Source organism: Pararge aegeria, chromosome 15 (genome assembly GCF_905163445.1).
Source record: "Pararge aegeria chromosome 15, ilParAegt1.1, whole genome shotgun sequence".
NCBI classification, from domain to species: Eukaryota; Metazoa; Arthropoda; class Insecta; order Lepidoptera; family Nymphalidae; genus Pararge; species Pararge aegeria.
In genome coordinates, this window is record NC_053194.1 from 8,121,283 (window position 1) to 8,186,213 (window position 64,931).

At 35.0% G+C, this 64,931-nt stretch overlaps 2 protein-coding genes across 2 annotated transcripts; both read right to left on the reverse strand.

Moving 5' to 3' along the window:
• Nucleotides 1–5,788: 5,788 nt before the first annotated feature.
• Nucleotides 5,789–10,333, reverse strand: LOC120630141. Its single transcript, XM_039899291.1, has 6 exons — nt 10,250–10,333; nt 10,054–10,174; nt 9,277–9,412; nt 7,698–7,761; nt 7,298–7,452; nt 5,789–5,858 (listed from the first exon to the last, which is right to left on the reverse strand). The coding sequence occupies exons 1-6, from the start codon at nt 10,331–10,333 to the stop codon at nt 5,789–5,791; spliced, it is 630 nt and encodes a 209-aa protein (XP_039755225.1).
• A 30,307-nt stretch (nt 10,334–40,640) lies between these two features.
• LOC120630143 lies at nt 40,641–52,004 on the reverse strand. The gene is made up of 4 exons (XM_039899292.1): nt 51,837–52,004; nt 50,238–50,312; nt 41,959–42,084; nt 40,641–41,540 (listed from the first exon to the last, which is right to left on the reverse strand). Exons 1-4 carry the CDS (start codon nt 51,951–51,953, stop codon nt 41,460–41,462), a joined length of 399 nt encoding a protein of 132 aa, XP_039755226.1. The 5' UTR covers nt 51,954–52,004; the 3' UTR covers nt 40,641–41,459.
• Between the last annotated feature and the right edge of the window lie 12,927 nt (nt 52,005–64,931).

The window sequence follows — 64,931 nt, forward strand, 5'->3', positions numbered from 1 at the left end:
GTGCATATTAAAAAAAAATACATACTAATAACTACATACTAATACTTAAACTAGATTACACAAATAAAATAATACATAATATAATAAATATTAACATATCATAAATACATTAACAACAGTAAATACTTTCAGTCATTTCTTTTGTCAATTTATGTTTGAAATTAATAGAGTGGTAGTATTTAGTAGAGCTAAGAGTTTTTTATATGACCCACTGACCTTATACCATCATGTATAATGTATCCTGTATACATTTCAGATATACCTATGTATCTAAAATCATTCTATTTGTAGCGCAACATAATGTTCATCTTACCGATAAACCCTCTGCCTTCATTGTATTTAGTACGTACGTTTAGTAAGGCCGACGACGTCCCATAAAAATGCTCTATAACCTCTGTAATGGATGCTTGTAGCAACAAGCATCCATTTTATACAATCATCCTAAGTGAGATCCCTTATACTCACTTTAAATACAATATTAAATGTGTGTTGGTAACTACTACATCGCAATAATCCTTCAATTCCTTTGAAGTACCTATCTACATTTTAATATAAGCTACCTTGTCGTACCTAACATAAGGATCATAATGATTCCATGAGCATCAAGTATAAAATATAAATTTAAACTTTAAGATACCCAATTTCAATAAAATGTACACTATTCTACTAGTTTGAAGACATGTCGTTCCATTTGGTACCTGTATAGAGGGAGTAGTGAAACAAATTTAACTCTCTATTTTTTGGTGGTGAACATCTTAGATTTGAAATTTGTCGTGCCGTATATATATTATTCTATTTCCCATATTCAGGGTGTTCTGCAAAAAAATATTTAGGTAATCCGCCATTTTTAATTATATCTAGGACCAATCTCGTCTAATTCACCTTTCAGACCAGAAAATACAAAATCACAGACACGCACAAACACTCACGCACACAGATATACACACACAGGCACGTCAAACTTATAACAGTCCGACGTTTGTGCATTGGGGGTTAATTAAAGTAAAATATTACTGCTATACTCATTAATAATAAGCCGGTAAAGTTATTTTACACATCACTAAGGTCCTTTAAGGTTTTTTAGGCGTACTAAAAAAGCTAACTACTAAACTAGAGAGTCAGCTGTAGGAATGAATGCACTTCTATTGTATACTAGCTGTTGCCCGCGACTTCGTCTGCGTTTGATTTGTTTTTTTGATGTGGCATTCAATTTAGTTGTAGTTCTAAAAAAAATTTAAGTATTTAGTATCGCTAAGCCTTAAATGAGCGGTTTGCTGCTGTCCGCTGAGGAGTTCTGTCCTCTATCTTCAACCACATTCATCAGATCTACAGAAAGTTTGGGCAAAATTAAACACATATTATAACCCTGTATAGTACAAAAAATAATACTTAAATCCCTACTAATATTAAAAATGTCAATGTACTCGTAAGTTTGTTTGTAACGCTTTCACGCAAAAACTACTTAACCTATCCTCATGAAACTTTGTACACATATTCTTGGAAGTGTTAGAAGTAATATAGGATTAGGGATTACAGATAAAAACCACAAAAAAAAAACAGTAATAATAACGGTAACGTACTCGTAGAAGATACAATTTGAGAGTCTTTATAAAACGAGTCGCTGGGAGTCGCGGCCCAGGCTTTTGGATTTCCTACCTCTTCATTTGTTCAGCAGTAAACGTCAAGATGTTGTAGTGATTTTGATGCTGATGGCGTAAAGATAAAATATTATCGATGCATGGTAGGAGGTTAAAGATGTATTTTATATTACACCCATATTATTGATTGACATATAGTTAAAAATTTCGTGCTCGTTTCGTCGGTCGTTCGGTCGTTCGGTTCGGTAAAGTTCTCGTGTCACAGCGTTTGTGACAAAACTCGTCCTAAACGGCTTGACTATATCTTATGAAATATTTTGTATATTCAGTATTAGGTCTGAGGACAGATCATCCCAAAATATTTATAAAACCCAAAACTAATAAACTTTTAATAACCATTATAAAATATCTCATCACTGTTTGTAAAAAAGAGTAGCTGAATTGCTTCATCGAAGCGTACTAATTCCGAGCAAATTAATATTTAGAAGGCGAGAACCTCTTGTGAATAGCGCGGAAAATATTTCGCAATTTCATTGTAAAGTGCACTTTCTTAGAAAGTTATACCCAGCGTCTTATAAAGTTATTTTCAAAGTAACTTAATAGGTATATGAAACAATTTACATACAGCTCAATGCTTTCACTAACTCCGGAAACTCCTTGCTTTAAAATCGTAATAAAAAAATGTACCGAGTTACTGCGTACGGCAATTTAACATGTTTCCTAGTGCAGCAGTCAGCGCTATGGTTTGAAGTTCGAGGCCCAGTTTCGATCCCCGGCAGTACCAATTTGGAAATACATAGGATCTGAATTTCCTCTGGTCTCATCTGCTGGAAGGTTTCTGTAGTGGCTGGTAACCACCCTACCGACAGAGAGGTGCCGCTAAAAGACTTAGCGTGCTGGTAAGATTTCTGGTAGAAACCGATCTATCACATACCACCAATTTGAAATAATAAAAAAAGATGCAAAATACTATTGGTCCGTTATTGGCGTTAGACACGATGACTTTTTTGTTTTCGTAGAACAGTGACCCGCGTAATCTGTCCAATTTTTACTAAGTAGGTATTCATAAGAAAAATAAAATAAGAAAATTAAGAAGCAACCTATATCAAGTGCCAGCGGCGTGATCTATGCAATCAATTGCGGTCGTTTAATGCAGCAGAAAGATAGATTCAATTTTTATTAAATATTTAATAGATCAGCTGATTCTTTTCCGAATAACGAAATCAAGGAATAAGCTTCAATGAGAGTTACTATAGATCGGATAGATTCAAGGGAAAAAAGTCAAGATGTATTCGCACGTTGACATTTTAAATTTCATAAGAAAACCTACAACTAACCTGCGGCAAACCGACACGTAGGTACGTATGCTTTTGATCTTTGTATTAAACTCGATAGGTTCTTTCGATTTCAATAAGCTATCACATCTGTGATATGTTTTATTGGACTGGCAAAATACGGTTCAATCGATATATATAAAAATCAATGCCACTTTTCGTTGTAATTTTATAACTCCAGAACGGGCTCACCTTTCCAAACCAAATGTTAAGGCTTTGTTCGGACTATTAAATAGCTGGTTTATGCGAAGTTTGCACAAAATCGGTTGAGTGGTTCTTAATTTCACACATTTTTTGTAACTAATATATTCAATAAATGGCGGATCATTTTGTTAATGGCGGCAAATTGACAAATTTAAATTTCAGATGGGGATTGTGCTGTCAAATTGGAACTTTTTTCAGTGTTGACGGTAGCAGCATGTTGTTATGTCATTCATGCGGTCATTTAATTTTGGACATGCTTCGATTAAAGCAAATTGTTTTTAATATGATTTCAATAAGAAGTTCATCAAATGTAACCTCGCTGTATTGATGACGATGTTGATGTGTTTTTACACATTTTTAAAATTATGCATCGGTAGGTCTAGAATTACCTTAAGAATCATGTTGTAAAAGCGTAAAGTCAACCCCACAAAGAAGTTCTGCGCCTTTCGCAGACGATATGCAGATATAACTAATTTATGTCCGTTTCTGTTAAGTTTATTCTTAATATCAGGTTTTTGTTTATAAAGATTATACCTACTTATATTAAATCTGTAACTGGAAGATTTCTGTACATTTAATATATTTTGAAAATTATGACCGGGGGATTTTTTTTAATCGATACTGAGTCCAAAACAGATTTTTATTGAAATTTTGTCCGTCTGTCTGTCTGCCTATCTATCTGTTCGGGCATCACGTGAAAACTACTGAACGGATTTAAATAAAATTTGGTACAGTTGTACCTGATATTCCGGGTCAACAGTAAGTTTCCTCCGGGAAATACGATGAAATTTTTTATCAACTTTACTTCATAGCTCCGTTAAATTTGAATCGAGTTTAATAATTCTTTTTTTATGTGAAGTGTACTATTAAGCATGTATTGTCTAATTATAATGAAGATCTGATTGAAGATGTCTAATTGTAATGAATATTGTCGGAGATAAAGGACAAAACTCTTCACAGATAACAGCACGTCGCTAGGCATATGGGACAACGATCGAATGCATGCGTATCCTGGAATAGCCCATAGGCTTATTTTTTTCCCGGAAAAGCCAACAGCTCCTACAGGATAACATAGCTATTTTTCCACATTTTTCTTACAAAATCTTGTTTTTTTTAGATAGGCATAGTTGAAATATTTTCAAGCTTTTAAGTTTGTTTGGTTGACCGCGCTAATCTCAGAAAATGCTGTAACGATTTCGATATTTTTTTTGTATTGGTAGTATCAATTAAGGCTATATAACATCACGCTACGACCAATGGCTACCATCATTAAAAAGTAAACCAAATAAAAGATATTGGCGTAATTATGGATAGTTAATTAAGTTTAATATCACATATGGATAATATGATTAAAAAATCTCTGAAATTCTTTCTGATTCATCATAAGAAATACAAGCCAATGTTATCAAATACACATGAATAGGATAGAGAGAGTCCAGAAGAAGTTTTTACGGCACCTTGCATACAAGGACAACATTTTAAAAAAGATCAGTACCTACGCTGATCTACTGAATGTACTTATACAAAGCGTTGTCACTGATCGCAGGGACTTAATTGATCTTTCTTTCCTTAAAAGTAAACAGAAAAATCAAAGGAGGGATCGATTGCCCAAATCTGATGAGCAGGGTGCGATTGGTGGTACCAAAGCATAATGCAAGGTCGCTATATCAAATCTGGGCAGATCCGCTCCATTGTGTAGAATAGTTGTTACCTACAACAAATTAGTTGGAAGTGCTGGCTTGGATATTTTTGGACACTCCGCCCCGTGTTTCAAAACTTTTAAAAGTACGGCAAGATTGGTAGTCATTTATTTTTTTTTTTAAGTTATTTTTTTTCTTGGTTATGTAAGTACCTATTTTAGGGTTTATTTTCTTTTCTCTTTTTCATTTTAAATTTCTTTTGTTTAGCGGCTAAATATCACAAAATTTGGTGGTAAACAAAGAGTGTATTTTGTGTTATGCTTGCTGAGTTACCCTTTAAGTGGGCTGTACAGCATTATAAAACAATTGTTAAATGTGTCCATATATTAAGATAGGTTATATACACGTTGGCTTCGTAATAAATAAACAATATTTTTTAATGAGAAATGTTGCAAAAACTGCAATAAATATCTTTTTTAGAGAGTGTGAACATACGACTACTTTTTGATGTTGAGGGTTTATTTTTTTTTCTCTTTTTCATTACGAAGACGCGCGGGTCCGCTAGTATAACATAAGATTAACATTATGTTTTTATACGTCAAGGTCTACCTACTATAATTATATTAGATTATATATTTTTGTCTTACCAGATACTAGCTTTCACAATGCCATGTCCTTCAAAACTTATATTCGAAACGTCCTTTAAAAGTGTGACTGAAATCAGAGTCTTAGTAGAGCTAGTAGACCACCAAATAAGCATATTTCTGTCGCTAAGTAGCATTGCTGCAATGCTGTGTTCCGGTCTTCAGGGCGAGGGCAACTGTTTTATTACAGTATATACTATACTTATCTATTTGTTCACACACAAGTTTTTGTCAGTATCGATGAATTCTCAGATAGCGGACTCGTATAAAATCTGGACTAGGAGCGGCGGTGTGTATGTTTATATGCAAAATGTCGAATATTCTAACACTCGATGTATGGCAGTTTAGTAGGGCTATGAAGCCTCGGTTCAAAAAAAGATGTCGCATATCGCATGCGCGCCGCTCTCGCGCGTGCAGGCCGGTGGTCCGCACACGCTACTGTTAAAATTTGGTAAGAAAATTGGAAGACTCGAAAAATTTTCATCATCATCATTATTTATCTCGAAACGGTGATGGCCCAGTGAGTAGGACTTCACTTTGTGCGGGCTGAATTCGAATCCCAGCACGCACCTCTAACTTTTCTAAGTTATGGGCGTTTCAAGTAATTATAATCACTTGCTTCAACGGCGAAGGAAAACATAGTGAGAAAACCTGCATGCCTAAGAGTTCTCCATAATGTTCTCAAAGGTGTGTGGAGTCCACCAATCCGCACTTATCTCCGAGGAATGCCTTGGATCTTTACAACATTAGTTAAGTGCCGCTAACTACATTCTACTACTAACCAGCGACTCTGTCTTTTTTAGGTGCCGTCTGTCCTCCAATTGGGGAGTATAATTTCCCATGGTTGCCGCTCCATTACCTTTGAAACTTAAAGTCGGTGATTATTCCGAGCTGTAAGCTCCTTTGCTACTTGGGCTTCGCAATTTGTAGAACTATGTCGCTGACTCTGTTTTTTTACAGATCTTCTCATTTCTAATTTGTTCACGAAGAGGTACTTCATAGCATCGTTTTCTTTATCATCCGCTTAGTGATTCGTAGATTATCAAAAACAGTAATAAAAATATTACAATTTTCAACGCAAAATTACTGAAATCGAATCCAGTCATATCAGGCTCGACAATAAAAGGATTGTCGGAGGAGTGTTAGGAATTTCATTCTTTTATTAGGTACTCGAGGAATATTATTTAAGATCGAAGATAAATAAAAAACATTTCTTAATGTTATGCTTTATTAAATTAAGAAGGAAGGGAAAAAAGTTCTATCACTGACATCTTATTATCAATCAAATTTAACATTTATAGGTAATTTTTAATTTAAAACATGGTTATTTTTCGTATTGCGTAGATATTTAGCGAATTAAATATCTCTTCCAATTTTGTTTTACCCCTGTAATAGAAAATGTAATACATATGTGTAAAACCAGCTACAGAAATACATTTATACCTTATCCGATCAACTTATCTGTATCGCCAGCGCGTATCATGATGGTGATCATACGATACGCGATATTTCCGGTTCCATGTCGAATCGGTTTCCATCAGATCATCAATGCAGAGCTGATAAAGAACTTAGCACTACGTCAAATGGTAGCGGGTAACCTGTTACGGGTATGGCAGTTGTCTGCCATATCTCTAAAGCTTTTACGAGACATCGTACTGAAACGCTAAGTCGCTTGGCGATACGGCTTTGTCGATAACATCATCAATGCAGAGCTGATTTTCACTTATCTAAGATGGTAGCGGGTAATCTGGACACGGCTTAATAAAGTTAAGTACTAAATCATTTCCGGATTTGTCTATTGTTCACTGGTGAACTAAATTTTTTATACAAAGGTTTACGGTGGTCTTTTATGATGAGATGATGATGATAATACATACATAATCTCGCAAATGTTTTCAGGGACATCTGTTTTCATGTCACAAAGTGCATTATTTATTTCTGCAACTTCGATACGACGTATCTTCTCTTCGGCCACTAAGTCTGACAAAATGTTATTAGCTTTTTCCGTTTCCCCTCTAATCAGCTCCTCGTTCTAGGTAGGTAAATAAAGGTATTAGACATACGCTAATTAAAAAAAAAGTAGTAACAGAAGTCCCAGCAGATGAGAAACGTTCTATAATTTAAAATAATAAAAATAGTATCGGGCGTTACGCCATTTGCCGTGACGGCATACGGGTCAATTTTACTGCAAAGTGCAAAGGCGCACTGATGAATTGATAGCTGCTTCATATCAAGAAAAATCCTAAGAGTTTAAATATAATATAAGCTTAAACTCACATAAATATTGGCATATTGACGACATTTATTTATAATCTCTCCAAGTTCAGCTTCATACTGACATCTGAAAATAATCAATAACGAAATTGTTGGTCGGCCCAGTCCGACGACTTTGAACGTTAGTTTATTATATTTCTATGGTCGTATATAATATCTACATTTTTATGAAATCTATCCATACAAATAAAATAAAATCGCAATGTGTTCGTATTTTCAAATTAACAGCTTTTTTTTAAATGCACAAACAGGTAGCTACATACAGTGCCTCGATTCAAATATTAAAATTTAGTTTTTCCTGGATAGGTTATATGGAAGTAGGGATTGTGTTTTTCCTGATACTACCGCGTTCAAACATACAAACGTGGCATAACGACGTAATAGTCATGCATTGTTATGTCACACTTTGACTGTCGGTACGTTCAGAAGCGCTATAACTATGCCAGCTTTATAAATTCCCTTCAGGTTAATGATATAAGTATATAACGGCAGAGATCGCTTTTTAACGATAAGGCCGCCCATTGTACCTGTGTGTTATATTTAGTGTTTTTATTGTTTATAATTTTATACTGTTAGGTGTACAATAAAGTGTATTTTCATTTCATTTTATTAATGTTGAAGCTAAAAAGACAATAGCCGGGCCACAAAGCCAGATAGAATGACAGAAGTTGTAGTCTCAATGGGCTAGAGTCGCGTCTTCGCACCGGAAATCCCCGAATAATCCCTAATAAGCCCCCAGCTAGGAATACAGGCGAAGTTATTCATAATCATTATTATCAACCACCGAGTTAAGAACATTAAGAACTGTCATTCAGCCATTATTGCATGCAGTGCATTGTTTCCAAAACCAGTAAACGAGTAAACGCGTGTTACTCAAACTTTTTCTCATTTTGCCATTTTATGGTAAACGTTTAGAACTTTAGAGGTAAAATAATTACTGTGAACTGCTAAATGATATGAAGTAACTAATCGCCCGTTCGAGTGGTTTTTGATGCTTCAATATAAGTCGTGTACACGGTTTCTTTGTGTTCTTAATTCAGTGTTATCGACCTATCAACGGCCCACTACAAGGCACGGTAGGTAAGGCAAGGTAGTTGGCAAAGTGCCGCTTAGCGCTTAACACGACTTTGAGAACATGTATGAAGACCTCACAAGATTGCAGGTTTTCCTGAATGATGTTTTCCTTCACGGTAAAAGTAAGTGACATTTTAATTGCTTAAATTTAAAACGAACATAACTCCAAATTTTTTAGCAATTAAAATATCACTCGCTTTAACAGTGAAGGACGACATCGTGAGGAAACCTGCATGCCTGAGGGTTCTCCATAATGTTCTCAAAGGTATGTGGAGTCCACCGATCCGCACTGGGCCAGCGTGGTGGACTACGGCATTAACCCCTTCTCAATGTGGGAGGAGACCCGTGCTCTGTAGTGGACCTGTATTGGGTTGATACGATGATGACAACTCCAAATGTTTGAGGTGCATGCCAGGGATCGGATTCGGTCTTCCCGAAAGGGAGACTGAATTCGAAGGCCTTCGCCACAAAGCTATCACCGCTTTACCAAGTTAAAATACAAACATACATATCAAGGCTGGAATCTATTTCTTCTTGTCTAATTAATTGTTCAAGTTCTAGAGACTCTTCATTAATTTTTTCCACCATTTTAGTTATTTCGTTACATTTTCGCTGCAATCGCGCGCGCTGAGATGTTAGAAGACCTATGACAATTTCCAGAAACTTTTTTTTGTAATACACATCAACATCGGTATGTCTTACTGCGCTGATATTAATGAAATACTGCTGAAAGATAGCTTTGATACTAGAGACGGGCATAGACTACGGGGATTTACTAAAACAGCTTATGTTACCTATGATCATTGCTAAACCGATCTTTGCGAAATACTTTTCATTCGGGTTAACTTACAATTCCCGTGGGATTTTCGAAAGACTAGCTCTTTCTAAAATCTTACGGGAATTGTAAGTTTCCCTATATATATATATATAGTATAGTAATTTTATTAATTTAAAAGTAACTGTTTGTGGGTTACCTTTCACCCACGGATCCCACGACTGAAAAGATTTTGAAAATCATGGCAGAGATAGTTTGCATGCTAAATAAAAGTCAGGATTAAAAGGATACCAAAACAGACGCTGGGATCGCGGGAAGTTAGTAGAAATATGAAATTATAAGTTTTTTTGCCCGCAATCATCACCAGTCTATTACTCCACTGCTGAACCAAAGGCCTCTCTAATTACCACTTAATACGAATAAAGCCAGACTACGTTAATTGTACAAAATACTTTTTTCAAGGAAATACATATTAGTTCAAATAAAAATATTTAAGGCTACGGAATTTACCGTTTTCTTGCTTGAGAAGTTTTATTTCTGCATTAACAGAGCGCGCTTCGCGCAACGCATTCAATATTTTGAGGGTGTGTTGCTTGTTTTCTTCTTCTAGGAAAGGGAACGCCGATAAATGCTTTAAAGAAAACAAGACATATTATATTCGTTAATATTATTTTGTAACGTTACTACGTTCAATGATAGTTATTACATGGGTAACGAATTCGTTTTCTATTTCTTCTAAATTATACTTTCGCATACAAATTGACACTTGACGCTCTTCAGGAGAAGTCATGTTTAGATTTCAAAAATGGATATCTTAATTCTTTGGCTTTATATGAAATATTTATGTTAAATATTAAAAATAATTGAGGAAAATAATTATTCTGTAAATAACACTTTGGCGCCATTCAATTTAAATTGTTTTTTTTTTCGCTACGGAGTCATGCTATTCTGTATTATTTTTTGTTACATAATACTTAAACTTATTATTACTCCAAACCCAACTTTAATGAAACGGAATAAAGTACAATTTCAATTTAAAAACCTAAACCTTAAACAAAAGATTTGGTAAATTTAATCCCTTTAACAATTATTTTATTATGCTTGCACATTTTAAAAAGCAGTAATGCAAATACAGATAATCCTTCGATTTTTAAAAACACCTGTTGCTTTTTAGTTAATCCCGATTCCAAATAAGTTCGATTTTTTAAAAATCGAAGTATTCATCTGGATTAAACTTTGTGCATTTGATGACGAGCCGCAATCAATTTGAATTTTTGTTTGGAAAGATTCCTGGACAACGTAAAATGCGGAGGGGTTCCCTTGTCAGCAAAAATGTCTGTAACGAAATAAATAAATATCTGGGAGACGTAAGAAATAAGCATTAGAACGTAAAAAGGCAATTTTTTTGTATTTTTGTTGGTTTGTGTTAGTAGTTTTTGACTACTGAACGGATTTGAATGGTACAATTTGGTACATTTAAAGCTTATATTATACTTGGGGTTAAAATAAAAAATACATTTCTTATCGAACTACATTAGATAAAAGTTTTTCTAGATTTCACATCGTAACTCCGATGTGAAATCGAAATGTGAATTGTGTGAATCGATAACCTTAACCGATTTTCTCAATTTTTCTTTCACCGGAAGGCTGTATTAGTTTAATTTTATCAAAATTTCGTGAAAGTCAATATTGTTGGTAGAGGAAATTACACCACAGCGGACAGCAGCGAACCCCTCACCTAAAAATTTACGAAATATTATGAGAAAACTGTTAGTGAAAACTGTTGCTGATATAAAGTATGTTGTTCATGATTAAAGAACTAATTATTAGCTACAAAAAAGTCCGGCTTCTTGCCGGACTTTTTTGTAGCTAATAATGACTGTATCAGTCAAAATAGCAGCTTTCGTTCGATCGTCGGTAGAAACAAACAGTATAAAATGCAACCCGCATTTGTATCGCAGTATTAATTCATATTCAAATAAATAGTTTTATAATGAAGGTATTTATATTTTGACGGCCGAATGGCGCAGTGGGTAGCGACCCTGCTTTCTGAGGTCACAACTGGAAAATGTTTGTGTGATGAACATGAATGTTTTTCAGTGTCTGGGTGTTTATCTGTATATTATAAGTATTTATGTGTATTATATTTAGAAAAAAAATATTCATCATCTAGCTAGTACCCATAACACAAGCTACGCTTACTTTGGGGCTAGATGGCGATGTGTGTATTGTTGTCGTATATTTATTTATTTATAGTAGCAAAAACCTTTTTAATTCATTCTAATCGGACATTTAAGTAAGAAGTTATCGCGAGTTCAAAAAAATTACGGCCTAAGCAAAACAGTTCTTATTTCGAAAAAGTCCATTTTAAAAACTATACCTGATTTTTATATAAAAATAAACAACTATGAGTGCGATGCTGTCTCTTGATATAACGGTCACTTTTCCTTGTAAGTTATCATATAAGACTGAAACCGAAGTAGGTACATTAAATTCTCCTTCAAACCTCCAAGTGGGTTCTATCTATTTACCGACCCCAGTTATACTAACTTACCCAAAGCAATCTTCAATTTTTAATCGCTGCTACTGCTAGATATTTCTTAAAAGGATTCTTTATAAACAAAAACAAACGTGGACGAAGTCACGGGCTGAAAAAGTTGTGAATAAAATAAATTTTTTAAGATAATTTTGTTAAATAGTTTTTGATTTTTAAACATAAAAAAATCATAATAAAAAATTTATACTTTAATAATTTTCTTTTTACTTCGACTAGAACTTGAAATAAATACTTATTTTCTATTTGGTGTCCAACGATACGATACTTATTATATTATTAAATTATACATTATAAGAATATTTAAATTTTTCCCCGGGTTTCGGATATTTTTAGGTTTTCAAACCGAAATAGCTATCCGCTATCCGTCTGTTTGTCGTTTCGTTTGTCACAGCCAAAAACTTGAGCCCTAATTGTTAGTCAGTTGATATAATCACACGATCCATATTGTTATTTTATCCGTGAATTCATTTCAAAGGTTAAATCGTTTCTATCTTACACCGTTAAAATAACTTCAGGTGCACACGTGCTGAATAGCCGATAACGGGAGCTTTACGTGCACTTTGTGACCGAGTCCAGATTAGGTTACGCTTAAATAATACCATCGAAACAGGTCATTGCGCCCGAATGTACACTGCATTGTACAAGCATGACGTACGGCTGTTGGCTGGTTGAGAGTACACAAAGCTTATCGTCGTTATATCAACGTCATTACATGACCAGGAGCTGACGTTGTCTGTGTTGGATTTCTGATTTCTGCTCTGCCCTGCCTCCCAGCGCGTCGTTGTATACTCTAACTACTCTACTAACAATTTACTCTACTTTGTTAACAATTACAAAGCGGTTCTGTAGATTATCCCTGAAAGAGTAGCCAACATAGAATAGAATGGAATAGAAAAACTTTATTGCAACACAACACAATAGGAAATACACAAGGAAAACAGTAATAGTACTTAGTGCTAGGGTGCAAAGGCTATCACTAAAAGTGATGTTTTAAAGGCAACCTGAGCGTACGAAGCCAATAAAAAAGTGGAAAGTGGATGGTGCATAAAGCATGTTACAATAAAATAAAATAAACTTACATGAACATACATACTACATTTACATATTAACTACACAAATACCGATATAAATTTACATTTACTACTACATACTATATACTACATAACATATTTGCTACTCTTTCTTGTTTCATTATAAAAAATGGAAATTCTTTCAACTCTTTCACATTTATATTATTAATAGGATATCCACCTTTAATCCGGGCGCAATCCGCGCGGGTGAAATAATACGTTCCGTTCTTCTTTTACAGTAAGTGGAAGTAGATAGTACGTGGAAGCACATCGTCTGTAAACAGAGCGACACGTCTTGCAAAGTACCACCTTATGTGCCTGTATTGACACCGGCAACCACATTCTTCAGGCTGCTACATAGCGCCATTGCTTGGTGACTGCAAAGCTGCTTTGCGGCAGAAATGAGCATTGCGGTAGTGCTTCCACGGATGAGCTCTGTCACGAAAAGCGCTACTACCACTATACGTTTTGCATTGAGGTATTTGTATTGTAGATTTTTTTTATATAATTTTTATTAGTGTTTTTTATCAAAATTAAGCTTAATTTGCTATACGTATATAGGAGATGTTGACTAATTGTTAAGTAACACAACAAATATTCATTGTAAAGTCAACATCTCCTGATGATGCTCCGGTTTCGGAGCGAAACGTGCGTAGAGGGTATATTGCCGAAAATCTGTTTGGTGTGGGGTATAAGGATTGAAGAAAGTATAAATTACACCACACAGATTCTCCTGCTTTTCGCGGAGTATAGCAAATTAAGCTTAATTTTGATAATATATCATGGATTTCCGCAAAGTAACGCCTGCTTCTATCCAATAATTAGTGTTTTTACCTACAGTTGAAGGAATTATCAATTTTATAAATTTAAAATGCATATAAATGCTAGTTTATGTATTAGCATGTAGTTATTCGCATGTATGTATTTTAATATTTGTACCACCAGCAGTCTATTCTCCTCTTCTTTTTTTTCCTAATTCTAAGGTTGCCTTGCAGAGATCGCTATTAAGCGATAAGGCCGCCTTTTGTATTACTACTTCTTTCGATATGTTTCTGTTTTTGTTATATTTAATGTTGTGGTATACAAATAAAGAGTTTAATAAATAATAAATAATACGGAGCCGATTTGAACCTGCGACTCTCTGGCAATCGCGGCCTGAGCGCTTTCTCGGCTCTCCTACCGTCGATGCCGAAATTAATATATATGCCTTTCACATCAGTCTTATAGCGACTGTAGCGTCATCTAGTAGGAAACGTTGCAGTTTCGATTAACTAAATTTATAAAATTGTATTGTAGAGTTCATAATCTTTTCGTAAGTAGGTACATCACAAACATGGTTTTTGATTAAAATTCGTTGCCATAATATTGGTGTTTATTGAATTATGCAAAACGACGCACCGTTATCATAATATGCTAATGTAATTTGACAAAGCATTTCATATCACGTCGTTGTAAGCCCCCGAAGTGGCAGCTTTAGGCTACCTTTCCACTAACTTAAAAACAATTTATGTACAATATAGCTTTGTGATAAGACATATTAAAATACCCGAAAGATTTTTTTTTTAACAAATCGATAACCAACTTCTGTAATAAATGTTATACCAACTAAAACTGTTAATATTTTCTTGTATAAATCAAGCTTGAAAACTATGTGCTACATGTTTCTTACAGTCGCGAAAAATATATATATAGTTTTTAAATAAATATATATATTAGTTACAAGTTGTCCTTGAATGCAATCTCACCTGCTGGTGAGTGATGACGCAATCTAAGATGGTAAATGGCTGACCTGTTAGGGGTATAGCAGTTGTATAAAACCCAAACCCCTAAACGTGTTCTACGCGACATCATACCGGAACGCTAAATCGCTAAGCGGCACGTCTTTGTCGGTAGGGTGCAACCACCAACTTTAATAGAAAATGTGGGTGCACTCCGATATACTGAATACATCTGCGTAACCTTTTCAAGTTTAAAAGTGATTGTTATTTATAAGATAGCACCAATTGCGGTTGATTTGCTGTTATTTTTTTAAAAGTTCCATTATCTGTCTGTGACTCATCTGTCTTAACGAGAGCAATTCGAAATAAACGCCTTTTAAACATAAAAAGATTTTTTCAAATCAGGCTAGAAGTTACTGAGTTATGGCAGAACATGCATCCGAATTGATAATTTCCTCCTTTTCGAAGGAAGTCGGTTTAAAAATTATATACCTTTTGAACAGAAGCACGGCAATTTTTTTTGGTTGTAAGTATGTATGTAACTTGATTAGCCCTGTGGCAACGGTAGATCAGAGTACAGTTTTTTTATTTATTTATTTATATTCTTATTCTAACACTTATCATGATAGAATAGTTGAAAAATCTTAATAGACTTATACTATATCCTATACTATAACCTATTCCCGTAACAAATAACACACATTGTTATCCTTGTGAATACACTCAGAGCGCACGATACAAATCACATTGATGTGATATGACATTGAGGTTGCGGAGGGCGCGCGTCAATGGTGCCTCTTTTAATAAATTTGCTCGCCCAATCGGCAGGGTGACTACGTATCTCGCGCGACAGGCGTAAATCTTGCAATCACTGCTGTCAAACGTCCCTTTTGTTTATTTATTGTTTGGAAAATTGACGTTTGACAGCAGTGATTGCAAGATTTACGCCTGTCACATTGCTTTCGCGAGATACGTAATCAACCTGCGATACTTCGTTGTGACGGCCTTCACCTCTGCCTCACATTTTCCTTGGGAGCACACAACCTTACTTGTATTAAATAAGCACGTCCGGATTGTGTATCATACCTAGCATTACCTAAAAAATATAAGCCACGAGTGTAAATTCACTATGTAGGTACTCTCAGCTAATGCACAGTAAGTTGTCACCACCCACTTATGGGTGTCGTACGAGGTGACTAAGGGAATATAAAGGACAATGGGCAGCAGTGCTATTACTACCATCTACTGCGTTCACCAACCCGTCTGCCCAGCATGGTTATTATGGACAAACCGTTCCATTGGGAGGATTTAGTCCAGCAGTGGACAGGTTATTGATGATTGGTGATGTACACGGGCTATGAACACAAGGTTCTTGGTTCGACTCCAAGGTTGGGCCGTCACATCAAAATGAGCATATCTCATTGCAAGAGAAAAGTATTTATAACTAAGTTTTCAGGTTTCAGTCATTTTTCTCACTTTGTAAGATCTGCCCTGTAGAACTGTCGAGGATGAGCTCTCTAGTATAAAAACTAAAAAACTTATTATGAATATTAAGCTTAATTTGCTATACTCCGCGAAAAGTAGGAGAATCTGTGTGATGTTATTTATAATTTTTTAAATCCTTATACTCCACACCAAACAGATCTTCGGCAATGTACCCTCTACGCACGTTTCGCTCTGAAACTGGAGCATCCGGAGGAGATGGTGACTTTACAATGAATAATTGTTAAGACAACAACTAAAAAAATGGAAAAATTTTATACAAGTATGCTATTACTTAAATACGGGTGCGAATTGTTATACTCATTATTTTCACACACATAACATATTATTCCGTCCGATAATAATATGTCAGATATGGTTCGCTTCACTGGAATTTAACGTGCACTTAATTAAAAGCTTTTCAACTGTTTACATAAATTTTATACTCGTGCACAATTGCAGGCTATATTTGCATTAAATTTCTGTATACAAAAGTTGGCAACGTTGACATAGCTTTGTTAACTGGAACTTGTATTAACATGGCTATTTTCGGTAAGTTTTGCTTTTATATCTTACTTTTGCTTACAGTGAGCCCTGGGGATCTATTTTACTAAAGGAACAATCGGCCGCGCCTCAGCTTAACTTCGCCAAGAATTGCCAGGAGTGCAAACCTCCAAGGTGAAGCCTCCGAATAACGTAAGATAACGGGGCACTGACAACGTAATTCGGCGCGTACGTTAAGTTTTTGGATCGGTAGTTTTTCCAATGAGTTAAAATTCAAATTCAAATTCAAAATTTCTTTATTCATGTAGGCCTATCGCAGGCACTTATGAAGCGTTCATACATACGTGTTTACATAATTGTAAGGGGATGGTGATAACTTCGTTCCAAACGCGCCCTGGTCTAAGAAGAGCCCACAACAAACTTAGCCGGTTTATTTTTGTTATCACCATCTTACAGCAAATTTATTTAGCTTCATAGCTAAATAAATTTGTTGTGAAAAAGCTTGGGTGTGAATTGCTCTAGCTTCATAGCTAGAGCAATTCACACCCAAGCTTTTTTATCGTTTAAGTAATCCGTAATATTATAATGGGATTTTTCTGTAACCTTACGTTTTTTATAAACTTTGAACTTATTAAGAGATATCTCAAAGATTACATTTGGTAATTTGTTATAAAATAATATACAATAGCCCTTGAATGAATTTGCAATTTTGTATAGCCTAGTAAACAGTTCTAGCCGTATTACATAATATGTCTGTTAACTAGTTTCCCGAATAATTAAGCGAATGGATTGCCCTATGTCATATGCCTTTCCGAGTTTTAAGCCACTCTCACAGTTGATTGGTTGCTTAGCAGTGCGAGAAGGAAGTAATAATAAGCAGTAAGGAAGTAAGGATAAGGAAAGTGAGCATATCAGTAAGGACTTCTGTGCCAATAGCAGTAAAAAACGACGATTGCACTACCTACTCATTGTTTACGAATAACACATGTCAAACGACACTGTCACATTATATAAAGCTCACATGTTAATGTTTTAATTGCTGTTGGGTCGATATGATGTACGAAGGCTTTTAACATATATGTAGTTCGAACAGCCAATTCTTCATGTGTTTGAGATTCATAGATGATTTATTATTTAGATCATGAACTAAGACGATAAGGGTGTTTAGTTACTTCAGAGTTTAGATGCTTACAAGCAGTACTTTAGTGTAATAATAAGTTTATGAGGCTAGTTCGCTATTGTAGGCACGCAAGTATATAGACACATTATAAGTGATGACACAGTGAAATGGAATTTAACAACCTTCGGCAATTCGACAACACTTCTTAAGGCAGCTCTCTGGACAGAGAAAAGAATAGACGTTTCTAAATTAAAGTTTATAAATTACTCTTTACTTTGATGTCAATGCATTTCGATACCTACTCGAAAACGACTCTACTACAGCAAGCGAGTAAGACCTTACGCTAACGCTAAAGATCATTAGATTAAATTATTAATAAATAAACAATACTATTATAAATTTGACAAACATGTAGCTTGAAACTTACATCCTAGACTTGGGATAAGCAGCTGGTTAAAGTAAGTGGAATAAAAAAAAACCATTTGTTAACTATGAATGGCTTGGAATGTTATTTCTGCTGAAATAATAGTTCTGTATTCTGATTCAGACGGTCATAGAATATATTTCATCGAGGGAAAATAATGCGTTCCTGCGGGATTTCCAAAATAAAAGTGGGTGAAGTCATTAAAGCAAATCAATGTTATAAATAACCAAAAAAGTTAAGGTTAAATAAGTGTTAAAATTAAAATTATTGACGGAGACAATCAGATATGGCTGAGCCTTCAAATGAGAAGACCTACCATAGATTTGGTTATATCCTCTAACCAATACAGCCCAATTTTATTTACATACATTTACAGCTTTATTTTATTTACAGCTTTTAGCGATGTAGTCATTTAAGTGGAAGATCCAATCCCCGGCTGTATTTTGAGAATGCATAGTTTTTGATATTGCTCCGGTCTGATCTGGTGGGAGGATTCGGCTCGGCCGTGGCTAATTAAAAGCTTACCATCCAAGACGTGCCGCCAAGTCAGTCAGGGGTTTTGGTTTAAGCCAACTGCCATAGCCCTTAAAGATAAGCCAGTTACTTACTTAGACTGCGTAAACATTTACCACAAGAGGAGATTTTAGTCAAGGTCTAACGCAAAATCGAAGTATATTACTACCTCTGAATTCTTCTACTTACCTATCAAAGTCCCATCAAAAACGGTATAGCGGATTCGGCGACTTTTTTGTTTTGAGTAACTTAGCTTATATATAGTAGGGTCTTTCTTAGATTATTATTTACTTCTAAGAAAAAGGAATACATACAAAACCACAAGCAGGCAAAGCAGCGTCCTTACCTAGTGAAGGTAACTCGTATAATAAATAACCCTATAGTTGGAAAACATCTGAGAGAAGCTGGAATTTGTATACGTCCCTAACAAAACAAGGTATTCAGAACTTCACAAAGTATGTAAACTTTATAAGTTTTGTAACTAGGAGGCAAAAGTCAAAACGTGAGTAGAATTTCATTTCTTACTTTTAGTACTTACCTACTAATTAATTAATTTTAAAAGAGATATTTTGAGCTTTGAGACTCAACTTCTCATTTTGTAATTGTAAATAATTCTTTACCTGCCCACCGCTGCAGGGAAGGAGACAAAAATTATATCCCCCGATTAACTATATTATTAACTATATAATTAACGTGTACATCTTTTAAAGCACTGGAACATAGAATTGGTGAAGTTTACCCCCGTTTATTATTACACACGTATTATTTGGATATTATTTTCATTAGTGCGCCAATGCTCTGACAGTTAATAAAGCTAAGATAAGATAGTTGAAGAACGTTTGCGATGTATATTTACCGAGACACAGTAAATATTATTGTAATAGTAAATTTGGAGGGGTGAGGTTTCAGTAACGTTATGTTTAATCACGAACGCCTCTTTAACCTATAGACCGTCATTTAAGAGACTTGTCATGGAGTTTCTCTAAAAAGTTTTAAATGACACCCTTCTCCGCGGCGTAAGCACCCTCTGCTCCATGATTCCGGCTCCTCTTTACACTGTTTTATATACTTCTATATATACAACGTGTAACCAATTTACCTTTACTTATGTGAAAGTTAACTTCAATTAATACGGTATTGAAATAGCGCCATCTAGGAACAGTAAGGTTTCCCAGTATTCGAATAAGTAAACGTAGGTAGAAACTCTCACACGAGGCACACGGATATGTCTCGCACTGCCTACAGTTTGCAGTGCGAGACATATCCGTACACACCATGACAAGTCTGGTAACACAACTGCACAGCAAGATGGCTTCTTCAGAAAATCTGAACACATCCATTCACGTATTTGATAAATTGACACTTGGCAAATGACTATTCATATTCAAAAATAGTCTTACAAAAGTTCTCGCTATGCAAATTGTTCTGTGTATGTGTGAACTATATGAACAGCCAGTCTACTGGTTTATCGACACATACAATTGAAATATTTGGAAATCAACTATTTTAATAGTATGTGCCCATCATATAATATATGTATCATATTATATGTAAAAGAGACCCCATATTCATATCTTACAACGTCTACTCGTTTATTTCTTCAATCTGTATATTCCACACCAAACAGATCTTCGTCAATTTACCCTTTAAAAAGGTTAGCCGTTTAGCCTTTTAGACTGTATCTTCGCTTAGCAGTTTGTGATACACCTATTATAAAGAATACTTGGCAGTTCGCCCGTGCGACTCGAGAATATGGAAAAGTTAAGTTAAACTGTTTGAAATATGGTTATATGGGCTCAAAGGTGCAATTTATTAGAGCTTCGCGAATGACGAAGAGGCAATCATCTTTCAAATGGATTCTTTATTACCTGTGAGGTGCTAGTTTATAGTTTACGATCCAATAAACATGTACGAAGTACCTACATACTATCGGTACAACTTATTTGAACTGCTTTTTTTATAACAAATTTGTATAGTTCCAAATTGTATTGATCTGAGGGAAACGTTTTATTTAACTTTGAATAAATATCAAAATACAAAAAAGAATATAATACTACTAAAGATTTGTTTGCTTACTAATATTAACAGTTATTTTAGTTTTGACCAAATAAACTATTTTATTACCTTCGGATATATTATTTATATATAAATAGAGAATATATTATATATATTACTTAGTATATTATTTGTACTTTGCTGTGATCAAAATCAATTTATTTTTTTGAAAGGTTCCGTATAGGAACCCTTTGAGATCCTTCTGGCTCCGTCTGTCTGACCCTGTTTCAAAGTCCATTTTCCTGATTAAAAGGTTTAAGGTATTGAGTTAATTCATAACTGAATGTTAACTAATGCAAAAAAGTTTTCTTGTAAAACGCAATAATGGGATACTGTATTTAAAAGTGCATTTCAAAATACTAAAAGTTAGCTGCACGGCTGAGCATCAGACCTTGGGAAAAGGTTAGGTACTTCCCGGTGATCTACAACGTTAAATTTCCGCACGAAGGACTTTTTACACAAGTCATGTGAATAATCCGAAAATCTTATATATCAGTATCCATTTATTATCTTGACAGCTAAATTATATTTGCTAAAAATTTAAGACATACGAGAAGGTACTATTTTTATTTATAAGACTGAATAAACATCTGTCTAATAACTGAAAAGATTTTACAAATTTTGAGAGACTTACAGGCAGGCTAGACGTGCTAGCAAATGTTAAACGAATATTTTTACCGCGGGACAATTTTTACATAGTCAGGAAACTACAAATCTAATCTTAAATATAGTGTGTATAGATATGTATAATTGCTATCTTCGTATAACTATAGTATAGTTGCTACACTTACGGCAAGTGGGCAATATTTCCCGCCTGTCAATTGTAAAAATAACCAGGAAGATATCACCGTTAGTGATAAGGTCGCCTTTTGCTTGTAATTTATGTTTTATTTGTTAGTTGTTTGTTAATGAAGTGAAATAAATAAAAAAGTACCGAGAAAAAATCTGTTTGGATAATAAGTGTTAACAGAATAGGGGCTTGCGCTTTACGAATATAAAGCCAGATTTCCACCGCTAGCGGAGCGGATCCATTAAGGCCCCCGTTAAACTCGCAAGAGTAAACTGCATACGTATGTACATATATGTGTTGCCACCAATAAATAGTCGAGCGGAAAGGACTGAGCGAGCCGTAAGAGTTGAAATGAACTCACTCAGTTCTAGGCAGCGGAGCGGAGTCATTACGGAATCCGTAGACTCGCAATGCAAAATTCCATTGCAGTGTTTCCACAGAGAAAGAGGTTAGAGGTAGAGTAAAAATTACTTGAAATGAGTCCCTTACGTCAAGGTTTCGGCAACTAGGTACGCTCTTTGTGGAAATTGATTAATTTTCATTTCTCATTTTCCGTTCAGCTCTCTCCGCTCATTTCTCTCCTGTTGCAACTCTTTATAAACGGAGTCCGTCACGCCTAATCTTTACCCTTTATGCCTTAATAAAAACCATTTATGCCTTATAGAAAGTCATTTTGAGATCTAGGTGAGGGTTTGCCCAGTAAACGCTTAAAAAGCCTCAAAACTTAACAGAATGGTAGGTCAATCAAATGTATATGTAAACGTATATAAATAGAAATTATACAAAATTACTTCACAATTCACATACCTACTCGTAAACAAACCAGCTGTTAGTAAAATGACAACATTTTTCTTTACTGTATAAAGACATCGGTTTCGGAAACTATAAAACTTCGACAATAATGCGAGAATACAAAACCAACGACGTTTAACGTCCTTTGAGAGGTAACTCTCCCAATTCACCAACTTTCTAGTCGCGATAAGAATGGCTGTTTCCACTTAGGTTTTCTATTGGGAACAAAATAATTTAACTGCGACATGGCTTTATTTCAGACAAGTTAATCTTACACGAGATCTTAGTCATATCCGAGAACCTACTGTGTATTTATCAACCGAAAAGGTTCTCAATTTGGTTTTTTTATGTTTGCTTGATCAGAACTCGGTAATTTATGAAATGATTTGAAAAAATATTTTTTTGTTTGAGACACCATTTCCCCATTATCCCGATACTACCAAGTCAGGATCTGTAGAAGGTATTTTAGAAAAATTGAGGGAACTCACAACACAGCTATAGCGATTTGCGTATTTTTTAAAGTAACTTGAGCATTTGCTATTTGCTTGCTACTATGTAAAAAGGAATACCAAGTATATGATCTGTACATAGTAACTTTCTACATTTAACTTGGCACCTTGGCTATAAAATGTTGTAGAAAATATTTAATTCTTGCTTTTTAGTTGAATAACAAAGTTGGTTATTTTTTGTCAAATTTGTAATAGTAATATAGGTAGATAAAGATCTCTTGCTTGCTTTCTCTCTTTTCTCTTTTGGTTCGCATGGTCGTCTACGAATAACGGAATTCTGAGTTCGAGTTATTTAAGTTTTTAACAATTAGACATACACTTAACTTAATCAACAGGTCTAAATACAGTGCTATTCTTTTCCATAGGGGGCATTGTGAAAAGGACCTCACTATTTTAGGCCCGTCAATTCGTTTAAACTAGCGTGTTTTAAATAAGAACAAAAATGTTAAGTTTCTGCTTTATTATACTCGAAAAAATTATCACTTTATAATAATACTGGATAGCGAATACAAAATCCGTGGTTTAGGAGTTTGCGGGTAAACAAACAGAGGCGGTAAGCGTTAGTTTTATACTATGTAGAGGTTATATATTTGTGTACAACAAAATTGACACCGCTCCCTCACTATTGGTTAGGTACTGTTAAATTGCTTTGTCGATAGTTTAAAAAAGCTTTGTTAAAATAAAAAATCCCCGTTTGTATTCACGGTTGTTTGTGCTATTTATTGACTAGCTAGATATTGGTTATATTCTCTTTGACCAAAGTGTACGCAATTGAATAGCCGCAAACTCGCTATGAAATTGGTTTATTCTTGTTTCTCAACATGAAACAAACAATGTTAGACCTAATCTCTCTCAGTTATTATCATGAGATGATGCTTATTTAGGTTCTGTTAGTTATATAGGCTGAAGTCCTCAGCCTTTATAACTTGGACTTCACCAATTTCCTAACTCCGGGCAGTGACAATTTATTGATATAAAACCCCCCTGCAATACCTACAATAATAAAAAATACCTATATACCCAAGACTGCGTTATTACAGCTTCCAGGTGGTGACCATGAAGTCGCGGTTTGTTTTTTATAACAATAATTGACGGACCAGGCATATGGCCAACCTGAGGGTTGGTGGAAAACTATCGCCTATAAACAGAACATCCATCGAGTAGGCCGAGTCAAAGTCCGTGGGTTTTTTCCCACAACTGGAAAATGTTTGTGTCATAAACACGAATGTTTTTCAGTGTCTGGGTATAAGTATGTATGTTATTAAAAAAATAGCACCCATAAAACAGGCTACGCTTACTTTGGGGCCAGATGGCGGTGTGTGTATTGTCGTAGTTTATTTATTTATTATTTATCACTTCGCCGGCCATGCAAGAAACACGTCCTCCAATGTGCTGGCCTTTTTTTTTGCGTGGTGGGACTCCCCCCTCTAAAGGGGGCAATGTGATGTCCTGTGTCCAACAATCAGAGCCCTAGGCGTTAAACCTCATCTTCGTGTAATAGCACCGGGTAGCAAGCGCATCAGACCGGAAAAGAACTAATGGGTACTGAATGCAACATTCAAAACAAAGCCAATTTTCTATTTTGCCCGAACGCCGTCCGCATTTTGGTAAGCAAAAGCCCGTTATTTTTTTCAAAACAAATTTAAAATATTGTGTATTATTTTATCTCTTTGATACTACATGTAAGTGGCTCGGCCGATAGTTTATGATGAAACAAAATTAGGAAACATACCCAAAACAAAATCAAATAAATTGAAATTGGTTATTTTGTATTTGTCAGAAAATATGAAATAATATTCGTACGAAATATAAATATAATATTTGTGTTCCCCAAAATAAATCTTACGTATTTGCGAAAAGTACTTATGCTTGTGGTATAAAAATTTTTCAACATTTACCACTCATGGTAAAAAAATTTGACGTAAATATTTTTATACATAGGTTAAGAATTTGGTTAATAAGTAAGGCGTATTATAATATTAAGGAATATTTTTGTGACATTTATGAGTTAGTGTCTAAAGTTTAAAATTTTAAGTGTTATAGTCAGTGGCGTGCATAGCCCTTGGACCCAGGGTATGCAGAAGGTGTTCAGCACAAGCATAAAGTAAAATTGAAATTTAGATTTTAGATATGTCGGTTTATAATCAAATTGCTTTACGAAAGTTATATTTTTGATTGATTTAATACTATCGTCTATCTACTGCTAATTGAATAAAAGTACATACCCTGATTTACGTCACAAAATTATAACACACCATTCGGCAGCATTTTCTAAGCACACTGATGATGATAATATTTTTCACGATCATAATATCCTTTGTCATTCCACACTTTACAATAAAACAAAAGGAAAGCAAATTAATGGATTGGTATGTACAAAGCCGCTTAGCCAAGAATAGTTTTCGTAATATTTATTATTAAACATACGTGTTATTTTATCACCTTTTTTTTGGTATTTTTGTAACATTGGTACACTCCTTCCTTTGCGAATGATTTCTAATTTTACGATATAGGGATAGAAATTAAAGTTTTCTTTTAAAGTTTTCGCACGAATATGCTTTCATTATAAAATGAATGAATAAACTATAAATTAACCTTAACATATTAAACTATCACTACTTAAACTTTCATAAGTTACTGAATTTATGCACTTGAACCGTTTATTTATCACCAACGCCATAGAGCATTGTTCAAAGGTAAACAATAATGGCGATTGAATATGCTAATGATAATATTGCAATCGAAATTAGTCAAAATATGTCTTTAATTTTTTTGTATGATGGGTACGAACGCTATTTTATTTTGATATAAATGTAAACAATAAATAGAAACCATATTTATTGTTAACTCTCTCACTTTCCAATGATTCCTGGAAAACCTAAATTATATTTTTCAAAATTTAGACAGCGTTTGGTTTCATAACTTATTTTTAAAACGAAAGACTAAAAATACACTAAAAGGTAAACATTTGTGAATAATGTTTTTAATTCTAATAAAAGAATAATGACCGTTAACAACAATAACAAACCAAGCAAATCATTTAATTAATAAAAAAATCAAACACGTCACATAAGACAACATAAAACCTCAAGGTAACAATAACAGTGTGCCTATTGTATCTAGTTCTCAGCATAAAGCCGTCACAGTACATTTGATATTAAGTGACCGTAAATATGGAATACGGTCAGCCTACTGGACTGCAGCCAAAGGTTCAGTCGGTAGTGGCCACAGTCAAGTTTATTCAAATATCTTAAATGATAATAATGGACATTGATTTCTTTAGCAACAGCTGCTGGTTCATTCCAGCCTCCTCTCGTTAGATTCTGCCTACTGAACCAATAGTAGAGTCAAAAAAGCAGATATACTGACGTTCCAAAGTACTCATAAAGTGGGCAGTGGCGTGCATAGAGGGTATGCAGATAATATCAAATGAAGAAAATCCCCAGTAAGAGTTACAAAAAACTGAAGGATAGGCATTGTTTGAGTAATTAAAAGCCTACTCATAAGTCAATTATAACTCGTAATGGGGATTATCGTCATTTTATATCGTCTGCATACCTTGTGCATACCCTCTATGCACGCCACTGAAAGTAGGCCTACTTGAAATAAATGAGGTCGACCTAGTATTTGTATATTTATAAACCTCGCCATTCGCCTAGTCTTATACTATATTCTTTGTCTCTACGAGACGCCACGGACTTATAAAGAATGCAATACGACATTTTAAGCGACACGATGGTGCTAAAGTTTTAAGAGCAACTGCTAAGTTTGCTTTCAAATTCTTCTCTGCCTTCCGAATACCGATCTCTCAAATAGTTCCCGTGGTAGGATTAAAAATTGTTAACGAGCAAAGCTTCAGACCCGATTCTGAAGTCCACCCAAACGAAGTAACGGGCAGAAGCTTGTAATTGTATAAAGAACTGGCCGGACTTTTCGATTTGCGCTCGCAGTTTGAGCTTAGATATTGTGCTATAAATAAATAAAAAAGAGTTTTTAAAACTTCAATAAATTGATGTTGATGTAAAGTTATTTAAATTAGCAGGTGAACACGTCCGCCTGCCAATGTACGGCAACGGGAAATAGGAGATGTTTTCCCCCATTTATTACTACACATAGACTATTTGATATTATTTTCATCTGTGCTCCATTGCTCGGAGAGTTGATAAAGTTGTGGGAGAACATGAAATTGTGTATGGTGAGAAATATATCTCCTGCCCATACTGTGCAGCAATATAATAAGCAATCCATACTTAAATTATCAATGTAAAGGTTGATCCGCAAGCGGTATTGTCAAGACTCGAAATGTATTTGTTTCTTATCTACGTTCTGCTAAATCACAACACCGATCTTAGGAAAATTTGCCAGATATAGCTTGCTAAAACTTGCATCCTATACAGGACAATACCCAGGCGCTAGATGAACTGGATTTACAAAGCCGCAAACCGTTACAGCAAAACCGATCATGACAAGATTTTGCATAGAGATAGCTTTTTAGCGCCGGATAATAAAAGGTCCCGCTAGATTTTTCCAGAACTGAAACAAATGCGGACGATATTTAATTTTAAAATGCTTTCTAGTTTGTCGAGGTCCTATATTATGTGCGTGACATAAACGGATTCAAAATCGGAACGTTGTTAGGTGTTAAGTTACACGACCGCTCCGTGTACTTTTCAATTTCTTGCATTTCTGAGTTGCCATAAAATACCTGTCAGGGGTATAACAGTTATATTAAACAATAACAATAGCCCTAATCAGTTTCTACGCTATATCGAAGCATCCCAACAGACAAATCTGTTATCTATACTCAATTCAGCAGATTTACTGACCTTGACAAAATGTTGCATAAAAATAGCTTAAATTTTGGAAAACACACAAGCGGTATTACCTGGCTAAAGAGGTTTTAAAAGGTTATAGGTACCATTGGTATATTTCCCAAGATCCAAGCTTTTTTATTCTTAGCACGGGCAAAAACAACATACGAAAAGACTTTAAATCGTAAATAAACATTAAACCTAATAAACATTAGACCTAAAACTTCGCGCACTTGCCCTTGTGACTAGGTCAAAAGTTAATTCTACTCTATTGGCGTTTGTCGATATCATAATTGCCGCAAGCAGTCACTTGATAAATTGCACGGAGTCAAGATCCAATCAATTTACCCCGTATTCCATTATTATTATATATTTAGGATAAGTAGGAATGTAATTAATAATTTCGACGACTTTTTAACCTTCATGAAATCATAATTATCATTATCATTATATCCATTTTTATTATTTTAAAATATTATCTTTAGCTTTAACTTGTAAACAAAGAATGTCATTGATATTATGAATGCTGTGTTAGCCTTAAGGTGAACTGTACAACAATATAAAATAATTTTAACAAATTAACAAAAAAAAATACAAAATAGGCTACCTTATTCGACTTAAAACATATAACCTATCTGTCCATAAAGCTATCTGTCTGTTCGTGTCAGTGTCATGAAACGATATTAGTACGATTCCTTAGAGCCGTCTCTATTTGAATAGAACACAATGCGATGTGAGAATAATGGGCACAATGAGGCTTCTTGTTAGACATTAATTGAAGCTGAAAGCTAAAAAAATATATATTTGTAATATATATTTGTAAGGGTATTCTTTATATCCTTATGTCAAATAACTTTAACGTATAGGTAGTTAATGATTAGAATTACTAGACCTACTTCCTAGCAAACTTGTCATATAACTACCTAAATACAAGGTAAATATAGGTCTACTTTTCAAACACATGCAGATCCAAGTCAAACAGCGATTCTCGAATGGCCACTGCCTGTGTCTGTCTCACGTCGATGCCTGAAAATGAACAATGCCATTTTTTAAACACTACTTTAATCGGTAATACTTTTTTATTGTGGTATATTTTTCGAACGTACTCGTTTGTGCAAATGCGTCAGTGCTACTACCATTTTCACTTACCATTTTTAAAGAAACTACAAGTTCTTACCATCTGAACTTAGTATATTTCGATATATTCGCTAAGACCTACTTAGGTAATATTAAAGTTATAAGAATTCACTATTGAAAATCGTTTAACGTGCTTTTGTGCGTCTAGTTCAGCACCACATTATACAGTTCAATGACTAAATAGATTTAGACTCATTTCTCCCTCGGTAGATTTAAACATTTTGCTTTCAACTCATTTTAGATAGCTGAAGTTATTAAGTATTTGAAATTGAATTTGTTTTGTTCACAGACATTTATCTTCACATAAAGCTGTGCGCCAATTAGAGCACCGAATGTATTGAATCTTTATACTTTTACTGCGGATATAGCGTAGTGCTTAGGAATTCAGCTTCTAACTTTCGGAGGTATGTGCATTTTAAGAATTCAAATATCAATTGCTTTTAACGGTGAAAGAGAACATCAATCTTGATTGCCTGAGAGTTCTCCATCATGCTCTCAAGCCAATGGCGTGCACTTCATACATGCACAAAAGCACTGCCTACCCTATAATTAATAAATAACTCGTATAGTATGAGGATTTTTGTATTTTTATGCAATTTTCCTACTGTATGCATACCCTGGTAAGAAACCCACTGTCTCAAGTGGTCTTCGGCCTATTGGCCTGGACTGGAAACCTGTCATATTATTCTCGATAAGTATAGGAAAAACCTAGAATAATGTGACATTTTCATTCGGTAGGTAGGTACGCATCGATATGCCGCAGATAAACGCAGGACTTTATAGGGAGCTCTCATTATTTACGATTTTGCAGACGAAATATTCGAGCGACCTATCTTATACTTCTCTTTAACCGTAATGTAGCGTTAAATGAACACGCACAAAATTTCAGCGAATACTCACCCATCCATAAAATAAACCTTCGTTATATTTATGAGCGGTCTGGAGGCGAGCAGATTAAAGATTAAATCAAACTTTCTACCATAAACTTTACTTTTATGGCTAGTAACTTAAAGGTGACTTCTAATGTCAAAAAATTGTTTTGGAAAAGTTTGGAATCTCCTTAATAATGTTATTCTTATGAAATGATGGTTAAGTGAGAGTAGGACTCGGGCCTGGTTCTGTACACAACCGAAATTTCATAAAAGGGAATTAAATTAATAAAAACTCGCAATTTTTTGTATCCTACTAAAATTATTTAAATGTGAAATTATACGATTAATGGATCTTTTTTCTTTTTCACCAAAAAATTACAGAAGGGAATTTGATATAACTTAAAAGTACCTTATACAGGTTAATATAGCATTTAGAGCATTTTACATATTTTGTAATTTATTTTACGCAACTTTTATAAATTGAACAATAAACTTTTATCTCCTACCTTATATCTATCTCCAAGATGTTTCTTTATATGCCAAAGATTAATGCAGTTCCAGAACCACTTACGTTTAGGCAACCCGTGGTGCTAAGAAGTGCAATTTAAATTTAGAACTAAAATAAAACTATAAATAAATGTGTGTCTATCCTACAGGTCGATGTTTCATCAAACAGTGATCGCTTTGCATTTCTACGCTCGGTGGTAACCGTACATCAGTACTACATCAGTAAATAAAGCTCACCCCCAATATGCTTGTGAGCCGTTGCTGACAGCGCGATTAACTGAGATTAGGATGGTATGTGTGTAACAAGCCGAATATACGAGTAGGTCGTATTATTTATTTATATTTTTTATTCATAAAATAGAACAGATTATTAAAATAGAATAGAAGATTTTCGAGACGCAAAGATAACGAATCTTTGCGTCTCGAAAATCTTATGGCGGTAACCAAAAAATAAACAAACAGACAGATTTATTTTTTTATTAGGAAGCCAACGTGTATACCACCTAATTTGATATATGGACACATTTAACAATTGTTTTGTAATGCTGTACACCCCACTTAAAGGCTAACTCAGCATGCATAACACAAAAGACACTCTTTGTTAACACCAAATTTCGTTATATTTAGCCGCTAAACAAAAGAAATTTAAAATGAAAAAGAGTAAAAAATATAAACCCTAAAATAGGTTCTTACATAACCAAGTAAATAAAAATAACTTAAAAAAATAAATAAATGACTAACTATCATGCCGTACTTTTAAAAGTTTAGATTGTCGGATTTATTTGGTTCGCCATATCTGGAGATTTTTAATAGCGGACGCTATCCTCAGATTCCAGTTATTAATCAGTACCTAATCAGAACTTTACCAAATGCATTTCGATTCTCCTTTTTTTCTAAGCAAATTCTAGGTATCGAAATCTTTATTGAAAATATCGGGTAGTTGTCGATTCAATCTTATTTTTCTAAAACTAAATAATCCTTTCCAATGAATAAAGCTTGTTCAAAAGCATTCTACGAAGTTTACATTTGCTTGGGTAAAATCTAATTTTACAGGAACTCCACTCTCCAAAGTTATGCAAAATGTCGTTAAACGTACCTACGAGTACAAGTTACTACTTGGCGATACTTGTGCGTATAGTCCGACCGCTGAGAGCATGCGTTACTGAAATATGTCAGGTGGCCATATGAAACAAGAACATAACCATACTGACATAACCTGCAGTTCGGCTGCCTGGGAGTTCAACGTAATGTTTTCAAAGTGTGTGAAGTCACCAATGCGCACTTGGACTATGGCCTAAACCCTTTTCAATCTAAGAGAAAGAAAGTAGCATGTAATACCGATGGACATTGGGGTCCCAGGTGGACATACGACATCAAGCTAGTCGTTGATCAGCATAATGCGGCAAAAGACAGTGTGTTGAGTGGAAGTCGTTACAAAAGATTTCATGTATATCAGTTGATTTTTTATCAGTTGAGGAAATGAGCATCGTCTGCAAAACTTCGCAGAACATGCAAGGGTCACTTCCTAAGAGTTTCGACCAACCATAGGCTTGTTGAAATGACAACATTTTCTGTGAGCTACTTACGTAATGTATTCGTAACTATAAGTGAAACGCTGAATTTAATATAAAATGACAAATAAATTGAATGTTTCGATTAGATTTATTCTTTTTTTAACATCGTGGTACTTATAGTAGACATCTTTACTTTGTAATTAATTTAAGAATTATAATTAAAGTAACTGCAAGAAAATTTGGGTTCTTTTTGCGTACTCATTTTTTTTCGGATTTTCTGTAGCTGATTAACCCTTATCATTTAAACAGCATAACGCAGATCTAGGGATAATAAATACTACTAGGTAAATGAAGCGAGCCAAAATTTTTCAATCAGAAATTTAACAACATGTTAAATTTACAGTCGTCTTTTTTATACTTTGTAGACTTTAGCTCAAACTTGGCCAGAGAGGAGCCTGTGCCGTATAGAGGGCTGGTAATGGGTTGATGATGAAGAGGAATTAAGGTTTTACGTGATAGGAACACATTGTATGTTCGAATAAGCCCTGTCAAGAACGCATGCTTTATACGGTCGAACTTTAGTCAGCAGCAGGTGAACTATACTTAATGGCAGTATAGTAACGAGGAAATTGCCTCACTAACTATAAGGAATAACAATGTATTTTATTAGGGTGTGACTCTTTATAAAATACATTGTCATAACTCCTAACTTTTTTGCAGAGCCGGCAAGCGATTTAACGTTCCGGTACAATGCCGTGTAGAAACCGATTGGGGTTGTCTAATATTTATTAAAGGTGAGCCCGCTACCATTTTAATGCATCATTACTTACCACGAGGTGAGATTGCAGTCGAGATCTAATTCGTAGTCGAATCCTTACTAATATAATAAATGCGAAAGTATGTTTGTTCTTCTTTCACGTCCTAACAAAGCTACCAATCTAATTGATTTTTGGCATAGAGTTAATTGAAAGGACGGAGAGTAACATAGGCATTTTTTACCCAGGGCGTTATCCTAGTTGCCACGAGATTGGTAAAAACCGGAATAAAGGTTGACGAAGAACGCTCGCTGTTGAGAAACTAAACTTTGAAATTGCATAAGTATTAAGTATGTACCTAATAGGATTTAAGCTCTCCTTGACACCAGCTTTAAATAGCAAACACGTGTGAAAGAAAAACCTCCCTTCCTGTTACTGGTAATTTATTTTTCTTCTTACAAAAATATTCAACAAAGTTAGCTTAAAACTTTTTAAAAAAAAAGTAGACGCAGAAGCTTAGCTATTATCTAATTTACTGTGTTGAGTTTTATAAAGTTATTTAAAAGCTTATTAGGTATTTATTGAGTTTAAAAATATTCGTCTGTCCTAAATAGCTAGGTAAACAAATACGATAGTCATTAATATAGAAACTGATCATTATAATTAATCATTTTTTATTACACACTAATTTTTACTTGAAATAACCACGACATCATCTTGCACCTAAAAAATAGAAATTGAATACAAATATAACCTAAAATAAACTATTTAAAACTAAATAAAATCTAAAACGTCCGTGAAACCACCACAGCGAGGCACAGTTCCTAAGATGCTGGCAGCATTGTCCCTTTGGATGGCCAAACTAATTCGTTGCCCAAGGTAATTGCCCGCTCTAGGATCACCGGTAGACTCGATAACCCTTTTCGATAATTCTTTGAAAAGGGCTCTTGCCTCCGGACCCCTCGGTCCTAAAGTCTCTATTACACACTAATTTATAATAATATCTTAAATAGGTATTGTGACATTTTGTGAAGAAATTTTCACTATAGGTATCCAGTCTGATCCCTGGCGTTGTTCACCTTCTTGCCTTGCAGAACATGTTAAGTGTTATCTTGGTTATCATCACTAATAACTTCTAAGAATCTTTAGACGCCCACCAACTCACATTGGTGCAGTTTGATGGGTCTATACTCTAAAACCTTCTCTCCAATTTGAAAGGCCAGCAATGAGAGATAAATAGGTTGAGGGTCATAATGAATGATAATATCTTATGCTACTCCTTAAATGAAATTTTCCAATTATAATAATTTCGACAGCATTATCGAAATGAGTGAGTCATTGTGAGTGAGTCATTTGAATACATGGTATATGCTTTGAAATGCGAATTGACATAAAGTAAGGCTAAGATCTCTACCTACACAGCCTTTTTGTAGTCATATAGGATTGCTAATGTACATCTGATATCTGCTTTAATTTTTAGCTTTTATTGTTTGTATGGTACTTTCTCTTTATTTGAGCGATAAGATTGGAAATTACCTTTGCAGTTTTAAGTTGTGTTGATTTTGAACTAAATATCTAAGTGAAGACCGTCACCTACCGTCCGTCCGTCGAAGATAGCTTATTGGAAAACACTCCATCTGACATGAATTAACAATTGTTCCATGCAAAGTATTCATATTTACAAAAAAGTAGGCACATGATTATTGTTTTTTTCTGATCGTTGATAAAGTTTTGTATGAAACTGGACGTTATTAGTAATTTTAAACTCTAGTGCGTATTGATAAACATGTTATTTTAACAATGAAATTCAAAGTCAAAATAGGGGCTAATCTTCAGCAGCTATGCGGCTAATTCAAATTTTAAACATTTCATAATCAAAATGAACCACTGACCTCTATAGTTATACTATAGTTATTAAATGTCAGAGAAAGGAACCCCTTAATTTGGCAGATGTTAGCGGGCTGAATGACAAATTATTCAAAATTTTGAACATATACACAACATATAACCAGAATGTTTAAAAATCTTCAATTAAGAGTTTTTTTACAGTGATTATCTATGAAAGCCAAAAACTCTACAGTAGGAATTCAAGTATAAGTGGTCCTCATTACGTAACAGTTGCATAAATAGCTACAAAACTATTTAGGTTTTGTAGTTGGTAAAGTCTTGTGGCCGCCATGTCGATTGTGTAAAGCTTGCTGTACGTTACTTATTATTGCTGCTCCTTGAAAGAATTTACCCTGAAATTTAAACAGAATTATTTTATTGCTGCTTTTCACAACTGACCGATTAGACTAAACGTGTGTGCAGTGTTTAATTTCGGTTAACTAACTGCCTAATTGTATTACATTTTACTAATTTCGATGCCTAATTGAGCTAATGCTTCATTTACGTGGTGTCTAATCGACATTTTATACTGTCGCGGAACCTATACCTTAAGTGTTGTAACAGCGAAGCTCGCCAGGATTTGAGCCCTAGGGTTACTATAGATGCCAAAACCCAACATTTTTAAAATCTCTCCAAAGCCTCTCTTGAGAGAGCCGACCCAAAAGACCCCGAAGAAGTGAAGATCAGAACCTCACAAGATCGAGAAGGTCATCGGAAGAGTGTGGTGGACAACATTAAGGTCACCTCCGGATATTAATTTTATCAGTACACCAGTTTATGCGTGTCTATAAAAAAAACCTCTAGGTACACACATTTAAATATCTCCAACTAAAAGTGTGGTTATCACAAAGTTGGGAACTTGAATAAGCAAACTTCTGACCGCATCATAAGATAATAGCTCTGGTTATGAAAACTATTTCGTGCCAGGGACAGAGTTATTAAACTTTCTAAAATAGATGTGTCAGAGTTATTAAACTTTCTAAGTCAGATTCTGAATCAGATGTCCTGAACGTGCGCCGACCGCACACCGACGCCCCGTCAGAAATGAAGACCTGTATGTACCCTCTACTCTGATCATCAGAATGAAGTCACATATCAACACTTAGTTTCATTAAATGTAATAAATGACGATGTAGATGCTAATCTCATGAATGCCTCGTGTGCCTGTTTTACACCGGCAACTACGCCCCTGAAACCGTAACGTAGGCTGTCGCCATGCGTATTACTGAATGCTTGGCGGCAGTTCTTCCGCGGATGAGCTCTGTAACAAACCGCTCGACTACAACTGAAAACTTAGGATATAAACAAACGAAACTTAACTTCAATGGATGTAACTTATCGGTTTTTCCTTACGTGATGATATACACAAGTTAATTCTTACGGTACCGTAATTCCCGTTAAAGAGTTTTGTGCCTAAAGGTCACGTTACTGTTAAGGTATAGGTTTCATTTGATAAGGACGACCTAACGTCGCGATTTGAAAGCTCCATTAAAATTTGGCAAACTTACATAATTTAGGGGCGCAAGGAGTTATTTTCCTAAATTATGTCTATCTACTTGACACACAGCTCATACTTGGCAGTACTTATTGGGCACTTTCCAAATCAAACAGTCATCAATCACTTCTTAGGGTTTCGTAGATAAATGGCAAAAACCCGTAACGTAACCCGTGGTGTTTTTATGGATCACTAATAATAGAAAAACTAAATTATTTGTAACTGAGGGCAGTGGCCAGCATGGAGGGTATGTACAGGGTATGTTTATGATACAAAATGAAGAAAATCTTCAATACGAGTTATAAATACTTAATGGTCGGCTTTTTATAACTCTTACAAAGCCTGTCCTTAGGTTTATTATAACTTGTACTTGGAGATTTTCTTAATTTTACATAATCTGCATACCCTGTGCATACCCTCTATGCACGCCACTGACTGAGGGATAAAAAACTCTGTAATAATTAGCGTGCTAGGTAATATAGGACTGAGAACATTATGAAGAAGGTTAATGAGATATGCCGTAAAAAGCTTATAACTTTTCAATTATTAGACGCTGAAATTTTGCTTGTTCACAACAAGTCAATAAAAACTTAAAGTATTAACAAGAAGTAAGTCTTCAAGTTTAAATGAGACATTTTTGTAGACCAAAAAAAAATACGCAATCAATTTTCATGTACATGTTAGTAATCGATATATTGCATATTTCCAAGGTACGGTACTCTCAATGCGCAAGTTTTATTCGCATCTGCCGGTTTTTTTAAAGCAACTAGACAAAGTCTACTTTTTCGCGAGACGACGTAAAAAATGCTGCCAAAACATTAATTATGAGATGAGATGAGAATACCCACCAAGCCGTCCTTAACTTTTTGGGTCCAAGGTTTTAAAGTCGTTGTAGTCCCTGACACTTGTGCAGCATCACTCCTCATGGCTTCAGCGCAAAGCATAGCCAAAACAAACACGAATAAAACCTTCATTATGCGGTCGTCTCTACCAAGTGTTATTGTAAAATTAAATAGTTTGCAAACTATATGCGTCTTTTATACAACGTAGTCTCAGGGAAAACACGCTTTGTCGTAAGTCTCTCGTAGATTTCTACGTAAGGAAAGTACAGAATACAAAACCTGCTGCGAAAAAAACCTGTGCGATTATTCATGCACAAAGCAAAGCGACGTACCAAATTGATTTATATTGTGTGTGTGTGGAATACAAATAAATTGAGGTTCAAACCAATTGCTTGGAACAGTACCGTTTTGGAAATAAATCATAATATAATTGAAACTCGTTAAACTCTTCCTATGTATACTGTATATTAATTAAGCGGGGCAAACTTTTTGTCTCTACTCCGGGAGTAAATTTGGGGACTTTAATTAAAAGAACGACACAAAAGCGTATTTATTGTCAAACGCAGTCCTGAAACTCCAAATTAATGTTAGCCTATATTTTATAACGTAAAGAAAAATATAGTGGAAATACATTTAACATATTAAAATGTTCGAAATGTAGTTTAGTTATAAAAATACCCTTCCGGAAACGCTAATTTCCTTCCTAGTATGGTAAAATCAATTGAGAATCTCCCCGAACGTGAGCCCGACGCCCTTAACAGTTCTAATTACAGACGTTATTACAGACATATGAGGCTTAAAACCTGCGCCTCAAGTGAAAACATCAGTTAACGAGCTAGCAACAACCGCTAGCGCGAGAGATTTGTTCGGAGGTTGTATCGATATTAGCCTATTAGGCATATAGAAGTATCTATTATTAAGACAAGATAATGAAAATCTCAACATGTTTTTCTAGCTTTTCCCCGCGACTTTGTCTGCGTCCCACTTCTGATAAGTTTTCTTCACTATATTGAGTATTGGCCACCACGTCACGTTTTTTTCAACTTTTCTGATTTATTATTAGCTTAAATATAGATAACCATTCATATATGATTTAAAATTAACATATATTAAGTAATATGTAGACACATAAATTCATATTAGAGTCATCTTCAACATTTACTTTTTACTTCTTAGTATAGGCCTCCTCTCCTGGACTCATTACGAAACTCCAATGCAGATTGATGAGCTGGTTGATCGCATATCAAAGTTATAAGTAATATTGTTGTAATAACATAAACATGGATATAGTGTATTGGTACGTTTAACTCATGTGTATTGTTTAATTATATTTTATAAGTTAAGAAAACTTACATCTAAACTTACATCTAATAGAAAATTAGTAGAGTATAGCCAACTAAAAGTATTCACAAGTAGAATTTAAATAAAAAGAAAAAAATATAAAAGACTATTAAAAAGGATTTTGGACTGATATTTAAGAAATAATAAATCGAGTATTGCGTGGCACAAGATAGGGATATAGCAATCACAATTTTGTATTTTGGATTTATTATTTTTTGCAATAAAGATTTTAAAGTATCAAAGTCAAAGTCAAAAATATCTTTATCCAAGTAGGCCCATAGATGGCACTTTTGATGCGTACATTACATGAGAAATGTGTCCAGACACGGTATTGACATGATGGCGATAACCATATTCGTGAACTGAAAACTAAAGCTACGAGGATACCAAACGCGTCTTGGTCTAAAAAAAAGCCCACGCAAACTTAGCCGGCAGTTCTTTTTAGTTAACACCATCTCACATTGTCGTTTGAAATTAGAAGAGCCACTGGGTTAGAGCAATAATTCACACCCAAGCTTTTTTATCGATCACGTAGTCCTTTATACTAAAATATGACTATTCTATAAGCTTACGTTTAATTCAAGCTTTGAACGCTCATCACATCTTGGAGATGTCTCTTAAACATCTCTAAGATGTCTATGGGTTCGTTTAATGGCAATTGCATACAATTTGAAAATTTTATGCGAATTATGAATTTTATGTAACCTTGTATTTTGCGCTGCAAGTTTATTCTTAGTTGTATTGTTCAAATTGTTGCAGTCACATTTTTTGCTTAAATCCATCTATCTATCTGGTTTCTACAAAGGGAAAATTTCGCCTTTGAATTAATGCACGAGCGGACTTAATATAATCTGCAGTGTCGATGTAATGCAATGTACCTATTGTTGTACATATTGAATGTTTTATGGAACGTCGAGATGCAGCCAACTGCGAACAAGGTTCTTTAATGTATGAATGCAGTCGAGTCTATTCTTATAAAATATACATAAATGGTGAGTATTTCACTAGCAACCAGGGTGATAATGGCACGAATTATGTTTTTCATAAATATTTAATACCTTATGTACCGAGTTATGTATATAATCGAAATTTCAACGGCTCTAAAGATTTTTATGAGAATTAGTATGCAGGGGGTTTCGGAAGCGATAAATCGGATTTAATTTTTTAGAAAACCTTGTTTTATCCGTGTTTTCAGGCAATGAAAGACTGCTACTGCTACTGCATTAGTGTCCGAAGATAAATTTCGTCACCGTCTACAAGGTTATTTTAGCCCATGTGGGAAATAGAGAGGTCTCGAATCCAGATAATTATTTTGTCTCCTTTGTTTCGGTATTTTCTTTTTGATTTATTTATTTACTTATTATTAATGTACCATAAATTGTGATTGAACATAAGATACACGAAGTGTTAAAAGGAAAGCTTTTCTCTATAACAGATCTCTTCCAGCTCGACCAGGATGTGACTCACATCCTGAGTCAGATGATTTTATTGTAGTATCGGTCAAATAAAGGTACAATATAATAAATGGTAACTACTAAAAGTATGCAATATATCTATATATTAACAAGATTCTACATACTAATACAGAATACAATTTGAAGATATTATATTATATACAAAATACATAAAAACAATTTACTTCTAATAAAATAATCTTCAATAGACTTCACTAATGTGCAGCATCAGATCTATCTTTATGATAAGTTTAGTATAGATATTTGTACAACAGACTTGGCAACATTTTCTAGTGTTGAAACACTCACAGGGTCTAACACTATACAGCATTACTAGACGAATTAAGGCGCAGAGTGTTAAGTTACTGATTTTAATCTATGTCTTTGATAAAAAGATATATTTTATGTCTGACCATATTTCTGTCTCAGTTAATGGTTATCCACTTCCACGATTAATTAAGGTTTTTTCGATATAAAAACAAAGTTCCACACAGTTTTGAGTATGTTTTTCTTTGTTTTTTTATATATAAAATAAAAAATACTATTAATTACTGAGCATTTTGTTTTATTTTAATATTTTTCATTAATTACATATTAAATACTTAAAAACTTTAATTAAAATAATATTTAATCGAATGAAATGAACATTCCAGTTTGAAACCTTATAGTAGTAGAGGTCAGTGAGTTTGAAACCTCCGATTTTGAGGCTGAAATCCAGCTCCAAATTCCGTAATTTTCCGACAAGTAGACAACCTGTACTATTTATACAAAAGAAAACGCCTGTATTGTTATTCGCTTTATGGCGAAGGCAGGTTGCCACTGAGTTAAGAAAATATCCGAAAAGTTACTAAACTTGATTGAGGAAGCAGACTCATATCATATCAACATTTTACTATTTTACGTAAGTAAAACGGATATTTGAGTTTTTGAAATAAAAAGATAGAACACTTAGATCTAAATAAGGTAGGTATGTACCTAAATTTATTTTACAATAAATTAAATAGTAACTTAATAGTGCTATTACAACTAGCCCGATTTCAGTTCGATCAGGAAGCAGAGCTCATTTTACGCTTTAAGCCTTGTTGAACATTAGACCGTATGAAAACTCCGTTTTCTAAGCGAACGGCGAGATCAGCCGTTCAATGGATCAATCTTGATCTGATGAATGGATCAAGGTCAATGGACTTCGGATGTGTGAACATTTTTGGACAATGTTATTTAAGAGTACTGGAGTTAAGTATGTGCGTTTTAATTTAAGCAATAAAATATTTGCTTTACGGTAAAGAAAAAACACCAACAACAGAGTTCTCCTTTAAGTTCTCAAGGGCGTCTGAATTCTACCAATCTGCACTTGGCCAGCGTCTGGACTGCGGCGTAAGCCCTTCTTGTACTGAGAGAAGACCCGTGCCCTGTAGTGTGCCGTTAATAGGCTGTCTTCTTAAAATCTTATTGATCGAGGATTGATCATTTGGCCTCTAAACAAACATCTAATCGACGCAACACCAACTCGACTCAGATTAAGACATTGAATTGTAAGCTCTATGTGATGAGATATTAAGTGTTGTTTGAAGTGGAGAAAAAGTGGTCCATTCGTCTCACTTCGACTATTGATAAGTTTACTCGATGTCCCATAACACAAAGATTATATTCATTAATTTGAGTTCAGGTCATAAGATCTGGAAATCCAAGTACAGACATTCTGCTCCCCGTATACGGGCTTTAACTGACATTGTAATATCACTATAATGAAAGCGTCATAATAACGCACTAGTGTTTTCTTTTTCTGTGGAACATGCTTGCAATATCGTGAGCTGTATTCGCGAAGTTCAAAGCTCGTAATCCGCGACCCTGGAAACAATAAATTACCAGCATTAGCAATACGTACGATACCAATAGTAATCTAAACTAATGATATAATTGTCATGATCGTCAAGTCAATAACATCAATGTCGAGTTCTACTATTAGTAGAGTAACTACTATTTCGTGTAAATTAGGCTTTTTCACCACCTTCTGATAAATGTTGAATAACTTATTACGCTTCGTTAAAATAAGGTGCGATTAACAAAATTTCCAAAACTCATTTTTAAACCACTTTAAAATTCTAAAATTAAAACAAGAATTTTTAACAATTCTTCTGTAGTTCCTTAAATAAGCGCGTTAAAAATTACAGATAAAGGTACGTTTCACATAAAATATTTAAAATTTATTTGAAGTTAACTTTTATACAACTAAATGTTTTTATTAATTAATTCATTTAGTACTTACAACAGCTCGAGCGCCAGTCTTGATAGCTTTCACAGGTATCTTCGGTCGTGCCTCGCTTGCACCTATGAACATCGATAACACGCCCAAAAGTAATATAAATAGAGATGATAACTTCATTTTAACAAATAATCACAACACTCAACTTGTTAGTTCGAGATGCTATTTCAAGTACGTGCAAATTAGCATAATGGCTTTTTATATTACTCGTGGGTCTGATAAGAAAGATTCTTTGAATATGCAAGCGGGGAATCTACCGTGCCCCAAGAGTCTGTTGACTTACTGAATAATCGTGATTCGTGGTCAATGAGTAATGACGCACTCAGTTATTAATAATAATTAAACTGGACGATATTTACATTATAACTATCGTATAGTAAGTAATCACTATTTTTGTTTACATTATGTATTTACCTTTTATATAGATCGATTTTCCATATTATAAAATCAATATTCATTGCAAAAGTTTGTTTGTTTATTGTGCCGTCTTGTGACGACAGATCAATATACCAGAAACTTAAAAACAATTCCGTCATACAATATTTATGCGTAACTTTAACTATAAACGTGATGAACATGAATGTTTTTTAATGTCTGTGTTTTACTGTACCTATGTTATAAGTATTTATTTATATTATTCATAAAAATATGCATTGGTCTTTTTAGTATCCATAACACAAGATACGCTTACTTTAGGGCTAGATAGCGATGTGTGTATTGTCGTTTATTTATTAGATATTATTTATTATTCATTTGTATCACAAATGATAGTTGCATCCGTATGGGGAAATCCCTTAGTCAAAACTATTGCGACTTGGATGAAAAAAGAAGTGTCATCTAGTACCGGACAAACGTAATTTCAAATCCATTTTAAAATATCCCGAAAATATCACATGCGTAGGCGTCTGAACACGCAGGAATGTCGGTGCACGCTTTTTGAGCCCACCCATTTCTTTGGACTCCGCATAAATTCATAGTGAGAATGCTTCTCAGCAGTACCATGAAGTATTGTTGAGGTCAGTGAAACTTGTCGCATGAGTCGCACTGGTTTACTGTCAATTATTTACTTTTAAATGCAAAAAAAATAAGTGTGTGGAATTTATTTTACTAAATGTAAAGAAAGTTGATAAAAATATAATAATAAATGAAGAATCAGTATAAATGGAAGATTCCGCAGTTTTTCTGGGCATGACCTTAGATTGTAAGCTTCAGTGGGGTACCCATAAAGATAGCTAGTGTATCTAAACTATGCTCGGCAGCCTACGCCGTCAGGAAAATTAGACAGATCACTGACGTAGAAACAGCAAGACTTGTTTACTTTGCGTACTTTCATAGTGTGATGTCTTACGGGATCTTATTATGGGGTAAAGCTGCTGATATTGAAACTATATTCATATTGCAGAAAAGAGCTTATAAACTTAAATCACGTGAATCCCTCCGTAAAAATTTAGAGAAATACGCATATTTTCTGTAGCCTCATAATATATTTATAACAATATAGTATTTGTAAGACAACATATTAGTCGATATAAACAAAAAGTGGATATAAGCCATCGACTTACAAGAAATGGTCATAAGGAGCACCTACATATCGTCTGCAAAAGGTACAGAAGTCATTTGTGGGATTGAGTATACGCTTTTATAATAAGATCCCTAAGGCAATTTTGGACCTATCCTGCATAAGTTTAAAGAATGTGCTAAAACACATTTATTACAGCGAGGTTACTATACAATTGATGAATTTCTTAATGACAAGGTTGCTTAGAAGCATGCGGCTCCGCTTTCATCTCATACAAGATAGTAAAATTGAAATAGTTGATATTGGAAAAGAGCAACTGCTGAGTTTCTTGCCGGCTTCTTCTCGGTAGAATCTGCTTTCCGAACCGGTGGTAGAGTCACTACACACAGCAGACTTGACGATTCAAAACTGCTTATATTAAGCCTACTTGGAATAAATGAATTTTGAATTTTGAGGCTATGAGGGATCTTTTTAAATTTAGTCAAGTGCAACATTAAAACTTCTTTCCCATCGGCAGCAGACAACTATTCAAATAGAAATAATCTTTCGTGTGGTTCACTAAAACTAGTTCTGGTGAGTAAATCCGCCGATCTTTGTTGGTGATATCGATCATTTCGCGGATCAAAGCCTTTATTTTATCATGTAAGGAAATTTTTTGGATATTGAACTTATTGAAGCTTATCTCTAACTTAGTTCAATTGACAAAATTTTAAATATCGTAGTTCGTAAACACTTTAAGTCCCATTTTCGTTTGTTATGTTCTCCTTTATTTCGTCCTCTGTCCGTTCTTTTGTATCCTGTAATAACCTAAAAAAATTACTGTTATAAATATTACAATTTACGAGAAAAATAAATTTTTCACTGTCCGGTTCTTAGGGACTACTTGTGTCCGGCGCTAGGAAACACGATAGTGCGCAAATTTCCTGATATAAACCTAATCAGTTTTGAAAATCACATAAAAGTTCCATAGTCTACGAATAATAATGTAACCCACATTTACTAATTAATACCAAAAAGATAAATATAAACAAAATATGAACACAAAAATATACCTGTAACACTTACCTTGATATTTTGTGACGCAGTGTTCTGCAGCCAATAACAGATATCGACCTCTCGCGATGTTGCCTAGAGCTCCACTGACAAACTATGTTGTGTGACCCTATACCGATACACCGTCTTCGTCCCTTTTACCTACGTTTGAATTTTTCACGTTTTAACATGTCGAGATAACAGCAATGTCCGGCGGTAGGTGCCGTCCGTCGTTACGGGAGTTCCCCTACCTACATTTTTACGTACCTACAATTTGCGTCATATATTTCTCAACAGGTCTCATCCAGGTCTAGAAACTACTCGTTTATTATGTCGATTACTCAACGTAGTTAGGTTCCTTTGACCTGATGATGCGCAAATTATAGAGGTCAGTAACAGCGCTACATTCCACACAAATTCCGTTGCCAAATCCAATTTGTGTCTCTGACTAATTAATTGATATCTTTATGTAGTTTCACCCGGCTTAGCCTAAATACTTGATAATAACAGTATTTATGTACTGTAGTATGTATAATAAAATTATAAAGGGTTTTCTGAGTTTAAAAAAAAAAATTAAATCAATACTTTAAGTACACTAGATGCATGATCGACCACTGAAACATAATAATGAATAAAATAAATAAATATACTACGACAATACACACACCGCCATCTAGCCCCAAAGTAAGCGTAGCTTGTGTTATGGGTGCTAAGATGTGATGAATATTTTTTCAATGAATAATATACATAAATACTGATAAATTCATATAAACACCCAGACACTGAAAAACATTTTCCAGTTGTGGGAGTGGAACCCACGGCCTTTGACTCAGAAAGCAGGGTCGCTGCCTACTGCGCCAATCGGCCGTCAAATATAGTTGCAATAGCAGACTTGGATCCTCTTCCCTTATCACCAACATGGGAAAACGATCACTTCGGTTTTTTTTTATTCCTCTACAATATAGTACTTATCTACAATCTCACCTGGTGTTAAGTGATGCAGTTTTAGATGGTAAGGGGCTAACCTGTTAGGAGTACGGCAGTTATGTTACACCCATATCCCTAATAGGTTTTTCGTACCGGAACGCTAAATCGCTTAGCGGCACGTCTTAGTTGGAAGTATGGTAACCACGGCGGAAGCCTCCCAGACCAGAGAAAATTAAGAGATTATAAATGAAATAATTTCACCTGCCGGGAATCGAGTACGGAACCACAGCGCTTACCACTGCGTCACGGAGTTTGTCAAAAAACACAAGGATTTCAATTATTAAGAAAAATACACCTTATCACTCTTCTAGAAGCCAATACGTCCTCTACGGAAGACTTGTCACTACGGCAAAATTAAGTAATAACGTCCTACCGTCCGTTCCAAGACGTATAATTTGTGGAGCCGCATTTTGCAAGAGAATGTTAATAATATTACACCTGTATGCGAAGCCAGTGTTATTAGTCTTCCACATGCGATATTAAGGCAAAAGTAGACTATTCCCCAGCTCTTTCCCCAGTCATAGCGATGAGATATTACTTTCAAACCTAAAGAGACGGATAGGAAAAAAATATATATCTTCATTTCAAAGCATCTTTTTGAATATTAAAATGGCAGTTATATAAAATTATTAATAACGGTATAGCAACAGAAAATTGTATAAAGTAGAAATGAAAAGATGAAAATCATGCTAATATGATCAAAGAAAGAGCTATGCAGCTCTGGAGTTGATCGTACATTGGTGCTAGTAAAAATGAGTAGCTACACAAACCTTTATAGAACTCGAAATAGTTTAAGAATTTAATAATTTAAAACTACGTTATATTATAAGAAAGCCGAAGCCGGTCAACAAACTGTTCTTCAGTTTTACGGAATGTTTGTAATTTATGTTACTGTAGTAATTGTTACTGAAAAAAAAGAAAAACTCCAATGACAGGCAAACTTTTTCGATTCTTATCATACTCCGCGCACTAATAGACGTAAACTTCCAACTCGAGTCTATTGAATCTACATATGTAGATCTCTTTTAGACAATCTTATGAGTGTCTTGATAACATGATGAATTATATGTATAAAGAATAATATTTAAAATTATTTGATATAAAAAATGCGATATTGTGGTATACCTATAGTAGAAAGGTATACTCCATACTATTACTACATACCGGCTGATCCTACACCGTGGTCTATTTTTAGATCGAATAGAGAACATTATTAAGTTTGCACATAGTATTACGTATTATGAGTTAGTCTCTTTATGATATCAGTCGAAGCGGTGATAGTCCAGTGGGTAGGACTTCCACTTAACTTTCGGGGGGGCGAGTTCGAATCCCACCACACACCTCTAACTTTTCTAAGTTATGTACGTTTTAAGCAATCAAAATACCACTTGCTTCAACGGTGAAGGAAAACAACGTAATGAAACTCTCATACCTGAGAGATCTCCCTCCCTAATGATCTCAAAGGTGTGTGAAGTCCGCCAATCCGCATTGGGCTAGCGTGGTGGACTACGGCCTTAGCCCTGTCTCACTATGAAAGGAAACCTGTGCCCTGTAGTGGGCCGGTATGAGGTTGATATGATGATGATGATGATAATGATGATATTGAATAGAAGCAGGCGCTACTTTACGGAAATCCATGATATATTATGAAAATTAAGCTTAATTTGCTATACTCCGCGAAAAGCAGGAAAATATGTGTTGTGTAATAATTTCTTCAATCCTTATACTCCACACCAAACAGATCTTCAGCAATGTACCCTGTACGTTTCGCTCCGAAACCTTCAACAATCAACATCTCCTGAGTTGTGAGCGACTATACAATGAATAATTGTCAATTATTCATTGTAAAGTCAACATTTCCTGAGGATGCTCCGGTTTCGGAGAGAAACTTGCATAGAGGGTTTGCTGAAGATGATGATAATATTAATCTAGATGCTAGCGATAAAAACTGGGCTCGACGGTAAAAGGAATATACGGTAAACAATGAAAAGAAAAAATATATAATATTTAAAACGTAACGTTTCCAGTAAGGTTAGCGAGTACAGATAAAGTGAGGTTTAGAAATAACTATATGAAACTATCAAAACTTGTAAAAGAGTAGATTTTCTATCACCCTCCTTTTGGTTTTTTGTTTTTGAGTTTGTTGTAAATTTTGTGAGCTGTCCCAACCGCGGTTGCTACTCCAAATCCTTTTTTCTGAAACACATATAAACTAATGTCAGGAGATGAAACATTTAATTCAATTTATATATATATTGGTACCGTAATCTCGTAATCCTCCTTTTTTGAACCTCCTTACAAAAGACCTATATCCAGCGGTGGACGTTAATCGGTTGAAGTGATGACGAAGACAGTAATCGGTAGATGAAATCTAATTAAGTAGGTACTTACAGCAATTTTGCCTACTTTCTTGATAGTTTTGATGCTAACTTTTGGGTCCGCTTGACTTTGAACGGCAAACAGCGCAATCACGGCCATGACGAGTATAAAAATGGCCGACAATTTCATTTTTTAATTTTGTTTCTTTCAGAATAAATTCGATCGGGTTAATCGCTCGTATTACAGGCTCGCAGCCAAACAGTGAGATATTATATATGCCGTACAACTGACCTGAATAGCTTAAATTTACATTAGTATTTTTACGTTAACTCCAAATTGCTTTAGGATAACCTGAGTAATAAAAATTTAATTAATAAACGATCAGAATAATAATGATTTTGTTTATCGATAACGAGAAGAAGATTTACAGGTATTAATTATTACTAACTAGTCGGTAAATAACCTACTTAAGGCAATTTATAATTAAATGTACAATCCACATATTGATGTATTGCACGCCTCACAAGCGAAGCGTTGACGTGGGTATTACTGTCAGTTTACGCACACCGAGTGATTCTCCAACTTAAAATGTCACTTTTTTTTATTCTTTATTGTTTTTATAAGGCAAATTTTGAGAAAAAACACGATTTTTAACACTCATGATATTTTCAAATCTCTTTTTATTATTTAAACTAATTAAAAAATTGTTTCAAAAAGTTCGTCGTTTGGACGTCCGTGTGTCTGTATGTGCGGATCCCTTATCTTGTGGTCACGATAACGAGCGAAATACTACACCTATCGAGTTGGTTTTGTTTTATAGGTTTCAGTATTTTAAGAAATAGAATTACTTGTCACGGTATAATTAGATGTCGTTTAGTTATTATTTACAAATAATGTCAATTTTATTGTAATGAATTATATTACGAGGCGTGCACTTTTGGATTTTCCAACTATTTTTTAGAATTTAAACACGATGTCTAAGAACGCTTTGCCTAATACAGTCAGATTCAAATATATGTCTCGTTCCCACACTTTTTATTCACCACCTATCACTGCCTTCAATGGTTCTACCGCCTAACAAGTTTCAGTAGAAAAACAGGCTGGCTTTACTATTGATTCAGATATTAATATATTTCCACTTCCAGATTATGTCGAGCCATGCTACAGCCATGTACCGACAAAAACAAATTTTATATTGATAATACTGTCACCGACAAATGTACAACTAAATGAAAATTATACACATTAACATGTTAATTTATTAATAAATGGAGAATCATTAAAAATGGAAGATTCCACAGTTTTTCTGGACATGACCTTACTTTGTAAGCTTCAGTGGGGTACCCATATAGATACACTAGTAGGTAAACTAAGCTCGGCTGCCTACGCCGTCAGGAAAATTAGACAGATTACTGACGTAGAAACAGCAAGAGTTGTTTACTTTGCGTACTTTCATAGTGTGATGTCTTACGGGATCTTATTATGCAGCAAAACTGCAGATATTGAAACTATATTCATATTGCAGAAAAGAGCTGTACGGTCAATATATAAACATAAATCACGTGAACCCCTCCGTGAAAAATTTAAAGAAATAGGTATACTTACGGTAGCCTCACAATATAACTTTTTATAACAATATACTATTTGTAAGACAACATATTAGTCTTTATAAACAAAAAGTGGATGTAAACAGACGACTTACGAGAAATGGTCATAAATTAGTGACATCTGCATATCGTCTGCGAAAGGTGCAGAAGTCGTTTGTGCAGAACTCAAGTTCATGATTCCTAAGGTAATTTTGGACCTACCAATGCATAAGTTTAAAGAATGTGTTAAAACACATTTATTACAGCGAGGTTATTATACAATTGATGAATTTCTTAATGACAAGGTTGCTTGGAAGCATCCGGCTCCGCTTTCATCTCTCACAAGATAGAAAATTCAATTATAAAATGTAAAATGTAAATTGTTGGTATTGGAAAAGAGCAACTGCTGAGTTTCTTGCCGGCTTCTTCTCGGTAGAATCTGCCTTCCGAACCGGTGGTAGAGGCACTACACACAGACCGACTTGACGATTCAAAAGTGCTTATATTGACACTAAGGCCTACTTGAAATAAATGAATTTTGAATTTTAAATTGAAATTTAACTTATTATGCTTTAAATATTAATATAAATTTCACTGAAAGGACGATTGACTAATGGTACTGACGAAAATAAAACCAGTGTAAAAGGAAGTATCCAGTTAGAATCGAAAAAAATAATACAATATAGTTAATAGTAGTAAGAACTGATTCATTTTTATTATAAAGAATAATTCGGCACTTAATAAGCATAACAAAAATTACATTTGTATATCACAGAATGGAATCAATTGATTTAATTATAGTTATCAGCGTCTCTCCTCTCTCTCTCTCCTAACTCTCAGTTGTGTCTGTTCCGGACGTGAGAGTAAATTTCATGAGCTGTTCCCGCAGCTCCGGCTACTCCAAAGCCCTTTCTCTGAAAAAAAATATAAAAAATTGAAAAATATATAAATTTGTAGCAGATACAAAATTGTAAAAATTGTGTACCTAGATAAATTTTCAATGTTTTCTTCTTATTATGTAATATTTTATATGAGACTTCTACTGCATTTAGTTGAGACCACATTTTTTCAGTTGAATATATAACTCAATCATCGTCAACAACAAAAAAATATTTAAAATAAGAAGCTACAAAATGTACCGCTTTTCAAGAGTCATCATCATCATCGGCAGCTTATTAACGTGCCATTGCTGGGTACAGGCCTTGTCTCTCATTACAAGAGAGACGATTTTTAGAGCATATACCCACCACGCTGCTCCAACACGGGTTGGTGGACTTTTAAAGATTGTTTTGTGTGAATATATGTAGATAATGTTATTATAACTAGATAATAAACTAGTAGGTGGGAATTTCACTTCGTGTAATAGGCTTAAAGGGGGGTTACGTTAAGACCGCGTTCTTAACATAAGTTACATTAGTGCAAGTATTTATGTCTGAAAAACAATAGTGTCACTATGACTGTTCTGTAAGTATTACTGTACATCAACATAAATAGCCTAAGTATAATTACTACTCTGCTGCTGTTTACTCGTTGAGCAATGTCGGTAACTCCGTAGAAGAACCAGAGTTACCGACATAGCTCAACGAGTCGCGAAGCTGAAGTGGCAATCGGCGGGCACATAGTTCGGAGGAGGGATGGACGTTGGGGTCCCAAGGTGCTGGAATGGCAGACCCGCACTGGTAAACGTAGTGTTGGTCGACCCACGACGAGGTGGACGGACGACATTATATGCGTCGCAGGTAGCCGCTGGATTCAAGCGGCACAAAACCAAGGAATTTAGAACTCGCTACAAAAGACCTATGTCCAGCAGAGGACGTCTATCGGTTGATATTATGAATGACTGCTGGACTAAAATGACTTTCTGATGAGGGGTTGTCCATTCACCATTCATTCAGTCACCACGCTGGGCAGACGGGTTGGTGATCGCAGTAGATTGAAGCAGTAGCACAGGACGCTGCTGCTATTCTGCTGCCCTGAGTCTTAGAAGAGGAGGAGTGGTGACAACTGTACAAATATATACATACAGCCCGTCAACCCGTATTGGAGCAGCGAGGTCGAGGCGTTAAAACCGTATCAAACATGAAAAATGAAAATGCAAAATGAAAAATGAAGATGATCACGATGACACATTGCTGTACATATAAACTTTTTTTTTTTAATATACTATGACAATACACACATCGCTATCTAGCCCCAAAGTAAGCGTAGCTTGTGTTATGGGTACTAAGATGACTGATGAATATTTTTATGAATAATATAGGTACATAAAATACTTAGAATATACATATAAACACCTGGACACCGAAAAACATTCATGCTCATCACACAAACATTTTCCAGTAGTGGGAGTCGATCCCACGGCCTTGCACTCAGAAAGCAGGGTCGCTGCAAACTGCGCCAATCGGCCGTCAAAATTAAAAAAGCAAAGAAAAACTTACAATAATTTTGCCGCCCTTCTTAATAGCGTTTACGTTAACTTTAGGGGCAGCTTCGCTGTGACCGACGAATAGCGCCAGAACGGCCATAATGAAAACGAACAGAGCTGATAGTTTCATTTTGTTTTTGTTTTCTTTTTTCCAAAAGTGTAGACCGGCACTGTATGCTGGCTTTCAAGTCAATGATAAATCCACCATATTGCACGGCTATTTAAATATCTTTGTATTTTCCTCACCGTACGTTAATGCTCTATAACTAACGACTGTGGGGTTCTCCCATTGAATGCTAATGTGTAAGAGATTGTAGATTCGTAAATGTAGTTAGTATTCGTGATATAAAGTGATATATAAGGATTGTATAATATAAGCATATGCGAAGTGACATATATAAAGTACAACTATTACTATATATGAGGAATAACGTTTTTCGAAATAACCTTAGAAATAAATAAATAAACTTCAATACATACATCGCTATCTAGCCCAAAGGTAAGCGTAGCTTTTGTTATGGGTACTAAGATGACTGATGAATATTTTTATAAATAATATACGAGTACATAAATACTTAGAATTTACATAGGAATAAATAGGGCATAGTAGTAGTTTTAAAGAGTTGTCCGGGAAAGTACTACCGACAAGCTATTTCTGCCACCAAGCATCTCTGAAAGGCTTGGTTGCAAAGGCATCCGCAGCCTATTAATAGGCCTCTCCCATAGGAGAGATGTTTAGAGATAGTCCCAGCATATGCTCCAATGCGGGTTTATTTATTTATTTAATTTATTAAAAAAATTAAAAGCAAAAGGCGAACTTATCACTAAAAGTGATCTCTGCCAGGTAACCTTAACGATAGTACACAAAAATACATGAGAGACGGAAAATCGCAATAACAATAAACAATACATAAATTTACACACTAAATTACATACTACTAATAACTAATATAATAAATGATTAAATGAGATGAATAAAATAAGATATCTATATAACGGGCGGGTTGTTGGACTTTAACAACTTTTATCCCAAGTTAGTGATAATAACCGAGACCAACGGCTTCACCTGATCTCCGAGGTTCGGAGGGTCGACAACACGAACTTCCTTACTCCGGAATAGTCAGCATCATCATCATCATATCAACACATTATAGACCCACCACAGGGTATCCTCCATCAATGAGAAGTGGTTAAGGCCGTAGTCCACCACGCTGGCCCAATGCGGATTGGTGGACTTCACACCTGTGAGAACATTATGGATAACTCACAGGTATGCAGGTTTCCTCACGATGTTTTCCTGCACCGTTCAAGCAAGTGATATTTGTGTAAAGTGAAAGCACATAACTTAGAACAGCTAGAGGTGCGTGCTGGGATTCGAACTCGCCCCCCCGAAGGAGAATTCCAAGTCTTACCCACTGGGCTATCCATGCTAACCACTGGATCAACGAGGCAGTCAACAATAACGCTAATTGACGATATTTAACGATGTTTAGACCGAGAATGAAATCAGTTGAGTCGAACGAGCGTAGTGAAATTATTATTAAACTATGTTTGCCTCATGGGATTTTATGAAAGGGAGATGGGTAACATAAGCCCGTGCAATCATTTCATAACGCTAGTGGAACTATAATACGGGCTTTCACAACCCTGCGACGTATTCATATTCCTGTACCAGCTTTAAAAGGAGAAGCTCTACATATTGTTACAGGCTAGGCTTCGGGGCTTTGAATATTACTCTATTTTATTAGAATTGCGCTTAGACTAGTTAGGACTAGGAGGTCTAACCTATAAACAATAAAAAAAAAATTTAACATATTAATAAAGGTATGAAAATGTAAATTTTTTTTTTTACAACTTCCTCCACTGCAGTCTCTAGCCGGCTGGTATTAGAATTGCGCTTAGACTAATAAGTACTGTGACGTCTAACCTATACACAATAAAAAAAAAATATATATATTAATAAAGGTAAGTATTAAATTTTTGTTTTATAGACCTCTTTCCTCCACTGCAGTCTCTAGCCGGCTGGTAACTCATACCCCTAATCAGTTTCAACGCGACACCGTACTGGAACGCTTAATCGCTTAGCGGCACATCTTTGTCGGTAGGGTGGCAACTAGCTACGGCCGTAGCCTCTCCGTAGACAAAATTTGTGATACAAACAATGTCCGATAATACAATGTACAAAGTATATAATCTCTATACAATTCAGTTTCACAACTTTTCACTAGCACTAGGTAATGAACTGCCCATATCATGCCGAGGCCTTTTTACTTAGAACTTATTTATAGACAGCGGTGTCCTTGACGTCCCTAAAGCCACGGTGAGCCGTGTGGTTTTAAGTGTGGGGTGCCGTGTTTGATTACCGGTAGGTGAAATTCGGGAATTTATTATTTATGAATTTTCTCCGGTAAATTCCGGTAATAGGCTTTGGCCATGGCCCTTGTTGTTAGCCTACCGAATAAGACGTATCAGCAAGCAATTTAACTTTCCGCTACGGTGACGTGTAGAAACGGTTAAGGGGTATGGCTTTAATTTAACTGCGATACCCCCTAACTTTTTAGTCCATTACCCATCTCAGACTGCATCATCACTTACCGGCCGGTGAAACTGTAATCAAGGGCTAAGTTGTAGCAAAATCAAAAAAAAAGATGTCGAATCGTCTGTAGGAAATGTGTGTGTAGGAAATCAAGCTATCTAGTTTCGAATTCTCTGTGGTTACGAATCGATCAAAAATCTGACAGATCTTTCCTAACTTATGGCATTTCTCTGCGGCATTCCTGTTGTGTTAGTACACCAGCGTAACTGTTAATAAAGTAAATATATATGGCTCTACGGTGATATACCTTTGCCTTTTCCTTACGGGAAAGAATAAATAACAATATTCTACCCTATAGTAAAGGTAAGTATAATACCACATTAGAAATTTACCACAAATGAATTAATAATTGCTTGGGAGAACCCAAGAATTGTGCGTAGTAATGCGTGAACAGACTCAAGAGGAAAACGCAAAGCACTTATATAGTGATAACAAAGCTAGGAATATCATTGTCTTGATCGCAAGCCCACAAGTAACGTTCCGTAATCTTTTAAACTGAACAAAATTTAATTAGTAAAAATGAAACTGTCTTCTCTATTTGTTCTCTTAATGACTGTGCTTGCTTTGTTCGTCAGTCACGGCGAGACAGCTCCGAAAGTTAGTTTGGGGGCTATTAAGAAAGGTGGCAAAATTATCGTAAGTTTAATTTGTTCATTCTTTTAATAAATTAACAAGGCACTGAATTTTTAAGGTTTGTCTATATATTAAACGGCCAGTCTTTGTCGGTAAAGTGGTAACTAGCCACAGACGTAGCCCGCCGTACTAGACTAAAGAAAATTAAAAAAATTACAAATTCCCAAATTGCCCCTACCAGAAATCAAACCCTCTAAGCTAAAGAGTTCACCACTGCGCCAAAGCTGTCGTCAAATATAATATTAAAAATATAATATATGTTAATAATAAAATTCTTCAGCTTCTTGTCTTTTTTATATCTATTTAATTTGTCTTTTTTAATACATACTATATTAAAGTTTGTACACCAGAATGCCAATTCGATTCAATTTTATTTTATTTCGTTTCACAAATTGTATGCAAGTCATATTATATTCTCTTTTGTTAATATGTTGGCAAGCTGTATGTACCTATTCATCGCCAAATATAATTTATTATTTATTTTACAGAAAAAAGGTCTTGGAGTGGTCGGTGCGGCAGGGACGGCTCATGAAATATATTCCCAAGTTCGCGGCAGGCATAACTGAAAATTATTGTATGATGATATAGTAGTATATTTTCGCTGTAACTATTTTGTTATAAACTTATGAGTACAAATTATTTAATTGTAGATATAATTGTTAAACATTAAACTATTTTTGTTAAAACGTAAAGGATCGAAACTACATTGCTAGAAATGTGCTATAAATGTCACAAAATGCAGTAGTCAAACCTATTACATACTCGAAAATAAATATCGCGTTCGATTAGGATGTAAACATGAAGTGTAATTTAGTTTTATTAAAAATATGTAAAATTTAAAATTATTATTTCTGAAATAATAATGCGTTACAATAAAGACATATATGCAAAAAGGATTGTATTTTTAATTACATATATAAGTTTCCAATTCCACTTCGATAAGTTATATGTACTTTCAATAACGTCGACATCACTATATTTATTATTCTAACTAGGTATAGTAGATATGAAATCTTAGCCTATCATAGTAACCGTGTAAATCATCGTGTTTGTTTCTTCGATATTAATTTTCACATTTGATTGCAAAGGGTACAAACTTTTTTCTTTTATGTTCAAAAATAAATTACTTCCATAAGTTCCATCATAGCCATGATCATTACTTTCCATTTTTTATTTAATCAAACCTAACTCTCTACTCGTAGTTAAAAAATTTAATTTTAATTGGGTTTTTGAATTTTTTGTAATTCTGACATAACAATATTTCAAAGTTAAAATTGGACGCGTGACTGACTGTGAAGATTTTCCTCATTTCATATTGAAGTACATTTTAATTAACGCTGTAGCTATATGTTTTAAATCAATAGATACAACAAAAAACAAAACAACAAGTAACTTTAAATAAGTTTAAATTTATATTAATACACTTATATTTCAGTTTAAATCATTACCAACTTAAAGTAAATGATTTAAATATAATAGATTTTTACATTATAATACCTATAAATCATTACATTATAATAAATTCGGTTTAACGGAGCGCTAAACCGCCTTTATCGTTTAAATGATAACTAGCCATTGCCAAAACCTCCCAACAAACCAGACCAGAGAAAATTCAGAGATTATAACGAGGCCAGAGAAGAGAAAAACCATTTTTTACCCTTAAAAACAACCCGGTCCCCTTCCCGAACTCAGATCGCCCGTAAATCATTTTTCCTTTCATTTTTATAATATTCCCCTCCTTTTCTAATGGGTTTCATCCTACTATTATTTTTTTGGTTTAAAAAATTATCGACCCTGGTCTATTTCTAAGACCGCTCACACCACAGCGCCACAGAGGCCTACACGAAACAAAAAGGTCTCTGTTTGCGAAGCATTCTACGATTTCAATGTCATTTCAAAAGTCATTGTCCTTTAAATGAAAGCAAATCAAAAGTTAGGCAATGCCTTGGTTGGTGCATGAAATTTGTTAGAACCTATTGTAACAAATCTATATTATATTCATCGAACTCAAAATACTTCGAGTTAGTTGATAGCGAACCAATATCCAAACATTTCTAATAGTCTGATAAGTTGGAAACTCAACAAACTTAATGTGCTGGTTTGATGAAATACTAGATTCTATTGATATGAACTTCAAACGTGACCCGTACAATTTTTGGCGACCTCCCTGGCGCAGCGGTAAGCGCTGTGGTTTTGTATGTGGGATGTCCCGAGTTCTATCCCCGGCAGGGTCAATTTTGAATTTATTTGTATGAATTTTCTCGGGCCTGGTCTGATGTGACACTTCGTCTGTAGCTAGTTACAGTGATTGAGCGCTTCGGTAGGATGCCGCGTAGAAACCGATTAGGGGTATTCGCGGTATGCTTTTAACTGCCATACCCCTAACAGGTTATCGTTACCATCTTAGGCTGCATCATCACATACCACCAGGGTTTCAACTGCTAAGTTATACTGGATTTAAAAAAAGGAAGAAAATCACCTTTGATCAATCTTCAAAAGTAAAAAAATCTTCTTCTTCTTCTCTCTGGGCAGTTTCCGCACGTAAGCGCTTCGCTTGTTGTACGTAGAAATTTCCCGCTGTTGCTCGCTTCTCCAGCCATCCAAGCTCATTCGAGAATCCCAGCATACCGCCCAGGTTGCTGAGGACTTCTGGGATAGTGGCTGGTGATCCCACGTAGATCTCGCGTTGGTCTGTCACGCCCATGCACTCCAGCATCACGTGCGTAGGTGTTTCATCTGCCTCCATGCATGCTCTGCAAAGAGGTCTGGCGGTGACACCTACAATGGAAAGATGTCTGTTTAAGGAGCTATGCCCTGTTATGCGTCACACCACCTTCCTAAGTTTGCTTCTATCCAGGCGGAGTAGTTTGTTAGTTAGATGTTGGTTTAGGTTAGGGAAAGCTACTTTGGTTTGTTTACAATCTGTTGCATTGGCCAAGTTGGGAATGACCTTTGATGTGTTTGCATCTAATTTATTACGACTAAGTGTCTGCTTTCCGCTCTCGACTATGTTCTGTTAATCAAAGCCAAACTTGGGAGTTGGTTATCATCATATTCCTCAACCTAAAAACGTCTTACAGTACCTGGCTTGTGCACAATAACGCCCGTTAACCCACGTGGCAAGAGTAGCAATTGCTACGGGCCCCGCGCGGAAGAGGGCCCCGCATATTTAATACCACTCATCTCTTCTTGAGCGTAATTTTTGGAGTGAAACTTATGATGTGAAGCTTCAGATGTTATGTTGAATTTTTTTGATGTCACAAAAACAAGACAATCACGTCAGAAACTCGGTACCCGACTATTTCCATGGCGTAAATAAATTAAATAATTTCATACGGTAAACGCACAACATTTAAAAAAAGTTCCTTGTGTAAACGTGTAGAATTTCAGTCGGCCTGATCTAGCTCACGCATTCGCACACGCACACACAGACATCGCCTATAGTAATTTACTACACTATTAATTACCCACAAAATTGTAACCTAAAGATAGCAAATAAACGAAGAATAATTAATAGTATTTTTACCACTTTATACTTAAGAACCCATAGCTATCTTTATATATATTTCTTGTGTGCGTGTGTATGTCACTGAACTCCTCCTAAACGGCTGGACCGATTTGAATGTTTTTTTTAGTATGCGTTTGGGTGCGTGTGGGTCATCTCCAAGCGGCCAATAGGCCGGTCGGGGGTACGGGCCTCGAGGCAACGCCTCCTTACCCGGGTCATATTCGCAGGGCAGCTATGCTGCCCTGGTAATTGTTGTTTTAGCCCCTGTCTAGGGGCTAGGGCCCGCCATCATTGGCTTTGGGCCTGTTGGTTTGTCTTGTCCGTGAAATGTCGGCGTCACTGTCAGCGTAGTCGTCGTCGGCGCGCGCGGGGATGTTATTAATTCCGATGGGCCTTGAGTCAGGCGTTTGGGTAGCATCCTGGATGGTTTAGATTCACAAATCAGCCCGACAGATGGCGCTGGGGTCCGCTAGTAAAATATATAATATAGCTGAAAAAGAGCTCTTTATAAGAATTTGCTACGGGCCCCGCGCACGCTTAATCAGGCACTGCCTGTGCCATATACAAAGTGCGAATGAAAACCGAAATAATCATCACAGGCTTTAGAGGTACATTATGCACTGTCTCCGAGACTTATCTGTGAAACCGAAAACCTAACAGCTTTTGAGTAAACCACAGCCATAGGTTTTACTGAAAGAAATCAGAAACAGCTGACGCGTCGCGTAGCGTTGGTACTATGCGCGTGTCAATGCGCAAAAAATATATTGATAGGATGATAGGCGGTCAATATTGTAATTAATATCGATGTATAAATTGTCTTATGAATATATTTACTAATACTTAGGTATTTCAAGGACAAACAATTCTAATTTCAATAGCATTTATTTAGTAAGTAACAGTAATACATGAGCAGACTTATTTTTGATAGTGAAAACAAAGACAGATTTCTTACGCAGACTTACTAAACTAATATGCTATAGTCTATATTTAATTATCAGAATGTATCTTAATTAACATTGCTTCAATAGACAATATTTCAGTGAATCCTGAGTTTATCCTTTTCTTCGATCTCGGATATCGCTGTAGATAGTGTGAACTGTCCCGGCAGCTTCTATAACCTCGAGACCCTTTTGCTAAATAAAAAAATAAAATTCACATTAACATACATATTTTTAAGAACTGTCCTGTAATTAAGATTAAAAATATTATAATAGGAAATATTTTTGGAAATATAATAACAACGTAAACAATTAAGTTTTGAATATTCCAGACAAACTGTTTCATGGGGTTTTTTTTAAAAATACTTTATTTTTATAAAATACTTCGTCAAGATCTGTGAATACCAGAAACTACTATTACAAGGGAAATTGCTTGCATTGCTGCATCTCAAAGATTTCATTCGGTAATTTGTGTTTATAATACTCCCTTCAATGGGTAGTTGAAATAAAGACGAAATTGCGTTTCTGTGAAAATACAAGAAACAACCCTTACTTCAGGTCTTTAAAATGAAATAATTTCTTTTTAAAATAAACTCTTAAACATCTTTTTTAAATGTCACTTATCACTGTAAAAAACATTGGTGACTTTCAGAAAAGGTTCGATATATGAACTCGAGAAAAGAGTTCTTTACATACATATAAACACCCGGACACTGAAAAACATTCATGCTCATCACACAAACATTTTCCAGTTTTGGGAATCCAACCCACGGCCTTGGACATAGAAAGCAGGGTCGCTGCAAACTGCGCCAATCGGCCGACATCTATGAACTAAACTAAATTAACCGGACTTTAAATAAGTCTAGGTACCCTTTTCTGGAGGTAGATCGGCTCATGGACTAGCCCTAATTTTCGATCTCTTTATTTAATTTAGTTAAAAGACTTTTGTTCAACATTTTAAATTATTCTAAATTATCAGCAAAAATTATTTGCAATGGCGGTATCTATGTTTTCCGTTTCCCGCAGAGTACAAAATTATAGATTACCCTTTGTAAAGTTAATAATAAATAGAAGTTGAGATCGAAGACCTGGAATTAAGGCTGGTAATATGTATTTCAAATCCGCTTATTTCTATCTTATTGGTTAACAATCTTCAATATAGGTACGTGTCTTGTATTTTAATGAATATTCTTAGATATTATACACTTTAAATCAAAAATCCTTTTGACAACTTACAATAATTTTGCCTCCTTTTTTAATAGCGTTGCCGTTAACTTTAGGAGCCGCTACACTATGATCGAAGAATAGTGCAAGCGTGGCCATTAAGAAAAACAAAATGGCGGAAAACTTCATTTTGTTAAATAACTTTGCTCCAAGGATTACGTGATTACTTAAGTCTTTAACTCCAAACAATGTACTTTTCCAAAACGTGAACATCAATTTAAACGTTTTGACATCAGGTTTTCCTCATGAGAACAGCGCTATGGGGTTCTCCGACCAACAACAAAACCCATTTCGTTTTAGATTTATATTCGTGATCAAACTACACGATTATTTCCTTATGCTTCAATATTGTATTCCTATATTATTGTTGTTATAATATTATATTGCCAGCTTATATTTTAGGTAGAATAGTAGTAGAAAGGTAGAATACGAAAGTGTGTTTGTTGGTTCTATCTAAGAGAAAAGTAGTAAGAGTTTTTGTGATAGACCTCGTCTGGGGAAGTATTACTGCCAAGCTTATTTTTGCTGCCTTTGATCCGGTCTGAAGGGCGTGGTTGCTGGTGTAATTACAGACACATGACGCCTCAGGTTGGTCGTCACAGAACGACACTTTGTACTACGTGTTCCTGGCATACCCTACGAAGTTTTGCTCTGTTTACAGGCAAGGTTTTCAGACTGGTCTGGACAGGTCTGCTTAGTCCGTCAATAACGTATCTATTAATATGAAAAAGAAAAGGCACAATTCTGTTATTACCTACTTCATCTACTTTAGCTACTTCTGTTTTATGAACTTCATCGACTTTCCTTCTTTTATTCTATTCTTAATAGTTATTTATATCCCTCTTATTTAAGGGATCGTTTTCGCTTTATTTCTGACTCTTCTTCGCATTCGAACCTTCGATCCCGCCTTGTTAACCGTCTGGTACTCCCATTTTGTAAAACGAAGTTCTTCAGTATTTCTTTTACCTTTATGGCAATTATGCTCTGGAACAATCTGCCTGCTGAAATCCGTGGAAGTAGTTCCCTTCCGATATTAGATAAGATAAGAGTCGTCTGAAGGACTACTACCTCTCTTTGAGTGATGGAATTTGAAGTAGATTCTTTATATTTCTTTTATATGTCATGTTTGTTATATATTTATATATATTATGTTTATTTTATATTAATATATTACGTATATTTATTTAAATTATATATGTAATTGTATCTTTACATTTGGTATTTATGTATATCTATCAACACTCTTGGCACAATCCCGTTCTCTTGCTGTTAGTCGTATCTACAAAGGTTGCCTGTAAGAGATTGCTTGCAGGAATAAGGCTGCCTTAGCATGTCTACATTGTGTACCGCATACTCCTTACTGTTTCTTTTCCTGTATGTTATACGTGCAATAAAGTGTTAAAATATTTTTTTATGAAATTTGGTATTAAAACCTTTAAAAACGCAGAATATACCAAAAAACGAAAAAGATTAGACTGACTGTCTTTAGAATCGATTTTTCGTTTGTGAACTCGTCCATTTCTGAAACTACCAGTTTGGTATAGAAAATCTTTTTTGCATAATACCCCATTTCTTTAGGAAGTTATAAGGCTGTTTCACATTACTCCAAGATCCTTAGGATTCGCTTTGGGTCGTAGATTGAGGGTTTACGTAGCATGCAATTTGGCTAGTACTGTCATATTTAACTAGTTATGCCCACGACTTCGGTTGCGTACAAATAATGATGTGTATACCTATGTTATTCTCTGACCCATGAATTACAATCTCTGAAACTACCAGTATTAAAAAACTTTATAAAAAATAATGAGGGAGGTTATAGGCTATTAAACTTACGCCACGGCCCCTTAGAGCGCTGAGAGGGGCTATATGACGCGGTAGGTCGGGATATATTGTATAGACAGTTAATGAAACTCATTAAAAGTTTCTGCGGATGAAGACCTAGATAACCGCTAGTTATATAATATAAATATAACTATATCATAATGCCATAGGTAATTATATGCTCAGTACTGTACAGTAGATATAAAAACGCACGACGGAATGCATTTTTTTCAATTGCACCCTCGTCATCAAGTAGCTAAAAACGTATTATATTAAACAAATATCATGAAACTAATACAATTATTTTTAATTATTTTTGTTTCTTTTTCAATGTTACTCAACAATGCCAATGCTGCGCCAAAAGTCAAAGTGGGTTCTGCAATTGTAAGTTAACTTATGTACCTACCTATTGTGGTATTATTTCATCATCATCTTTATCATCTACCTGTTAGTGTCCCATTACCAAGCGTGATCCCTCATAGGAGAGACGAGTTTCGAGCTCACCACCTCTCTCCAATGTGCTAAGCGGGCTCCAACGTTTATTATCAAACGCAGTGATAGGCTAGCGGTCAGTGGCGTGCACTTCATACATGCACAAAAGCACTGCCTACCCTAAAATGTATTTATTATTTTTTCTGCTGAATGTATACCCTGGTAAGAAGCCCAGTGCATGGCCTACCGTTTGGGGAAACTAAAAAATGAAAAATGAAAAATTGTTTATTTGTTATCTAAATTTCATTACAGAACAATAGGCTAAGACCTCCATTTAAGTTTGGAAAAAAACTGTATTTGGAGGTCTCGCTCTTTCCGATATAAAGTTAACAAATACTGATAACATGACTTAACCAATTTATTACATTTTATAATATACTTTAAAAACTAAACAACACTTGCTTTAACGGTGAAGGAAATATCGTAAGGAAATCTGAGCGCCTGAGAATTCTCCATAATTTTCTCAAAGGCGTTCGATGTCTAGCGAACCGCGCTAGGCCAGAGTGGTGGATGGGATTAACCCTTCTTATTCTGAGGAGACCTGTGCGCTGTAGTGGGCCCGCAATGGGTTGACAATAATGAAGATGATCATACGCTTGTGATAATAATCGACACCGAGAGAGATATGGATTGAATCATATAATAAGACATAACCAAAAATCTCGTTGTTAATTGACGACAATCATTAGGTTTGGTTACGGTTGTACGAAGATGTCTTTGAATCATCAACAGTTCACTGCTGGACTAAAGCCCTTGCTTATTATAACCAAGATGGCCAAACGGGTACGACGAACGACGACGTTCTCCGTTGTATTCAGAGCTAGAGTTGCCAGACGGTCGGGAATTGGCGGGATTCTCCCGAATTTTGTATGTCCTCCCGACTCCTGACAAAGCAAATAATCTCCCGAAAAACAAGTTCGATAATTTAAAGTTCACATTTTCGTCAAACAAAACTTGCAAATAACACAAAAAAAAAATGACAAATACTTATGGCAAGAACCAAAACAATAAACATGCTCATTCGGTTATTATACACACAAATACCTACTATGTTTTTTTTTTCCTATATCTACAGTGCAATGCAAAAATATTTTTGTTTACGTAATATATTATGTATAATTAATATTATTAACTTATTTTTTTAATTTCTCCCGACCAAAGCTCTAAAATCCCGAAAAATCGGTTATTGATCCCGATAACAGGAAGAATCGATCTGGCAACCCTGATTTAGACACCCACCGGTAGAGAAGGGGGTGTGACAGCTGTATTCTTATCCGCCGTCGCCACACGGCATGTTTTTGGATTCAAAACCTTATATGAATCTGACCCTATTATGAAGTTAGCATACAATGAACATTAAATTTTCTACTTTCTTTTTCAGAAAACAGGCTCTCGTGTTATAAGCGCAGCAGGAGCTGCCCGCCATATTTATGAGCATTTCAAGAACCACAAACATAAGGAATAAAAGGATATAAAAAACTATTCTTTTTAATTCCCAAAAATGTACCATGAACAAAAATATACTTAGTAAAAAAAAATTGATTTCTTTTTAATTGTAATTTGATTTTATTTCAATCAATTTTTATATTTTTTGAATTTAATTATTAATAATTGAGTTTATTTTGCTTGTTTCATATCTGAGTTTACTTATTATTTATCTTTATTTTTAAACTCTTATTTTTTGATATTCATAATATGCGTCCCCGACCTTAAAAAGCTTATTTTTTATTATTATTTGCGTTTAATTTGCTATTATAATACCTAAGCGTAAACCAATACCGGTCCTCCTTTCTCATAAGAAAGGAGTTTGGAGCTCAGACCCACCACCTTGCTATAATGCATGTTGGCGGGCTTAAACGATTAAAACCATACGTGGTGATAGCGTAGCCTCGTTTT

What these genes read in the sequence shown, in the direction of transcription:
- LOC120630141 (XM_039899291.1), bottom strand. Translation starts at nt 10,333, where the DNA reads ATGACTTCTCCTGAAGAGCGTCAAGTGTCAATTTGTATGCGAAAGTAT. An exon ending in AAAACGAATTCGTTACCCAT is followed by an intron (nt 10,175 to 10,249) that starts GTAATAACTATC and finishes TTTTCTTTAAAG; the next exon opens with CATTTATCGGCGTTCCCTTT. An exon ending in GAAAACATTTGCGAGATTAT is followed by an intron (nt 5,859 to 7,297) that starts GTATGTATTATC and finishes AAATTTTAACAG; the next exon opens with TAGCGTGTGCGGACCACCGG.
- LOC120630143 (XM_039899292.1), bottom strand. Translation starts at nt 51,953, where the DNA reads ATGAAACTATCAGCTCTGTTCGTTTTCATTATGGCCGTTCTGGCGCTA. An exon ending in AGAAGGGCGGCAAAATTATT is followed by an intron (nt 50,313 to 51,836) that starts GTAAGTTTTTCT and finishes ATTTTTTTTCAG; the next exon opens with AGAAAGGGCTTTGGAGTAGC. An exon ending in AGACTGGCGCTCGAGCTGTT is followed by an intron (nt 41,541 to 41,958) that starts GTAAGTACTAAA and finishes TATTGTTTCCAG; the next exon opens with GGTCGCGGATTACGAGCTTT.